Genomic DNA, 72,089 nt, shown 5'->3' with positions numbered 1-72,089 from the left:
AGGTAGGCGCTTTTCTGGTAGCTCAACCAGAGGCAGATGCGCGTAAATACGAGAAAACTCAATGCCATCAGTAGTAGAAAAACAACAGTCAGGTTTTCTAGCTGAAACTAAAGAATTACTTCTATTTTTCTTCTGCTTAAAAATAATCATTCTTTCAGTGCTTTAGTGAAATGCTATTTATATTGAAAAATAAGAGACTAATTTCATTAGGTTGTCTCATAGTATTTATTACCCCCACCCCCCAAAGTGCCCATTGAATACCAGAGGTCCCAGTAAAGTTATCCTGAGTAAAAAAAAAAAAAAATCAAGTTTAAGCTATGTGCAGGTCCTTTCCATAAGAAATTTCAATTAAAGCACTCAAGTGGTGAGGCTTCTCCACTTTCATCTTCCGTGTTTCACAAGAAAAGAGGACTCACCCTTTTATTCCTAATTTGAACCTCACCGGGAGGTAGATGAGTTTATTTCCCTGAGGGAAGAGGCTATTGTAAAAGTTGGCCTCTAAGTGATCTTCCCCTTTCAAATCTTGTACCCTTTTAATCCATTCTCCACACTAGCACCAGAATGGTCTTTATTTTTAGGGGGAAAAATGTGATTATATCACATCTCTACTTAAAATCCTTTGACGGGCTCCAATTGCTTAGCCCAAGTCCTGAGCAAGGCAGATGCCCTTTGTCACCCAGTTCCCAGCTACGTCTCCAGGCCCGCTCCCTCCTGGAGCCCTCTGCTCCGCTGCATTGGACCACTGGCCCCGCGCGTGTGGCTGGCTCATGACTCTCGCTCAGTGTTGGCACCCTTTGTTTCTGCTGCCTGAACACCCTTTCTCCTTCTTCTTCCTTATTCTTTCAAGGACCAGCTCAAATGCCACGCCAAGTGTCCCATCACACATGTGACAACTGTCCTGTCAGCATCCACTTGTTTCTCAATGCTTCTGCGTCATTGGATCCCTTACTGTGCCTTGTGGTTAATTGTGTAGGTGTCTGTTTTGCTACTGAATTGGAAATCGTGGCAGGCAGGGGTCTCATGCTGCATCTTTTTATTCCTAACATCTGAGTCTATAGGGATAAAAAGCTGGGGAAAGGGAATTGGAAGGCGGGGAGGTGATGCGAGATGAATTATGAGTCTGAGGAAAGGGCCTCTAAACCTTTCTTCCTTGTAGGTCCAAAGTTGAAGAGAAGTCTTCATAGGAGCCAAGTTAGCCTTTTCATACGTTTCATCATTTTCTTAAGGGGCTGCTAAATAACAGCATAGAAAAAATATACATATCTGAGATTGAAAGATATTTATGTGGAAGGAAAACTAATAAGGAAATGATACCTATAATAATAACGAAGTAAAGAGCTAAGATCTCTAAAGCATGGATACTACTCTATCACGAGGACAAGGACTTAAAACTAGAATCAGAAGACTAACATGGAATCTCACTTTGCTCTGTGATTTGGTGGAAAGTGTTTATATTTTCTTATCTTGTTTCCACCTCTGTAAAAATGAGAATAATAATGGAAATTTTCCAATGTTTTCATGTGGATTAAATGAGATAAAACAAATAACATGATGGCAGTAATACCCACCATTTACTGATGACCTTACATGATAGACATTGTGTTTTACATACGTTATCTATAATTCCATTTCTAAAAGTGTACAATGCCTTTGTAATCACCCTGCTCATCACATAGACATTGGTTCTCTTTTCTAAACAGTCATGAGTAGTTTGACTTCTTCAGGCTTTGTGATATCACATCCTCAGGCAAGAGAATATTGGATGTCTTTGCCTTAGACAAAAACCTCCCACAAATTCTTCTAATCTGTGCAAGTGGGAGATGTTTAGCATTTTAACCATGTGCTTCCTTAAAAATAAGGTCACTATAATCAAAACTGTGAGGGAAGCACAGTCATCTTCCTCTCATCCCCATTGAAAAGTCTGTAGTGTTTGTGCCCCAACATCCCCTGTGAGCTGCACAAGGACTTCATATCTGGTGCTTGAAAATGACCTCTTATTTTTAGTTCAATCTAGTAAATCATCCGATGAAGCTGGTGAAACTAACTTACCCCGCTGCAAAGTGCAGGTGTCTGCTTAAATCTTCCTGGGTAGGAACTTATAATTTTAAAGAATGATACAAACAAATGGGTCTGTTTAGTTGAGAATTCTTAGTTAAAGACTAATCTAAAGGCAGATTTACCGTTGAGTAAATGAAACAACCTTTAGGATCCTTCATTTGCTTGGTCTCCCTTTGAAATAACCCATATCACTTAGGTTTCAAGCCCCACCAAACTCGGAATGAGCCTGAAACAAGTTCTATTTCAAAGGGTCCAGCACAGCTCTTCCCTGCTTGTGGCTTTGCTTCTGAGATTGGCTCACATCCTTCCCGACCATTTCCCACGATCTCTGATTCACTGGACCTGCCTTGGGCAAATCTAAGAGTGCTCAGGGCAATAGAGGTTATCAACAGAAACTGCAAATGTTATACCAGCTCTCTGTGGCTCAGAGTGTTTGGTTTATCTCCAACTCTCAGAAAATTTCGTCCTTCACCTCCTGAGTTTAAATGAATGTATTTATGATCATTATTTGCCAGTAAAATAAATTATTTAAAAATGTGTAATATAAAGAGGTAGACTGGGAGAGTTTCTTTGTGGTAATGGACCAGTGCTGTATCTATGATGATGGTGGTTACATGAATATATGTGGGAAAATTCCACAATGCCATGTACCAAAAACATTTTTTATTTAATTTTAGAAAAAAATACAATAAAGATTAAAATAATAATAAATAATAATAAAATAAAATATAATTTTGTTTGTCATCACACACACACCCAAATTTTAATAGTGTGTAAAAACTGATAAAATCTGAATGGGGCCTGTAGTTTAGTGAATAACATTGTACTAATGTCAGTTTCATAAAGTACTATGGTTATAAAAGATGTTACCATTGGGAAAAGTTAGGTGAAGGATATAGGGGAACCCTACTATTTTTGCAACTTCTTGGACTCTTAAATTATTTCCCAACTAAAAGTTTAAAATGTATAATTGTTTATTTCTAAACTTATCTGACTAATCTTTTCATGTTTAGGATTTGTTGACAATCCTAATAGAAATCATCTTCAAGACACTGGTTTACTCACCTAAAGCTACTACCCTCTCCCCCAAAAATGGAAGAATAAAACAACGAGAAAGGTAGAAAAGTCTCAGTTTTCAAGCACCTTGTTGTTTTATTTACACACACACGCACACGCACACACACACACACACACACACACACACACTCCAGTGCAGAATAAACGGTCCTGCTCTCTTTTTTACACTGCCTTTCTGTACTTGCCAGCAAGTAAATGCCAGACTTCAGGGGAGTTTGCTGCCATCCTCTTTCCTACCCATCACTAATCACAGGTAAGAGTCGAGAAGTTTTCTGAAGTCTGGAGGTACAAGCAGATCTTACCCAAGGTGGTTTCAGGAGTGAAGGCTGGAGAAAGGCAAAGACTGTTAAGCTTGAAATAAACATGCACGGTACTCAGGCAAGTTTAAAGAGGCTCAGACATGAACCAGAACATGTGTCTCAAGGGAATTTTCACAGGACAAAGGAAATGAAGTAATTTATCTCCATACCCTTAAGCACTTTTGCAAAGACACCTTTTTTCACATGCTGAATCTGAAAAATATTGAGTTTTACCACAGAATTATTTGATAGTAGAATTTTTAAGCTGAATCCTTAAAGCCAGTAATTTTTTAAAGCAGCATATCAGTATGTATGGATTTATATAAGTGATGAGCAAAAGGGAAAAAGAAAAGCAAGAAAGGGAATGTGAATGGGAAGACAAATTACAGAGGTTCCCACTCCAAAATCTGGGGTGCAGGGTGGGGGGAGTGCAGAGAAAGGTTGGTAATGAAAGAGAGTCAGAAAGTCCTCCGTTGAACAGAAGGTTATGTTTCTCACTTTTTACTGTCACTTAAGGCTTTGTTCATGACACATATAAATACCGGTGAGTTTGAAAGCTCTAGTTTGGTGGCTGTATTTGTTTTAATATCTGCACAGGTGAAATGCCAATAATCAGACTCATCATTATTTGTGCTAGGCATTTTATTCAATGTATTTCCAGAAGTTTTAAAGCTTAGTCTGTCAGTGGCCCCGATTTCTAAAGTTTGCTCTATTATGTTCATAATATGATGGTGTAATCTTGAAGCTACGCTATAAGGGTTAGAAAAACATAACCATTCCCTGTATTATTAAGCATTATACTCTATGGCATATTTTTCTAATATGGTTATCTATAGTGCCAAAGACACGATCATTCAATTCTCTAATCCTTACTGCTTTTCCCTGAAGGTGTTTGGGAATAGTCATGCATCACTTAACAATGGGGATATGTTCTGAGAAACGTATCGCTAGATCTCATCATTGTGCAAAGCACACTTACATGTGTAGATAGTCCAGCACACCTAGATGGTCTTACATGCCTAGATGGTATAGCCTTTGCACACCTAGGCTATATGGTCTAGCCTGTTTCTCTTAGGCTACAAGCCTGTACAGCATGTTCCCGTGCTGAATACTATAGGCAATGGTACCATCATGGGACGTGTTTGTGTCTTTAAATGTATCTGAACATAGAAAAGGTACAGTAAAACTATGGTATTAAAGATAAAAAACAGAACAACTGTATAAGACACTTACAATGACCGGAGCTTGCAGGGGGGGAAGCTTATCTGGGGGACTCCGAGCGAGTGAGCGGTGAGTCGATGCGGAGGCCTCGGACGTCGCTGTCCGGCACCGTAGATTTTATGAACACGATACACTTCGGCTACACGAACTTTATAAAAAACACTTTCCTTTCTTCAATCGTAAATTAACCTTAGGCTACTGTAAGTTTTTTACTCTACTGTATAAAGTTTTTAATTTTTTTAAACTTTTCAACTCTTTTATAAAAAAGAAAACACAGCTTAAAATACCTTGTACCGCTCTACAAAAATATTTTCTTTCTTTATATCCTTGTTCTCAGAGATTTTATTCTATTAATTTTTTTTACATTTTGAACTTTTTTGTTAAAAACTAAGACATGCACACGTATTGGCCTAGGCCTGCACAGGGTCAGGGGCACTATCATTTTTTTCTACCTACACATCTTGCCACACTGAAGGCTTTGGGGGTAATAACACGCATAGAGCTGGCATCTCCTATGATAATAATATGATACCTTCTTCTGGAACACCTCCAGGAAGGACCTAGTTGAGGTTCTTTTTTTTTTTTAATTATTATATTTTATTGATTATGCTATTACAGTTGTCCCAATCTTTCCCCCTTTGCCCCCCTTCCACCCAACAACCCCCACTCTCTCAGGCAACCCCCCCCCCACAATTTTTCATGTCCATGGGCCATGTGTATAAGTTCTTTGGCCACTCCATTTCCTATACTGTACTTACATCCCCATGGCTATTCTGTAACTACCTGTCTGCACTTCTTTTTTTTTTTTTTTTTAATGTTTGAAAGGTTGTTTTGTTTTTAATTTTTTAAGTACATTTTATTGATTATGTTGTTACAGTTGTCCAATTTCTTTTCCCTTTGCTCCCCTCTTCCCAGTACCCCCCCTTCCCTCCAGCAATCCCACACCCCCTTAGTTCATGTCCATGGGTCATGCATATAAGTTCTTTGCCTTCACCCATTCCTATATTATTCTTAACATCTCCCTGTCTATTTTGTACCAACCAATTATGCTTCTTAGTCCCTGCACCATTTCCCCATTTCTCCCTCTCCCCCCTCCCAGCTGATAACCCTCCAAATGATTCCCATCCTATGATTCTGTTCCTATTTTGGTTTGCTTAATTGGCTTTTGTTTTTATTTTTTAGATTCAGTTGTTGATAGTTGTGAGTTTGTTGTCATTTTAGTGTTCATAGTATTGATCTTTTTCTTAAGTAAGTCCCTTTAACATTTCATATAATGGCTTGGTGATGATGAACTCCTTTAGCTTCACCTTGTCTGGGAAGCACTTCATCTGCCCTTCCATTCCACATCATAGCTTTGCTGGGTAGAGTAATCTTGGTTGTAGGTTGCTTTTCATCACATTGAATACTGCTTGCCAGTCCCTTCCTGCCTGCAAAGTGTCCTCTGAGAAATCAGCTGATAGTCCTATAGGCTCCCCTCTGTAGGCAACTCTCCACCTCTCTCTTGCTGCCCCCAGGGCTCTGTCTTTATCTTTCACCTTTGGCATCTCAGTCATGATGTGTCCTGGTGTGGTCCCTTCTGGGTCCAGCTTGCCCGGGACCCTCCGTGCTTCCTGGACCTGTATGTCCATCTCCTTCGCAAAATTTGGGAAGTTTTCCTCATTTTTTTCAATTCTTGCTTCCTCATTCTGCACTGGTTGACTGTTTTTTTCTTCCTTACGTTCCAAATCATTTATTTGAACCCCAGTTTCCTTCCCTTCACCACCGGTTTTGTGTGGATTTTCCGTCGTTCCACTTAGCATAACCTTCATTTCTTCTCTTATGCATTTGCCATACTCAAGCATATCTGTCAAACCTGTGAGCATCTTTATCACCAGTGTTTTGAATTCTGCATCTATTAGGTTGGCTAGCTCCTCATCTGTGAGGTTGGCTATCTCCTCGTCACTTAGTTCTCTCATTGGAACCTTGATCCATTCACCCTTTTGGGCCATACTTCTCCATCTCCTCATTCTGACAGGCCCCTGTGTTTGTTTGCCTCTGTGTCCCAGGTAGAGCTGTTGCTCCTGTTATGTTGTAAGGGGCAGAGCCTTAGGGATTTGTCAGCACAGGGTGACCTGTTTCACCACGTTGTGGCGCTGTATGTGGGGGAGGGATCTGAGAGGGAGCAATGCCACCTGCTCAGCACTTGCCCCTTTTCCAGGCACTTCTCCCACTTCTGTATGGGACTGGCACCCCTCTAGCTGCTGCCCTGACCATCATTCCCAGAGTGGGTGGGTCTGTGGATGTTCTAGAACCGTGGGGGCCCTTTAAACAAGTGGACTCTGCTGAGAGACCAGCAGTTTCTGCCTCCGCCCCAACCCCCACTGGTCTGCACAGTCAGAAGCAATGAGGCTTGATTTTCCCTTGTGCTGGGACCATGGGCTGCAAGGTCCGGTGAGGAGCTGGGAATGCTCCCCAGGTGTCCCTCCTGACTTTTTAAAATGTGTGACTGTGCTTTGTGCTGGCCTGCCGCTGCTGCTGCCACTACATCGCATCCTCGCCGCCCTGGCTCTGCCTCTCCTACCTGTCTGGATGAGTATCTCTTCTTTATATCTTTGTTTGCTGGACTTCCATGCAGTTTGATTTTCTGGAACTTCTGGTTGTTTCTAGTTTTGAAGTAGTTGTATTCCTTCTTCAGGTTTTTCTTGAAAAGGGAGGTGTCACTCTTTTCAGAAATATGTCCATGGTGGTTTGCTTTGTTTTTTCATCAGAGATTTGCTTGCAAGCAGATAATGCACCATGAACATTCCTCTTGATTAATGAGAACTTCTCAGTATTGGGTTCATGTCTTCAAACTTTTTTAAAGAGTTTTTTGAGGTCTGCAAACGCTTCTGCTAAATCCTTCACTGTAAATTTTCTTGGGGATTCTTCTTTTTTTTTTTTTCCCCTCTGGCAGTTTCCTTTTTTCTTGCCTCTTTAGCTATGTCTTCCTCTTCTAGTTCCAACTAGTCAGTCAGTTCCTCAGGAACCACCTCCAGGAGCTCCTAGATATCATTTTCATCCACACCCAGGTTAAAGTTGTTTGCCATCTCAACCACAGTCTCATTGATTTTTGCAACATTTGAGCTATGATGCCGCTAGGTTGTGGGAATTTTTCACCTCCATGGTAATCTTATGGGACCACCATCATATATGTGGTCCACTGTTGGCCAATATGTTATGTGGCACATGATTGTATATTTCAATATGAGGACTATATTAGTTATCTATTGCTGTGTAACAAACTAATGTAGCAGCTTAAAACAATACACATTTATTATTTTAAAGTTTCTGTGGGTCAGGAGTCTGGACGTAGCCTATTTGGCTCTTCTGCTAAGAGTCTAACAAGGTGACAAAGTATCAGCAGGGCTGCATTTTAATCTGGAGACTCGACCGAGGAAAAGTCTACTTCTGTGCTCTTTTAGGCTGTTGGAGAATTCATTTCCTTGTGCCATCTGACTGAGTCACTCAGCTTCTAGAGGCTGCCCGTAGTTCCCGGCCACATAGAGTTCATCCTAGGCAGTTGATAGCATGGCAGCTCATTCCTTCCAGAGAAGCTTGGGAGCTAGAAAGACAGTCTTACCTAATGTGATGTAATCATGGGAGGGACACCCTATCACCTTTGCCATTTTCTAGTGGTTTGAAACAAATTGCATGTCCTGCCCACACTCAAAGGGAGGGGGCTATACATGGATATTGTAGATGAAAAGGGGCCACATACTAAACCTGACAGGCTCAGGGGAGGCCTGTATGGTGGCCTTATTAACTGAGAAACCTAAAGTAACTGCACAGGATGGTCTGAAATTAAAATTATTAACCAAAAGCTGTTTATGGCAGGTAGTCATGTCCTAGGCTAGAATCTTCCCTCACAAAAGTCAGTCTTTATTTATTAAGCTTGTTTATTGTCTTTTTGCATCTACATAACATACTTTTGGAATGTCAAAGTAATTTTCTTTTCCAAAACCCCTCAAAGCAGGGCTCCACACAAGAGGGAGACCACAAAGCCCTTTGTTGTTAATTGTTATCATGTTAATTATTGACTGTTAACTATCCTGTACCCACCTATGTAAAAGAAATATGTGTCTATCATTTTACTTTTTATCCAATCCCAGAGGTCCTCCCCCACCCCCGCTTTGCTTTCTCCAGCCCCCCTAATCTATCACCAATAGATTTCATGTAACCCACTTACATCTTCTCTTTTGATTGTAATGTATAAAATAAGGTGCAGACTGCCATTTTCTGGAGTATTTTCTCAATCCATTGAGGTTTTGCTTCCCAGCAATTATCATCAATTTGGCTCAAATAAACTCATAAAACTTCTTACAGGTTTGAATGTTCCTTATGTTGACAATATGAATATCAGAAAGTAGAGTTCATTGAGGGTAACCTTAGGGTCTGTCTGCACAGGTGCTAAAATAAGCTTTTCATATTTTAGGTATCTTTAAAAGGTGACAGTGATAATGTGAAATAGTGATTTGATCAAGAGATACAGTTAAAGAGGAAAAAAATCTTCAAAAAACATTTTAAGTAAACTTCCAGAATATAACAAATAAAATTCAAATTTACATTTAAAAATTACTTACATAATTAAAGTATAATTGAAGAAATATGTTAGCTGCCTGATTTCTTGAAATGTTTAAGTGTTACCAATAATTTTACATGTTCAAATAGGATGCAGACACAAATGAAGCTAAAAAATGTAATAGACTGGGAGAAAATATTTGCAACACATTTAACAGAGAGAGAATTAATATCCGGAACACATAAAAATCTTCAACAAATCATTAAAAATACTAAAGAAAAATGAGAAAAATATGAATAGACAATTCACAAAGAGATAAATGCTCAATTAGCCTTATAATTAACTAAATGCATGATCAAAACAATAATAATAAATGTTAGCTCACACAATTGGAAAGATGAAACAAAAAATGATTTGTGATCTCAAGGGCTTTCAGGGTGTGAGAAAATGAGCATTCATACATTTAGTGCAAAGATAAGTTTTTGGAAGACAATTTAACAAAACCAATAAAAATGTTTAAAGGATTACTATTTGATCCAGCAATTCCATTTCTGGGAAACTATCCTAAAGGAATACTCCCACTTTTTAAAAAGCAATACCCAAAAATATTTATTGTAAAATTTTATAACTGTAAAACACTAGAAATAAAAAAGTACTATAACTGAGAACTCAACTATAATAGATTTGTGTTATAAAATCCTATGTAGCCAATAAAAAGAAAGAGATTGGTTTATGTGTACTTGCCTAAAAAGAGCTCCATGACATATTGCATGGGAAAAAACTGAAGAACAATATATAAATTATGATTGTATGTATGTAAACAAGATAGATGGATAGATAGATGATAGATAGCTATAGATAGATAGATATGTACAAATGTGTGAAACTGTAGAAATGTGTGCCCCCCCCCCCGAACTTGCCCTGTGAGCGGGATGCAGAAGCAGGAAAGTGTCGGGAAGACTGCAATGTTTCTTTTTATGTAACTTGATTTGTTTGGCTCCTATGCATTGAGAATGCACAATAAGAATAGAAATAAATGAAATGCACCACCTTTATCTTTGCCATTCCAAATAGAAGAAAAAAGAACATTTCAATAATTCAAAAATATGAAATATTTTTAAAACCAACCACCTAAATTTATGTCCTTCTTTGCAAACTTCTTGCTTAATCACCTAATTTTCTGGCACATGATAAATGTAAACAAGAGATTCAAAACTAAGAGGAAACTTCTAATATCTATCCATCTACCTACCTATCTACCAATTTCCTAATCCTGCTATTTATAGTCTGCCTTTCCTACGGAGTTTGTACTGCCCTTTATACCAGTCTTAAAATTTATACTGTCCCGCCTCAGAGGTTTATTTTTCAAGAAGCCATAAAATAGCAAGAGTGGGATGGATGAAGAATGAAAACAGTAACAAGAATAACAAGATTAAGAGAAGACCTGTGTTAAAACACAGCTTTAGAATTTTGATGTCATCTGAAAAACCTTTCTTGCCTGTGTTCAGCTTCTGCATATAAAAGGTTCGGTAGCTCTCTTTTCTTAGCAAAACGATAACAAGCTGTAAGGGGTTTGACTTATAATTCTGATTTAGTTCATCACAGTGAAGAACTTCTGAATGTGACCTGATGTCACTTTTGCTGATATCAGCGTTTGTTGCCATAGTTGGTGCGTTCTACTGTGGTCCCAGCCTGCGAGCAACATTTTTTGTTTAGAAAGTTAATTCAACTTCTTTTACATCAGAAAAAGCAACTAAAGAGCTGAAAAATTAAACCCCCAAATTAAAAACATCTGGCTTTGGTTCTTTCCATTTAATTGGGTAAATATGTATATAAATTGTACTTAGACCTGTAGGTACTCATTGCCCATTTTTACTTTATGATTACCTCAAGTCGGTGTAGTGCCTTGTAAAAATCTACCAATGCTACAGCCATTCCATAAACTCAATGAAATAAACACATCTTTCTGGCTCAGTAAAGGTCAGAAAATCTGGGTCTTCGCTCCTATAAATGTATCATATTGCATTTACTGGCTAATAAAGTCTCAAAGAACAAGATTGCCCTTCTTTTCACAACTTGATCCTTTACAAATTTACAAATGTAATGCTTTAACCTACTTGAACTTCACTCTGGCTCCCTGAGGGAAGATGCTAACCAGGTGAAAGTGCCTGTTCTCCTTCATTTGGCCTGGGCTGGTGGAGGTGGTATCAGGAGGAGACGGCTCAGTGCCTGAGGGGGACAGCTGGCCTCTCTCTGCTAGAGGTTTGGGTGGCCTGAGTTAGTGAGGCTAACAAACCAAGGTCAAACAAGAAGACAAAAGGAGAGTGGGCACCAAGAAGGCGAAACCAAGGACCTGGTACCAGAAGGTTAGGTCACGAGACAAGGGCAGGGATTATTATCAAGCTGGAGGCCAACTCCCTGAAAACCAAACAGAGATAAAAGCTGAGGACTAGGTGACATTCTTCAGAATCCAGGCAGGTATTTGTTCCTTCTTAGTCATCAAATGCTTAGAAAAAAAAAAAAAAAAAAAAAACAGAGAGAAGTTTCTCTGCAGAGCTTCTATGTTAAGCCAATCTCAGCCATCTCACCTGAAAAGGGACTGTGACGTTCAGGTGGCCTTCTGGAAGGTGTTACAATAAAAAGCCTTCAGGAAAAGCCCACCTAGAACGAGTCACTTTGGTTTATTTTTTAAGGATATAGTTTAGAAAGAGAAGCTCCAAAGGAGGAAATACACAAGGAAGAAATGATAATAACACCTGTTATGAATATGTCCTTGCATAAAAATGAAAATTTATCAAACCATGAAATGTTTTGTCTACACCACTCAAAGCATTCTGAACTGGGAACAGTAAAACAATGAGTTTGAATTGGATGTAGAGAGTAGTGGAGAAAAATAAAGACTGAAGAAAAGAGAAGAAATAAGAGGTAGAGAGAAGGAAGGCTGGGGCATTTCATCTCAGCAGTCAGGGGAGCCTGCATCACCCTCCATGAAAAAGCCATCCCCACTACAACGTCAAAGGTTTTAAAATTATCCTCACGTAAGACTGGATATTTTCAGAATTCCCCGGATATTTGATATTGAGTCCATTCACTTAGTAAAATGGATAATTGAAGCCATTTGCTAAGTAATTCAAAGAAGTGCTTCAGTTTCAACAACACACGCAAAGGTAACGCATACATTATCTAGGTAATTGTGAATCAAAGCATTGTAGCTAAAATAATCACCCCATTTTCCATTTTATTCTGCTAGTTGGTTCTCACTGGAAAAAGAACAAATCGTTTCTCAAAGTCTCAAATGCACACCCCTGCTGGTGCTGTGGTTTTGAATTGGGCAGATGCACCCAACCATTACTTGTGATTAAGAACCACCTTGAGCCCTGGCTGCTGTGGCTCAGTGGATTGAGCATCGACCTACAAGCTAAGTGCCGCTGGTCCGATTCCCAGTCAGTTGCACGTCAGGTCCCCAGTTGGGGGCGTGAGTGAGAGGCAACCTCACAGTGATGTTTCTCTCCCTCTCTTTCTCCTTTCCCCTCTCTCTAAAAATAAGACAAACAAACAAATAAATAAAAAAATTTAAAATAAAAGAACCACCTTGAACTACCTTGCTGCCCCCCCCCCCCCCCCCCCGCCAAAGGAAAAGCAATCTGTGATCACCATCCAAACGCAGAGAATAGCATCTGTCTGTTTCATTAAGCTTCAGACAAGCTACTAAAAGGGCTCAGTGACCCCCGGCCACTTCCCCCTTGTTTTCCTCCATTGGTCAACAATTCAAAATCTTATGGAAAACAAGTAATTTTCATAAAAATAATTGTAACTCTGGCTGTCCGTCGATGAAGGTGGGCCCTCCAGAGATAGGATTGCATAAGGTCCTCAATTGCCCACATTTTAATCCAGGTGAAAAATCAAGTTACATAATGAGTCTTGATGGCAACCCTAAAGAATCAAAGGTTAGTGTGAAGTGGTCTGTGGAGGTGGGGAGGGACAGGTAAGGAAGTATTGAAGTATTGAAAAGCTGTAGCTTCCGAAGAATGTTTTCAGAAAAGCAAATGTTCCCCTCCCCATCCACTCTACCTGCTCTCCACTCCCTGTGATAAAAGATATGTTTTGGTTTATTTTTTGTTTGAGCCGTCTGTCTTAGCCCCGCAGGGCTGGGGGCTGGGACAGCCATCTCTGATTTATGTATGGAGAACAAAATCCACCCTTTGCTTTGCAGCTGCAATGCCGGTTGGTCTTTGTTTGACAAGTGTTTCTGTAGTTTTATCTTTGTTTCTCATACAGCTGAGATGCAATGATTCCTTTTTAAGATTTTGAACGTAAGAGAGAAGCTTCTCAGTGACAAATCTGTTTGCAGAGGTAATGTGTCTGCCGTAACATCTTGGGAAATATTTGCTTATTTTCACAACAAATAATGGGCAGAGTTGTGTCTTTGTGAGATGCAGGTGTGTCTTAAATGGCAGCAAAAACTCTGTCGTGGAGACATTATTGTCTGAGGAATGGCAAGAGTTTAAATTAAAGTCAATGTCGTGTTGATTTCCTAGTCTGCGCTCAGCACCCACTAAGTGCTGGAAGATCTCAAAGAAATACCAGGAGCAGGCTTGGCTTGTTTCAATGTTATCAGAGAGCAAAGACAGAAATAAAGGACTGTGCCAGAAGCATGTAATGAAGTACCAACATGTGTCATGCCAAGGATGTGGCCTCATTTTAATCACTAGAAGAAAAAATACACCAAAACTCCGCTAAGGAAAATGACTAAGCTCTACTTTCCTTGGAAACAGTATGGGAGCATGGGGAAAAAAAAAACAAAAAAAACCTTCTAAATCAAACAGTACCAATCCAGGTGATCACTGGGGTGGCAAATACCTTAGCCAGGTGGTCCTTACACAGAGCCAGGTTTGAATCTCAACTCCTCCAAGTATTAGTTCTGTGATCTTGGACAAGTTTTTAACCTCTTTGAGCTTCCAATTTCAAACGAGGATAATAACGTAGTATAATTTATGTACTTTAAAATCTTGGCAATGGAGTGTAAACCTGAAATGATTTTAGTTTGGTCCAGCCACTGCTTTTGACACTGTTTTGGAAAAGTCTACTTTTCTTATTTGAAAACCAAACCCTTATAATTCTTATCCCCATGATAAATAGTACTGAGACCACAAACAATTGCCTGCCCCTGTGTTAGACGGTACTGAGATCATGCAAAAGAACTTGGCTGTTTGATCTAGAAAACAATTGTTCTGAGAGAAAAGGCTCAATAGCTTACTGATCAAGACCAAGAACTTGCTCAGCAAGATTCACTCCAAGACTCTAGCCTTGCTTTGCACTTATTTCAAGCTCTTAAGTCACAAACCGCTCAGTCTCACCCAGCTAGCCCCTACTCCTGCCTTACATTACGCCTCAATATCACCGGCCCAGGCCCTAATACCCTTTCCCAGCTGAGATTTTCTAGGTGGTCTAATAAACTTCTTTCAACTAGACCAAAAGGTTTTTCTGGTGGTCTTTTTATTTTTATTTTTAAAATTATTTATTTATTTGTTTATTTATTTTTAGAGAAGGGAAAGGAGAAAGAGAGGAGAGAAATATCACTGTGTGGTTGCCTCTCACTCGGGCCCCCAACTGGGGACCTGACGTGCAACCTAGTCATGTGCCCTGACTGGGAATCGAACCAGTGATACTTGGTTCGCAGGCCGACGCTCAGTCCACTGAGCCACAGCAGCCAGGGCTTCTGGTGGTCTTTTTAAATCTCTAACAGTAGACACATCCCGTAAGAACCTTTTCAGCGTGTTTCATAATATTCTGGCCACTCTAGAATTAAAACAGAAGCCTGTCTGGACTGGCTTACAAAGTTCAGTTCGTGTCTTCTCCAAAGCACCACCCAGCCTTACCTCACGCCAGCCATGGGACTCAAGGGACGTGGGTTTGGGAGGTATGCTGGCTTCCTCCTTAAATGGCGGTGAAGCAGCGGTCAGAGGAGACATGTGGTCGGAGATGACACTACTCCCTTAGAAGACCTAACACCCTTGTTCCTAGTCAGTGGTGTGGAGCGGTTCTCTCTCACTTTGCTGCTCTGGCAGGTTTCATCTGTCACCATGTCACCAGGGTAGTGCTCCCTGCCCTCCCTGTGTGAGGGTGGTGCTCATGGCTTTCCCTTGACATGTTGGCATCAGGCTGGCCCCTCCTCTGGAGTCCCGCTTGAAGAGGATACCCCTCTCCATTGGTTCCTGCCCCCCAAAAAATCTTTCTCACTGCAGTGCTGCCCCGTTCTGCCCCCTCTTGTAAATGTTACGCCCCTTCCTACGGAGCGATGGGATCCACGGAGGAAAATGAGGATAAAACAGAACCCAGCGGTGAGAATTAAACACCTTTCTAAAATATATGGCCCAGAGACAGTCACTTGTAATCTTCCTTCCCTCCCGCATGCAATGCATTGTGGTGGCGATGCTACTTTTGCAAATGAAAATGAAGAGGCTGTTGTAACATCTGTACCATTTTTAAGCATATAAGAAAAGGTTCACAAACATTTGTACTCCTAAACCAAAAACTAACCAACTTTGGTTTCCTCAAACTACAAACTAATACAAATTTACCATCAAGAATTTAAAAATTCTTGTCCAGCCTAATATGAAAGAAAATGTTGATACCAGAGTGACACCCCGTCTTGACATTTTTTGTTGGTGTTGCTTCCTAATAAATAATCTTTAATTTGGTGTCTTAAAAATAGACGCTTCATTGCTGATGTGACCAGGCTCTAGGAAAGGTGTGAAATTACTTATGTGCCAATGCGAAGTGGGGGTGTGTGGCACCCTTAATAACATTTTCCAGACATGTCTTAGAGACCATTGCTATTTGGGGAAGATCCAAAAGAGCATAATTGGAAATATTTATAGCATATGAGTGTAATAAAAAATGTAATTATGAATAAACAATACATTAAAATGGTAGGACATAGTTTACATTAGATCACGGGGATGAATATCAAAAATACAGGCTATATTTTTGAAAAAAAACAAGCAGCAGTGAAAAATTTATTTGTAATATAAACCAGACACTCCAAAATAATTTGTGGTTCACTTAATTATTACCGTTCATCCTATATTCTTTGGAATAAGCTGAAGGAAGGCACCCGAGGAACTACCTCAGCTGTTTCTGATTTTGATTCTGAATTTTAGTGCATTGGAAACTCTAGTCTGTATAACCAAGAAAGAGCCTGTCAGTTTTAGAAATGGAGGCTTTTTCCCTCTGAATGTAGACACATATTAAAACGAGGTGCATTATACAATAAATAACTATATTTCCAAATTGTCTCATTATTTCTGGGCAAACAATGATTGCATATAAGTTCTGGAAAAAAAGGAATATCACATTGCATCTTCTGTGTTCTGCAATACACACTCACAGAAAATCATTACGGTAACAAAACCAGCTGCATGTAATAGAAAGCAAATGATTTACAATGTTCCTATGAGAAACTACTTTATTTCATATTATCATAAAAAGAGCAGAACTGAGTATTTGCATAACAAACAGAAGAATCCAGGACATTCCAAATGCAACTCAGTTTTTTTTTTTTTTAAATAGGTATTAATGCTGAAAGGTGATTTAAAGACCTTCTCCTCTAGAGAATATTAGCAATTATAATTTGCAGTCATTATTAATCTAAAAACTAAGAAAAAAATGGACCTACATAAATACGATATAGAAAGAAATACTTGGAGTAACATGCGCACCTATCATACGACAGAGCTGACCTTCAGTGATATTGAACCCTTTATTTCAATTAAGCTGAGTAAGGAGAATACATTCTTGTTCCTAAAGGAAGCTCGACCCTGAAATTTGAACCATGCCATGGTTGGTCCCTGGTCCTTGATCCACGTACAATAAATCTTTCCCATCCTCGCATGATGGATCCCTTGAGTCTGCCAGCGGTGGCTTAGTCATTTGCACACTTTTCAGGGGAAGATGAAATTCTCAGAGGCTTTTCTGGTGCCTCTCTGATGACAGGAGGCTCAGGGGGTTGCCTCAGACCTTGTTCGCCCTGAGGGCCCCTGGCCCCCTATTCCGTTGCTACTGTTGCTGTTCTGAACCAGCATGGACGACAGCACTGCTCACTTTCAAGGTCCATCATGAGAAACAAGACACGAGTGATAAGGGCTTTTGGATGCCCACATCAGGCTGGAGGCTCTATGAACTATTTGTCCAAGTTCCATGCTCGACAAGGAGGGAAAGGAACAGAAAGGTCTTGAAGACACTCAGAAATATCCAACAAGCTTGATCTTTGCCAATTCCTCCCACCTTTTTTTTTCCTTCTCCTTGACCAGTGAAACCTTTGTCAGGTCCAGATTTTTCACCAATTGCATTCTTTTAAAATTCGTTATTCACTGCGTAAACTTTGGCTTTCGTTACCTTTTTCCCTACTCTCTACCTTGAAATGGCAAAACTGAGACTGGACCCTGGGAAGAAAGCTCTCCAAGCTGCTGCCGGAAACTAGAAGGAAGGTCATAGACTACCGGGCACACTGGCAATAAGGAACACATTAGCTATTATCAACAGACTGTCAACCTTACAATCACATGAGCTTGTTGAAGTGTTTTTCCAAGAAGGCCCTAGGTTTTTCATTCCACAATAAACTTAAAAATCATCCCTATTTCTTTTTTTCTTGCCTTTTTAAGATAAATTTTGGGGGGTGACATTGCTTAATATCATTATACAAGTTTCAAGTTTACAATTCTATAGTACATCATTGTATTATCATATTATGCGCTCATCACCCAAAGTCTAATCTCTTTCCGTCACTGTATATTTGATGCCCTTTACCTTTTCAACCTCCTCCTGTCTCCCTTCGCCTCTGAAAAATTATCTCTTAATACAGTATATTCTATCCTACAATAGTCAATGAGTTTTGACCTATCATATATATTTCTGTACTTAGCTATCAAGTTCTTATCCATCCTTTACATGTTCACTATGTTATAAAGTTTAATTGGACTTGACATAGTTTGAATAACAGTCAACTAGAATTTTCTTGCTTTTAAATCTGTTCAACTCACCATTTTAAGCAATCATGGATGCTAGAGAAAAACGTAGGAACACGAAGAGATATACATTTAATAGATACAAGCCTAAATCCATGATAAAATTTCATATTTGTAAAATTCTTTACCACTTACACAATGCCTTTCCATATATTTATTGTGTTATACAGTGCACTCTCCAGCAAATGCCTAATAAACAGGACTGGTAGGCGGAGGTGGTGGGCGAGCCCGGGTCTCCTAAACGGGAGCCGAACATTTTCCACGAGAGACAGACGGCAGAGGAACTGGTGATGGCAAAGGTGACTTTCCTTTCTTTTTTTTTTTTTTCAGTGTACAGGGTGCAGAGATACATCTCAATCCTTCTGTAGTTTAGGGACGCCAAACACCACGGTTCAGGCTGCTGCTTCTGCCGGCACGCCGTGGGCTGCCGTACAGATCAGTTGTGTTTGGGTCGTCTCTGCACTTCCACCAAAGCAGTGTAAGGCTAGGGGATTGTGTCAAAGATGCTCTGGTCGTGCTTAATGCCAATCGAAGTACAAGAGTTGTTGCCCGAAGGCGAGGAAGTGTTTGGTTTCCAGGTTGCCTGCCTCCTGCCTATGTGAGCAATGCCTAGAGAGGAGAGTGCGCCAGACAACCTTCCTTCATTCTTTGGGATGGGACGGGAAGAATACAATGGGGACGTTCCTGTTGGCTGTAGCTTAGTCTCTCCCAAATTAAGTGAAATTATGAGGTTAAAAATAATTAGCATGATTAGCAAAGGTCAGCTATTATTTAATAAAGTTTAAGAGAGATAATGTGGTTAAGGTTAGAGTGGTACATGGGAGTTAGAAAACACTGATTAGTCACCGAATGTTTATGTTAGTAGATATAGCGAAGGATGTCATACTTTAAAAGATTCACCACAAACCCCTTCTAAAAGGAAATCTAGTACATTAAAATATTATTTGATGCATGATTTATGCCTTAAGTTTCTCTTTTTGAAATTTTATTTTGTATTTATTACCTAAGTTTCTAACTCAGCTACTTGTAGAGAGAGAAGGTTTATAATTTAGGGAGTTGCTCATTGTTATTCTGCAACTTAGAAGCTGATTAATTCTTATAAAGTTGTTAAATCGATACTTTAACAAGTTATTATTCTATTTTAAATTTAGGTTTTGAATATTATTAGTTATTTTTAATTTTAATTTTTGTTTAGAAAAAGTGTCTAATCCTATTGGGTTTGGCTTGAAACAAAAACAACTCGGGGTATCAGTTTGCTGGCTTTCACTGGCTGGCCTAGCGAGGCATCTACTGCAGCCCAAGATCCTTGATGACTTGGGAAAGAACAGCCCAGAACAACTTTCAGATCTGAGGAAGACAGCTGCAAAGAAAAGTGGAATGGCACCATCGACCCAACAGTGACAACTTCCTATGTGCTGGGTCCCCTGCGCTTTACCTGAGCCCGCAGTTCACCCTCCCAACAATTCATTTTGCAGATGAGCAAACCTAAAGGTAGAGAGTTTACATAACTTGTCTAAGGTCCCTTGGGTAGTTAGTGCCCAAGGGATAAAACTGATCTGAGGGTGGGCACTAAGTGACAGTCCAGTGAGTGTCTCTTCCTGGGGAACTTTGGAGGAAATCCTGTGTTAGAAAACACCAGCCCTTCATTCCCAGAAGGTCTCTCTGCACCAGGCTTCACTTTTACAAAGCCAGCTTGTTCCGTGCCTTTCCAGTGTCCAAGTACAGTAAAGGGAATCCCCCCCACCCCCCCCCCCCGGAAATTACACAGGTGATTTAGGCAAAACTTGAACTTAGAAATTCATACAGTGCACGTCATACTCTGGACACGAGTTTTCAACAAACTTCGTTATTTTTTCTTAAGACCTCAGGTAACAAGAGCCCAGTGATAGGCACGAATTATACAATTTATTCCTTGTCCTCCTGCAGAATAAGGCTGATAAACAAGCACAGTAAATCACAGTTGCTCATTGATGGGAGTCTATTGAGAAGACAGTCTTGGATAATCTGAGATCCAAGTTTAGAGATAGGAGAAATTTAAATGTCATTGTCTTACTGAGGAAGGATTTCAGTTGCTCAAGGTCATAGATGCCTTTAGCTGGCTGAGTCCGGGGATTTCTCTCAGTTCCATGCTCCTTCCACTATACCACTTAACTTCCTGGAAGCAGGTTTTTCTTTTAGGTCCAAATTGCCAAGCCACGTCCTTTGTTTAATGTTGGCTGTGTAGATGATCAGTGATTATTTCAATGACTAGAAAATGATTATAATACAGATTCACAACAGTCATTCCCTATATCATAACCTATACATGCTCTGAAGGTGACCTAATCCAGACCATGTAAAAGATAAGCACCCAGTTGTAAACCAAAAATATTTTTATTATCAAATATTCAGATGGACTAAAACATTGTTCAGGTGAGTTAAAACTGCTTAGAAGAAACAGTTTCAAATCTGACCTTGGGACTAAAAGAGTTGGATCTATCGCCTCAAAATGCCATCCTCCCCACCCCTAAGCTTTATATCAAACACAAATATAACAAATCCTTTAAAGTCCTTTACTTTGTTTAGCACAGATTAAATAAGTAGGAAGTTAGAACACTGGATCTCATGTAGGGGAAAAAACACCACCACCAAATGTTTTCACCAGCTGCTCACCAGTTTAATGCTCTTTAAATGATCATATGCATTAGTTCCAGAAATATTATAATTCCAATCCTTTATTGTTTGTTTAAAGAATTCTCCATCTTGGATTTTAACTGAATATGAAAAATATTAGCAGGTGCTTACAAGTACAAGGAAACATCTGTGTACTCTGATATTTCTTTCAGCAATAATCAAAATTATCCAGCTCTTGTTAGCCTCCACATAGATCCATACAAGTAGCAATGTTCTAGAAAATTTCAGAAAGACTCAGGAAGAAAAATAATACATCAGTAGTCACAAAACCTTTCTCCAATAACAATAATCACTGCTTTTCAGTAATTTTATATATATAAATTTACTGTATTATATTGAGTTGGCCAAAAAGTATGTTTAGTTTTTTCTGTATGATGGCTCTAGTAGTGCCTAGTTGTCTTTAACTTTATTTGGTTAGCTTGTATTGTGACAGCTGTCATATCAACATGCATTAAAAAAACCTATCAAAATTGGTGAATTTTTGCTAACTACTTTAATATTGAATATGAAAGAAAATATGCAATATTTTTGGCAATAATGCTTTCTTATTTCAAAAAAGGTAAAAATGCAACTGAAATGCAAAAAGAAAAAAAAAACGATTTGTGAAGGATATGGAGAAGGTGCTGTGACTGATCAAACCGGTCAAAAGTGGTTTGTTAACTTTCTTGGTACTATTGACATTGTGGCCAAATAATTCTTTGCCGTGGGGCTGTCTTGTGCATTGGAAGAGGTTTAGCAGCACCCCTAGCCTCTACCCACTAGAAGTCAATAGCAGGAGACAGCTGACATACTCCAAATATCCAAATCAATAAAGTTATTGTGAAAATGAAAAATGTATCTTTTATTTTATGGAAGAAACTAAATGGACTTTTTTGGACAACCCAATATATAGAAACAAATCACATCTATATACATTAATGTATTATATATTATTATATATCACATAAACATAATACATTATATTACATATTATACTATGCATGTATGTAAAATTTATAATATATTCTATCATGTTATATATTATATCCAATATTATATATACATATAAAGAACTTTGAGAGTTCTAGAGGTGGAAGGGGCCTCAGAGGCACAAAAAGGTTATGACTTGTCAGGTCTACAACTGCTTAATTACAGAGCCAGAACTAACAATTGGGTTTTCTGATGTGCAGGCCCATGGGTTTCCACACTATCATTCACAAACTTCCAATAATTATCTCACATGTGCACAGGAGACACATATGGATCTTTCCACAGTATTGTTTATGGTAGTAAAAGTTGGAAACAACTTAAATAGCCTTTGAAGGAGAAAAGATCAAATGGGGCTCATTCATCTGACCCAATACCATACGAGTTCTGTTCAGAAGGTATCCAGCCATGTAATATGAAAAATAGAGACATTTATTGAAGAAGATACAAGATACAAGAAACACTGTACATAGGACAACGACACCTCAGTCTCCTTCAAGGTAGCACCTTGGGACCTCCCACTGTTCTCCCAGTCATCAACTGCCCCATTGTATTTTCCTGAATCTCATGACCATCTGAAATTTCTTGCCTTTCAAAGGTGATTTTAATTTTGGGAAAAGCCAGAAGTTGCAGGGCGCCAAATCTGGGCTGCAGGGGGACTGAGTCACCTGGGTGATTTGATGTTTCTCCGAAGAACTCTGCATGAGATGTGATGCATGAGTGGGAGTGTTGTCATGATGAAGCTGCCAATCACCGGTTGCCCATAGCCGCAGCCTTCTGAGTCATCTCAATAGTTTCCATGGAGGAATGTTCAAGCTTAACAGAAAATTTGATGCAGATTCGTTGCTCTACTTGCTCAGTCATTTTGAATGTGACAGCCACACAGTACACAAGGTCATTCAACGGCATCTACTGCCCCCACTGACTAGTACAGTGAAGTCATCATTGTTCACACACACACATTCCTGTCTACTCTCTTTGGCTGCCAGGTTACATTGATGTCACACAAACCATTCTTATTATATTAACAATGGATGGACTTTTTCTGGACAGACTGTGTGTAACAATTAAAGTAAATCTATTCACATTCTATGCATTACCACATGTTGATCTTGTTGAGAAAACAAAAATTGCACGTCATAGTATGATACCATAAAAAGGAAATTAAAAAACATCTACACAAAACATTCTTATGTGCAAAAATGTATTCTCCATAAATTCTTACCCTCCTCAACATGTTTTCACAGTCTGAAAAAGCTACAAATAATGAGTAGAAGTTATATTTCCAAACCAATTACACTTGCATGTAATTTCTTTCTAATCAAGCTGTTACCATCAATTTCCTCATGCAGGGCTTATTAAATAGAGATATATTTACTTCCTTTCTGTGATGATCTTTTTATTTGTGAAGAAGAGCTCTCAGGATGTCTTAAGGATATTTTTCTTCTGAATTAGAGGATCCTTCATTAATAAATTACATTTAAAAAAGGAATCTGCTTCAGTATATCGACCAAATTCAATTAAGTAATTATAATGCAATTTGCTTCTTTGTGTTGTGTATATACGACTTAGAATTATTAAGTATTAGAGAATGCTTCAGGGGTTCCTAATATAGACTCTTATATTACTGATGAAGAAACAGAGATTCCAAGGAGGAAAGTTATTCTTCTAAACATATGTAGCTAGTAATAGGCAGAACTGGGATTAAGCCCCAGGCTGCTGGCTAGAGCTATTTATAGTGCTATATGCTGCACCGTTCATGCATTACAAACTGTGTTCGTACACTGCTCACAAGCCAAACGAATCAGATCGGGGATAAAAATGAGGGGACCACCAAACCCCCACCCAAAATGCTAGTTTATTGCAATGAAAATTTGAGAACAATTTGCCTGATTCTTTTAACTTTGTAATGGTTGTGTGGACATTAATCTGTCTATGGACATATCTCTAATATAACTCTGGAATTTTTGCCATATGTATATGTGTATAAATTATATATATATTTGAGTTGTATATATATATTTGAAGTGTGTGTATGTGTGTGTATCTTAAGTTTGAAGATAGTAATAATACTTTGGGAAAGCTTCTGGTTGCCGTTATGTGTTCAAACCTCCAAATGGAAAATAATTAATATTGTCCATGGGAGTATTAGCACTCTTGACCTAGTGGGTTATTTAAATACTAAGAACTTCATAATTGTCCTATAATAGGTTTCCAAGTGGCAAATTTAGAGATGCTGATGCCCAAAGGGACAAATTCTTACATAGTACTTGGAATAAATAAGTCTCCATATAAGCCTTTACCAGAAGGTGCAAGCACTTAAGTCAATATTTTCATCTGTGAAATCCTCCGCTATTGGAGAATATTGATTATTTTTACCTCCTGCTCAAATTGTTCTTGCTCATTGCATCAGACATTCTAACTGTTTAAAATTAGAAATTTCACCATGTTCCTCCTTATATAAGATGTATTGTTTCCCCAAGCCTTTGAATTTAGAATTATACCAAACATTTCTGGACATATCATTAGTCATAGCATAATAATAAAAAGTGACTGTGTTCAATTCTGGTTATGATGTCCTTATGTATGCAATCCTTCTTCCTTTTAAAAATGATTGTCCACGTATATCTTAAAATTAGCAAGGAGAAGTTTTAAAACTGTATGACAATAAACATTTTTGCAGAACCACTTTATTCCCAGGTCTTATGTAATTGCCATTATTTTTCACTAAGAGCCAAAGATCTATTTGACTCAACTGACTTGTTTTTAACTCTCTTAATATAAATAATCAAAAAATAAAAAAGTTTCTTATAGGAAATCACTTAATCTTTACAATACAATCCTGAATTCTACTTAGCTCATTTTTCGTTGTTTATTTGCTTTTCCAGGGCAAGAATACACTATTTTCTTTTTCTAGCTTACAAACATTAAGTCATAACTCCTGATCTTACCACATAGTAAAACTAAACAATTTTGGCTCTAGCCAGATCTTAGGAAAGCTCAACAGAAATTTAGGTGTTATAGGAAGGGATGTTAGTAATTCCAGTTGTTCAGCTCTTGCCTTTAGAGCATTCCCTAAATTGTGTTGGAATATGTCATTGCATTGCTGTGAGCTACCCACTGCCAACTTCCACCCTAGAGATGGCTATATTTCAGAGATGAGTGAAATGATGCTTGTAAACATGTTTATAATCATTAATAAAGCTTCCCAAACAATTTGAGCTCTTTAGAAACACACATCCACTATTATAACTAATTGTCTATAGTTTATTTAATTACAGCCTTTAATTGAGACATGAAGTCTTGTAAAATGCGATTTATAAACATTCTCAACTGAATTTTGTTTTGGTAACTTTCAGGCATCAAATCAGTTCTCTCTGGGGATCTTGGTTGAAATTCCGCCATTGACTATTTCAATACACTCTCTAAGAATTAAAAATTCCTAAAGGATATTTTTCATTAATGTTGACAACTGCCCACTCTGGGATCCAGATGCTATATTTACAGTATGATGATTTTCTTCTGTTTTCCATACATGGCCTTATACACTGTTTCTCGGAGATGAAAATTTCTGCCCCTTTGTATATATTTTATAGTAAACTTTCATTAGAATGGCCTAAAATCAGGTCTTTTCATTATAGATAGTGTCTAGCTGTTGGTTTCCTTAAGATCTTGGTGGTAAATTAATCCATTGTCTATTTTTGGAGTGCCTATTTCATGTAGAGCTCACACCAGCCACAGTATGTAAGCAGCACTGAAAATATTAAGAGTTTCCAATAAATGAAAGGAAATCTATAGATACTAGCAAGTGTCAGCGGGTCCCTGGAAGAATGTGCTGGAATCTGGGTGGTCTTTGGGGTCTGTGGTGGTGGTGTTTAAAGTCAAGGAAGTATCTTCCTTTCATAAGATGTAAATAAAATGTAATATTATCTCCTTCCCCAAGGTTTTGAAACTCTACGGGTGCTTTTCTGTCACAAATACAGGGTGGGGCAAAAGTAGGTTTACAGTTGTTCATATGGAAAATAATACAATAATTCATAATTAATAATACAAGAATAAACTGTGTTTCATGTATTCACAACTGTAAACCTACTCTTGCCCTACCCTGTATACCGGGCCCTCACATACCTCCATGCGATATACGAGTATATTTCATGAAAAGACCCTTGGGTTTTAGAATTTTAAGTGCTGTGGCTAGTAACCTGTGAACACGAGGACACTAAAAAAGCGTGGAAAACATAATGCCTTCATCAAATGGAAAAGTTTTACATCATGCCTGAAAATAACAAACACAATACCTTACACTTCCATGGCCATTTTAAGTTGGAAAAGTGTATGCACATCTATCATATTGTTTTACTCTCAAAATTAGTTCTGAGAAGGAAGAAAAAGCATTGTCATGCAATAAACTGAGTGCCTACTGCATGCTAGGCGCTGTGAAGTGATGATCCATAATACATAAGGCAGTCCAAAGAACTTAGACTTTCCTTGGGAAAATGAGACATGGGTGGAAATAAAAACAATAAAAGAGGTGGTATAAAAAACTCTCTTGTAATTGAGAAACAGATGGGGCAAAGGGAGATTTAGAATTATGTGCCATACTATGCTAGGAAATGTACATTATCTCAGAATACTTCTCCCAACTCTGCAGTAGTTATTTTATCTACCATTTATGGACAAGGGAATGGAATCTCCCAGATTCTAAGTTCCTTGCCTCAGAAAACTAAGTGCCCACACGAGCTATGTACTGAATTCCTGACAGCGCCAGGATACCAAGCAAGGCTCCAGACTCATCAACCATTGCCATATTTTCCCCACTAGATCAGGCAAGTGTAGAAAAAGTGTGGTGTTGACGTATCCCCATTTCTTCTCTTAACAAAGTCCCTTTCATTCCCCATGGCGCCAGGGTCCATCAGATCTTGCCCTCGGGACCAGCTAAGGCAATTGTCTGTGCCTTTGGTAAAGGAGGCTGTTGGCTTTTCTTAGCTTATGGTATATGATCAGAAAGGTCTCTGAAGGATTGGCTTCCAAAGTTGGATTGTCCACTGGACTGCGTGTCCCAAGGTGTCCTTCTGACACTGAATCCATAGAGTCGCAATGGAGTCTTAGACATGAGTTTTCTACCCATGAAGAAACTGAGGCTCAGGGGGTTGGAAAGAGGTCTTACGACTCCAGCCCCATGCCTTCGGCGACCTTTATTACCTTTATTATTACCTGTGTTTTGGAATCTCACCTGCTTCCTTCTCTCCCTTTTCTTGAGGGGAGGAGGTACTGTTTCAGTCAATTAACAGCCTTTTCTTTTTTCAAAAGGAGAAGAGGGGCTAAGGGGTTGAGAAGACTGTGTCTTCGGGCAATGAAGGGGAGTGATTCATTCCATCACTATTTATCGAACGCCCGCTCTGTGCCAGGCACGGGGTATCTAGGACAGAGTAGGCAGCTTCCATAGACTGAAATCGGGTCTCTCGCCACATCGGGCAGGTCCCGGGGCACGACTGTCCCCCGCCGGCCGCTCTAGGCCCCCACGTCCCCAGAGCCCAGCGCTGTGCCAGGCCTGAGAAGCGAGCGCACACCTACCCAGGACGCGCCAAGCCTCCTAAGGGAGCTCGCGTTGTGCGCCCTCGGTCGCCACAGCAACCAGGGAGGTGCTGACCTCTGACCCGGCGGCCCCGCCCGGCCCCGCCCCGTTGCGTTCCTGAGATCAACATGGAGATGGACAACCCGGAAGTGCCGCTGCTGCCGCCTCCCGCCCGGTGCTAGGAGCCAAGGGCCCCGCGGGGCCGAGCCCCGTACCCGCTGTCCTGCAGGCTGCGGCCTGCCGGAGCCGGGGCCGCCGCGTCCCCTGCCCCAGGTCCCACTCCACCCCGAGGCGACCCGCCCCGTCCGGGAGGAGGAGCCGAGGGGAGTGGGAGGAGGAGGGAGAGGTTTGCGAGAGGGAGCGAGGCCGCGCGAGCCGCCGGCGGTTCGTATTACCGGGGTCGGGAGGAGGAGCCGGGCCGCGCTGGCAGGCTAGCTCGGGGCAGGCGGGGCGGCCCGGAACCGGGGAGGCGGCGGGGGCCTCTGGTCGGCGGGGCGCGGGGCGCGCTCCCCCCTCCGCAGCCCTCCGCTCGGGCCGTGGCTGCCAGGCCTCACCTGCCCGCAGGCCCGGAGCCGCCCGCCGCTTCCGGCTTATCTCTGGGGCCGGCGCGGCCAGGTGATGGTGGGCCCCTGTGCTTCTGAAGAAAGGGGACCCCCCCAGAGCGGCCGTGCCTCGGGGCTGCGCCCGTGAGGCCCCTTCAGAGGAGCCCTGGGGAAGCTGGGCAGCTGGGAGTTTGCCCGTCTCCGTTAAGTGCCCTTAGGATGCAGCGATAAGGGACCAGGCTCCCCCCCGGGAGGGGCTCCGCCTGAGATTGGGAACCCGGGGCCGAGAAAAGGGGGCAGGATGCTGCTGTCCGAGCAAGCCCCAAAGTGGTTTCCAACCCACGTGCAGGTCACAGTGCTCCAAGCCAAAGGTCTCAGGCCGAAAGGCAAAAGTGGCACCAATGACACATACACTATCATTCAGCTGGGCAAGGAGAAGTACTCCACCTCTGTCGCCGAGAAAACCCTGGAGCCCGTCTGGAAGGAGGAGGCCTCCTTTGAGCTCCCTGGTTTGCTCATGCAGGGCAATCCGGAGAAGTACGTCCTTTTCCTCGTGGTTATGCACAGGTCCCTGGTGGGGCTGGATAAGTTTTTAGGGCAGGTGGCAATCAATCTCAATGACATCTTTGAGGACAAACAAAGAAGGAAAACAGAGTAAGTTATGTAAAAAAAATTTTTTTTTTATTTGGGGGAGCTTAACTATTATCTTATTGATGGATTTTCTGTTCTTGGAGATTATTTGTATACTAGGGGCATGGACTGAAATATGACCCAGTTTGAAGCACCCATATTTGCATGACTTTGAAGTAAAAATAGCCCTTGTGAAGAAGCATGTTTAAAAAGGAGTCTTTAATGGTCCCTGACTCTCATTTGTTTGAGGTTTTCATTTGAAATAATTGAATGTTTTGCACTGGATTTTAAGTAAATCCGAACCGTTTCGCTCCTTATAACAAGATTGGATCATAGTGTTGACCAGCTCCAACAACATGTGTGTGAATTGTTGTGTTTAAACGTAACAATTTCCCGGGATATGGAATAGCAGAAAACGAAATCTGCCAATATAGTGTCATATGTACGTTGAACTCTGAAGCTGTTAAAAGATAAATTACCAAATTGAGAACTCATTATGTCATTTCAACATTACAAACACAGTGGCCTTTATTTGAGTGCAACCATTTTTCAGGATAAGTACATCTTGATGGAGTCTCAAGCTATTTAAGGGAAAAAGAAGTTTTATAAGTATGTACAAACATCCTCAACCTTGAATACACTAACGTTTTCCTTTGAATTTACAATGTATTGGAGCTGGTGTGTTACTTCGGAATTAGCTCTGCAAAGCCAGTGTGTTTCCACCATATTCAGTGTTGTCGGCGTGGAGACAGTGGTTCAGTTCTTGTGATGAAATGATGTAACGACATCTTCAGTGGAAGAACATGGCTTTTCAAATATGACTTTTGAGCTTAGGAGAGATATATTCTAATTTTGAAAACCATAATGTGAGTTGACACTAGGATGTTATGTGTTTAATTGAAAAATAGTATGTTTTCAGAGATAGGTATACTCACCTCTTCCTTAAACAGGATTTTTCTAATTTGCGAGAACATGATAATTGATGGAATTAATGCGAGGAAAAATACAGGTTGAGTTTATAAGAGGAACTGAAATTTCCAAAATAACTTTGCTGTTTATTTCGGTCATAACTGAAATTTACTTACCCTTTTAGAAACTTTTTTATAATGATAACTTTCTTGATGTTTATGTTAATTTCTTATGTTTTAAAACAGCCACCTCTTGGGTTTTTTTCTATGTATATCTTTCTGCAAGTTTCTCTTGATTGGAGTTTTAATTTTTATTAAAATTTTTTTTTTTTTTTGCTTCAGGTGTTTACCTAAGACTTAAAGTGTAGGGTAAAAGGGTAGCGAGATAAGAACTATTAGGAATGCAAGACAAACAATGGTAAATATTTAGATGAGTTAAGGAGATGAAAATACTGTGAGGAAAAAAGCAAGGAAAGGGTTTTAAAAAGTGTAACGTTGAATATATGTCAGTGATTTTAATGAAACTGTTTGATACCTGCCAAGGGGTATTCCGTTTCCTCTGAGGAGTTCATCAGATTTAAATTGAAAATGGATACTTATCAAATAATTTGTTTCACATTACCGATTTCGGGTGACACTTAATATATAATATGCAAAGTGTTTTGAATGTAAACTTTTAAGTATATTGTAACCTCAGTGTTCATACTGCATTGACAGTACTCTTACTGGTGATGAATGATGTATTACAGGCCTTCTCTGAAATGTCAATTTTCCAAGTGAAAGTAGGCCCAACTGTGAACCCAGAGGTTCTGAGAACAAAATAAGCTTTTAAAGTTGCATCTTGTTTTACTCCTTATTTTGGTCAACATCATAATTATAATACATTTGGCTGTAAACAGTGATACTGCAGTCTCCCTATAGAAATTCTCTATTGGCTACTATATAAAATTGGTTAGGACTTTTTTGGGGGGAAATGCTTTAAAGCGTTATCAACAGGGCTTGCAGCGTTATTGCTTTCAAAGTGATTTTCATGTTATTAAATACCTAACATTTTCTTTCTTTGTGGATAAATGGGGACCACATATTTGATGAGGTATCTTTTATTGGTAATATTTCTAGTTTTTTAATATAGTTAATAGTTTCCTTTTGCGGCACAGCTGTACATGTGGCACAGTAAGAGACAGACTTGAGCCACTGGTGTATTGCAAGAAAGATATTTAATATTCTGCACGTTGCTGAACCTTGTCAGCATATTCCCAAGTGCTTTTGAGAAAACCCGTCTGAATGATGAAGGTTACCAGCTGAGTTAGAAGTCCCATGAAACTGCTGGGTGTGACACTTTTTACTCTTGACACTGAAGACAGGTATTTACAGCTTGTCTTCCAGCTGTGTCATGATAGGCAAAGAAATGTGACAGCCAAGACTATTATTTAACTTATTTTTATACCTTTAAATTCAGTACCTTTTTTTTTTTTTCTTTTAAGGAGAAGTGGGGAAAGGGGCCTGAACCTGCACACTTTCAGTGGAGCCTAGTAAGAGAACTTCTGTATCTCCCACTTTAATGGGTGTCTGCGTTGGTTCTGGCATGAGATTTAAGGAAATACTACAATGTTTAATAATAGAATGGTAAAATTGTTCATGCTGTTATGTAATGTCTATTGACTTTTTTTTTTTTTTTTACAACAGAAGTGGGTGATGTTGATTTTTTTTTTTTTTTTTTTTTAATGCTCATGAAAAGTAATAATAATCAGAGTCCCTGGAGTTAGATATGACTCAAACACATGCTGATTTTAGGACTTTTGTGTGCGTCTCTGCAGTGCACCTGCGTCCTGGCCTCTGGCACCCTTACTGCCAATCTTGTCCCATTTCTGACCACACAGCACCAATTGCTTGGGAATAGTTCCCACATGTGTGGTAGTTTTTGAACATGGACCTGTGCCCACTAAAAATTGAACAGAGGCCATATATAGCTTAAATCCAGCACTCAAGAGGTGAAAAAAATCAACATTAATCCACTAAGCCCCAAAAGCTGTGTCTTCGTTTTATCTTTTTGAAGCCTGGGAAAGCAAGTTTTATCTTTGGGATGATTTTTGGAGGTCTCATTAAGACTTCCCTGTTCTACCACTCTCAAAACAAGGCAGCTAAGCTATTAGTCATGCCTATGTTTTAAATTAGTATATTTGAAGTTCTTTGCAGGTTTTTTTTTTTTTTGTTATTGAGGGGGATAGGAGGAGTGTGGGAAATAGTATATTTACAGTTTGTATTCAAGCACTGACTTGCTTTATTCTTTAAAGCTCATCTAAGTCTCTAGTGTTCTCTACCAAAAACAAAACAATGCAAAACACATACACATGTTATAGCTTGGCTGTTTTAAGGATACAGTTCTGCAAATAATTCAATTAATGTTTATTTAGTGCAAGGCAGACTATCTTCATGGAGTTTGCACTCTAGCAGTAGGAAACCTGCATTGCCTTCTTCTTTGGCTGTCATGTCTCCTGATTAAATAAATAGTGTTCTGTAATAGGTGACCATCTACACGTTTAATCTTATTAACATATTTGGTTCATCACAGAGGAAAGAACTTATTTTCATGCAGATGTTACCCATCAGCTTTGGATGTTTTCTTTATTGACTTGAACCTGACATTGGACGTTATTTATATTCTCTGTGCCTCATTTTCCTCATCTCTGAAATAAGAGTGTTAAAGTAGATGATTTATTTGGTCTTATTAGTAAAGTTCTGTGAATTTTTATTACCTTCACCATTTATTGGGTTATTTTATTGGTGTTTTTTTTCTTTCTTGATTTGTTTTGATTTGCTATACACATAGAAATCCTACAGGCGTGGGTATTTTTGTTTGTTTGTTTTGTTTTGTTTTTGGTACATTTCTTACAAAGTGTATTCACCTATTTTCTGTAAAGCCTGAGCCATCACAGAATATTTCTGTAGTACCATTCATAAGAAGTATTTCTTTCCCATTGAAAGTGGTTCTGTTTCCCAAAACTAAGTTAATAACTGGGTATATAGCCTTGTTTCAATTCCAGACTTTTCATGTTCTCAAGTCTGTGTTTTAGGTTCTCTATTCCACAGAGTTCATTGCTGTCATCTCTGCATCTTTAGATTTTACTGTTTGCCTCAGATAAAGGATTTTCTCAGTTTAGGGTAAATCAGGTTAATGCTTTCTATATTATAAGCTATTCTTTAAAAAAAAAGTTGCTTGTTTTGATGCAGCTAAGATCTTACTTGATTGAATTGCTCCAAATTAATCAAGAAAGTACTTCTCTTGAGTGTTACTTGCTAAGATGTAACTGACCTATATGGTATGTGCCAGTTTTTTCTCCTTCCTGGAAAGACCTGTGAACCAGCCTTGCACATGATATGTAGCAAATATATCTTTTTCTGGCATGTTCTGTGGATAACAATGAGGGAAAAAGCTAATGTAAAATTAGATCCCAGTTCCTTTGTAGCTAAGAAAATTTGGGACACTTGATTAGAGCTGTATTTAAATAATAACCTGTCCGCAGGAATGAATATTGTGCCTCATTGTTAAGTAATGTGAAAACATTGTAGAAACTGTCTCCTAGGCTTGATTTTGCAGGGTTGGTTTTTTGGGGCTGTTTGCCCTATAAAATGACCACTAGTGACACTGGCAACTGGAGACTTTCTCATGGATAAAAATACTAGGAACAAAAGCAACTTTGTTTCTTATTCATCATTTGACAATGGGCATATCACAGCAAAATGACTCAAATCGTAATATTTGGCTCCAAGTAAAATGATTTTTATTCAGTATTGTCACAGTAGCAATAGTAAATGAAACAAAGATTGTAACAGGAAGCATTTACACTTTTTTTTCCTTTGAAAACTCTTTATAAGATTTATTGCTATTTTCACTTCCTGTATTTTATTTATTTTTGCATTTTTTTATTCAGGAAAAGGCTTTGACCCATTTTATATTAATCCAAATTACATCATGTGCAATTTTTATAATTAGTAAACTATATGTAATGGTTTCCAATATTAAGAAAATTCTTTTAATAGTTTTTATGGAATACATTTTTGGATGGAGCTGAATATTTATTTATTAAAAATACGGCCATTTATCATTTTATAGGTCGTATTGATGAATTCTTTCAGAGCCTGTACCTTCGTGTCTTTTAGCTTTACAGACTATTTTTAGGAAATTAGCAAGACTTATCCCAGATGGAAACATAATAAATAGCTCTCATTGGTAAGGATTTTTGATGTGAATGATTTTCAAATCATGAAAGAAAAGGTTATCTGAAAACCTTTTCAGACTTACTAAAGACCCATTTCTTTAGTATATGTCACATCCCAGAGACAGTGGTAAGTTTTTAAAAACTAAGCAGTGAATAAAGCCAGAAGTCCCCTGGTTGACATGTTCTTATCCACTGCATAGACCGCCTTCGTGTATAGTAGCTTCACCTAGGAAGCTCTTTGTGTACAGCAAAGCTTGATATCCTCTCTTCATTACATGTTACAACCCAGTTTTTCTTTCTCTTTAAGGTGGTTTAGATTAGAATCCAAACAAGGAAAAAGAGCCAAAAACAGGGGTGAGATAAAGGTCAATATTCAGTTCATGAGGAACAATATGACCGCAAGTATGTTTGACTTATCGATGAAGGACAAAACAAGATCTCCTTTTGCAAAATTAAAAGATAAGATGAAAGGTAGAAAAAATGATGGGACATTTTCTGATACGTCTTCTGCAATCATTCCAAGTTCTCACATGACTGATGCCAACTCTGAATTTTCAAGCGGTGAAATACAGATTAAATCCAAACCAAAAAAGCCTTTCCTTTTGGGTCCTCAGCGACTCTCTTCAGCACATTCAATGTCTGATTTAACTGGGACTCACGTATCTTCTGAGAAACTGAAGTGTGGCCCCATTGGTCAAGCGCATCTTCTTGGACGCCAGATAGATTCCTTTGGAGCGGTTCCAGAAAGTGGTAAGTGACACATTTTTTCTACTTGTATCCTCAGTGGCCTGAAATACCCTTTATAATTTTTAAAGTTCAGCTTCTAAAATTAGAAAATAAAAATTACAGTTTCTTGATAGTATTTTCTAAATTTAGTGATCGAATATTTATTGAGTATCTACTAGCCTCTAAATTGCTAGGTTTGTTAAAGGCAGAACCTGTCTGCATTATTGTACTTATATTATTAGATAATAATAAAAATGAGTCCCAGTCACTGCTCATGGACTGGCTTCATTTTTTTTACCGCTGTTGCTGCCATTTGGAAAGCCTGAAGCATAGGTGAATATTTCATTTAATCAGAAAGTTCCTATAAAAAACCTATGTTCGGAAGTATTGTAAAAAAGTAAATTTAATACTAATGATGAAAAAAAGTATTGGAGAATTTATATCACTGTCATGCCAAGTAGAACCTTTAGTTTTGACATTATGGTTTGTTTATGTGGTTGTTAACTTTCCAAACTGAGTAAATCACTGATTGTCTATCAGTATACTAATTATTATTAGCCTGCATACTTCAGAGTGCTATCCCACATCATTTTAGGATTGTTTTCTTTGATTATTTTAAAGGTTAAAACTTTAAATAGCTAATTGCTCTCATTCTAAAAGCAGCAGTATGCACACAGAATGTGTCAAATAGTGTGATGTAACGTGTCACTGATTATGTACTGACTACAAAATTGTTTGCAGGAAGTCTCAAATCTCCACACAGAAGAACATTAAGCTTTGATACTTCTAAAATGAACCACCCTGACAGCAGAGTGGACGAAGGCGAATCGTCTTTCGGAAGACAAAATGACCCATTTACAAATGTGACTGCTTCATTACCCCAGAAATTCGCAACACTGCCAAGGAAGAAAAATCCATTTGAAGAAAGCACTGAGTCCTGGGACAGCAGCATGACTTTATTTTCAAAATCCACTGAAGTAAGAAAAGAAAATAAAAGAGAGAAAAGGGAGAAAGTCAGCCTGTTTGAAAGAGTGACTGGGAAAAAAGACAGCAGGAGATCTGATAAGCTCAACAACGGGGCAGCCAGTAGCCCTTGTGACTTGAAATCACCTAATGCATTTAGTGAAAATCGTCAGGACTATTTTGATTATGAGTCAACTAATCCGTTTACAACAAAATTCAGGGCCTCAAATATAATGCCATCTTCAAGGTAAGCTTAGCATGGGGGAAGGTGCACTATTTTGAAAAATACTATACTTGAAAGTATCAAATACCCCTTTTAAAAATACTCGAATGTTCTAATTTTTTTCAGTTTACTTGAAAGCAATTCTTATCTTATTTTTATAATTGATTTTGGAGTCAGACAGTGTTGCATACATCTTTGAACTTTTTAGTTTAGGACGAAAGATTCTTCATCTCTACCCTAGTCTATGTGTACTTAGGCGAGTCAGAAGCTCACCGAAACTTACAGAGAGAAGGGCATAACTTTTGATGAGATGTGGTGAGAGAGTCACCAATGAGTGTTCATTCAAGCCAGAAATGGGAGTGATAGGTTGTATTTCTATATATGATTTTCCAGGAGTGAGTCTGCGGCCTCTCTGGAGAGGATTAATGGACCAATAGCAGCCCATAGGCTATTCTTTAAGAAACACTGGTTTAACCCTGGCTGGTGTGGCTCAGTGGATTGAGCGTCGGCTTGCGAACCAAGTGCCGCTGGTTCGATTCCCAGTCAGGGCACATGACTAGGTTGCACGCCAGGTCCCCATTTGGGGGCACAAGTGAGAGGCAGCCACACAGTGATGTTTCTCTCCCTCTCTTTCTCCTTTCCCCTCTCTCTAAAAATAAATAAACAAATAAATAAATTACTTAAAAAAAAAGAAACACTAGCTTCAGTATTAATGATTTTCATAATAGAGCTTAACCTTATTTCAAATGGCTATATAGAAGTAATTTTATTTGTGACTGTTTATTGGAATTCAGGGACCCTTGTGGGTACTATAAATATATCAAAGAATATATAATGATTTAGAGTCATAGACATAATCACTATCATGATAAAGATTTTCAAAAGTTTATTTCTCAGTTATGTGTATGATAGTACTTTTCTTATTCCTAGTACAAGCTGGATCTATATAACTTTAAGATTATGAACTTCGCAGAAGGAAACCTCAAGCAAAGATTAAGATGGATTTATTGCCCTCTTAAGCAGTTACCAGAGAAGCGCGTGGTAAAATGCCGATCTCAGCATCTCTACCTTGGAAACAAGGGAAATAATTCCTACTTGGTAGGATTGGTTGACAATAAATGATAAATTAAGTACAAGGTACAAAGCCAGGCCCCACATAGGGAACCCCCAAAGTGGTGGCTGCTAGTATGTTTTATATATTTTGTGTCAAATTGTACTAAAAACAGTGCTTTGCTTTGTCCCACTATAATCATGACGTACAGTGTTAACAGCCCCCCTTTGTCTGCACACTCCCACCTCTCCTGGAACCGAATGGCACATTGCAACATGCGGTTAAACCTTTCAGAGGGAAGTGTGCATTTCTTTGGTTTTCTTTTAGCAATAAATGGGCATTTGCTGTGGCTTTAGAAAGTATTAGTCAGTTTTCTTTATAGACTATTCGCCAAAGAAATACCTTTTTATCTTACGGCATTAATATTTTATTAAGGAGCCCACAGTTTTGATATGCTGTTCTCAAATATTTTATTTTGGGATTTTACATAGTGTACTTTAAATATTGCATTTGTTCCTGAATTGCAGGTATAGTAAACAGAAATCCATTTTCTTTTTTCCCTCCTTTATTGAACTTTTTTTTTTGAAGATTGTTTAAAAACCACTGTCTAAGATAACTTAGAGATTGTGCAATTTATATTATTTTAGAGTCAAAGAAAATGGGAAATGGTAGGAAGATAATGTTTTTAAATTATGACAGCGTATGGAAACTAGGAATCCTCGGACCTTTAATTGCCCTGTACTTGGGCTGTTTACAGGGAATGCCACGGATTTAAAAGTGTGGCATTTTGTCAGGGTTAGGTTTTGTTTCGGGTTACTTCAATATCAATGCATCTTCTCTCAAAATTGGAGCTGTTTCATGTTATATGTATAAAATGATAACAAGCATGTATTTAAAAATATAGGTTTTTAAACCTTCAGGCTCTCTTTTTTAATATCCTTTCGTCTTCATATTCTGTGAGATGCCAGAGATGACATGGCCAGAAACCTTTGTAGATTCCTGGAGGTCAGTGTTTCTTCTTGTGTCATAAACCATCTTTGGGGTCAATTCAAAGCATTTGCAATAAAGGAGCTCTGAGCAATAAGATTGACTATAAGTAGATCCAGGAAGAGAGTACAGTGCACATTTTTGGAAAGCAGCTTTATCTGCAGTGGAATTCGGGAGGCTGTACTGGAGGTAGCTTTACCAGCAAACCCCTGTTTGTGCTCCCAGTGTCCTCCCTCAGTTAGATGGGACCGTTTAGGTTCCTCACATTAACATCCAAACCGAATGCACTTTGGAAGCTGTAGACTCACATCACTAGGACACACGCTGTGAATTATTTTTTTTCCCCAGTAGTGCTAAATAGACCCTATTCACAGAGTTTCCTGGACTCTTGTGACTGCAGTTTGTGAGGATGCCCAACAAAGTGAAGGTAAGACGCGAAGCCATGGGGCCGGGTTTTGCTCTTGTGGCTGAGCCGGTGCCCGAGCACTCTTACTACCCTCTGAGTGAGGAATGGGTGTGAGTACAACTGGAGAAGTCTCCTAATGCCAAAAAAAGGTGAAACACCGAGGAACACTTTCTTAGAAGGTAGGGTTTTTATTTCTTAGTGTCAGTAAAATCCACCTGAAGAAATCAGCTTGTAAATCACAAAAATACTGCACCATTGCTTCTGTTCCTGGAATAGGTTGCATAGGTAGTCTTGCATGAAACTGATGAAGGAAACGAGTTAGGCTTTTTGTGGGGTTACTTCCACAGAGCGCAGGGCTCTTTGAAATGCCTTTCCCCGAGGTCGCCAATGCTCAGTCTCTGACCTCTTCCAGGCCCCTCTTTTGAAGTCCCCCTCGTTCTCTGGGGGAGGCGGTTGTGCCGCAGCGTTTTCTTACCCGTCTCACTTCCTGTGTTGTCCCCTTGTCCACTCTGTTCCCTCCCGCCACCACGAGCAGCCGAGGGTAGCGCCTGCATGTCATTCGTCTTTCTGCCCTCGGTCTCCGGCAGGACGCTTGGTAGGTAGCCGGGGTTAGAGAAACACTGTTGCGTCCGTGGACACGGAAGAACAGTCTGACTTCCTAAGAGGCTGTGCACTTCCCCGTCTCCTGCTTCCAGCCGCGGGTGGGCTGCGGCCGTCTCTGCGATAGACGGAGAGCAGGTGCAGAAAGGCAGATGTGCGCGTTTTTATGCACAGCAGAACATGGGTTAACACCCCGCGTGAGTTTTCAAGGACTGGTAGAATTTAATATTCCTACCCCACATAGCACGTTGCTGGAGTTTATTAAGAGGTCTGTATTAGAAGAGGTTATCAGTCATAATAACCCCAGATGTCAGTGGCATGTTACCGCGGGCGTTTGTGGCTCCCTGTGGCACAGCCTAACTCCCTGAGATGGGGGTGAGAGAAGTGGGTACTCTGCCCCCCACGTGACTCAGGAGCCGGGCTCCTTCCTTCCTGGGACGCCCCCATTTGCTATACGGCCTCCGAGGTCATGCCGCAGGGATAGAGAGGGGAGGGTCACGGTGGGACATCCTCATGTGAGCCCGGCCTGGCAGTGCTGTGTACCACCTCCCGTCTGTCCCGCTGGCCGGAGCGCCATCGCCCCCCGACTTCAGCGCAGTTCAGCGGTGACCGAGGGGACTGAGCGGGGTGTGGCGCGTACCGAGTGCTGTGTTGGCTGCAGACGCTGGTTCGAAGAAGCCTGGGTGCCTGCCTCTGGCACGCCGCAGAACCCCCGCACACGCAGGCACAGGGAGTGTCGCTGGAATGATCATCGTTTCACTGGTTTGACTTGTGTTTTAAAATGGCTTTTACTCTTGGTTTTTAATGATAAATCACAGGTAGTTTAGCATCACCAGAATCAACTAATTTGTGGTGTGCTTAACCCCACAGTTTGTGACGTCATGCTGTTTTGCACTTCAGGATATAGTTTTCCAAACACAAATGTACCTAGACGTTTGTTATGCCATTTTCAATACCATGGTCTCTCTGCCTCCGTACCCTAAAACTGGGGGGCTGGCAAACCAGACTTGGGGTCTCAGTCTGGCTTGCTGCCTGTTTCTGTAAATAACCGATTTATGGCTAGTTTCGTGCTAGTTGAATAAGTAGTACAGACTGTATAGCCCTTCAGGCCAAAAATATTTATGATTATTTGTTTGACAGAATTAGTTTGCTGAACCCTGTACTAGCTGACTGGAGATCTTTGAGAAGGCCAGATTAGGAACAACCCGGGTCCCTGAATGTATGGAAGGCTGCCTAACCAAGGGTACCAGTTGAACCTTGTCTGAATGATGAATTCTCGGAGTATTACCGAAATTTTTATTTACTTATTTATTATAGCACTTAACATGATTATTATTTAGCACTTAGGGCACAGGGGCCATAGTAGTACCCTTTGTTCCATGGTTTCTTGTTCTTTTGATTTTTGTTTTTAATTTTATTTATTTATTTTTAGAGAGAGGGGAAGGGAGGGAGAAAGAGAGAGGAGAGGGAGAGAAACATCGATGTGAGAGAGAACACCCTGACTGGAGGCCAAGCCTACAATCCCGGCACATGCCCTGACCGGTAATCGCACTGGCAACCTTTCGCTTTGTGGTCCAATGCCCAACCCTTTGAGCCACACTGGCCAGGGCCCTTTTGTTCAGTTTTAAAAAGCCTAGTTCAAAAAAAGCTAAGAACCAGTCATTTGCAATACCAAATCCAAACTCTTAACATTTTTCAAGGCTTATTATGTCTTAACTGTACTATTTTTTTTTTTTTTAACTATTCCTTATTTCTCTGTTCTTGGTCACTTAATTTCCTTACTTCTCTACCCTAAGGCCTTTTTAAGACTTCCTGTCTCCATTCTTTGGCTCAGCGGTAGAACAGGTAGAACGGGTAGAACGTACTCTGAATCCACCTGAGCGTCCTAAGCCTATCTACCCTTGATGCTAAAAGCTCTAATTCTCTTGGTAATAATGTGATGTTTCCCTTTGGATTTCTGCTGATACGGAAAAACGTAATTGCTGTACCGTGTTGACTGTGTCTTGGTCTCTCTCAGTCCTCCTTCCTAAGGAGTACAAGCTTCTTGGTTGTGCCAGGTCTTCTTCAGTGCCCCACAGAACCTAGACCAGTGCTGGGCATCCAGGGCTCCTGGGGATTTTTAAAAAGCTATGATTTATGGTGTCCTCCCTCAGACTGCATTAGAATTTTTAGTGAATCAACATTCTTAAAACTTCCCACCGATTCTCAGACAATTTAAACATCGCTGATCTAAATAAAATCATTTCTTTCATAGGAGTTCAGTAAGTACTTATTGATGAACAGGAAATAGGAGTTACGTTTGTATTCTCATAGTTGAATAGACAACTTAGTCACATTCGCTTTGCTTACAGGGTCCTGAGTAAGGCAGAGGGCATGGTAAGAAGACTAGGTTGACAAAAACTGATGTGAAGAGGAATATGAGATTTGGCCTTACTGCTAAGAAACATCTAAATTATAGTAGGCATTGAACATGAGGCAGAAATGTCCAACTATTAAATACTGATGGCATCTGTGGATGAATTATTTCTCAGGAGTCAGGTAGAACTGAAGAACTCTTCGTGGTTAAGGGAATTCATTAATATAAGGAGAATATTGGTTGCATATACCTTATTCTGAAATTTAAATAATGTAACCAATAATATAAGCATACTCTGTGTGATGAGCTAATGTTTAATGTTAGAGGAGCAGGTTATCAAAGAACTGGAACTTAAGGAAGGTATTTCTGTCAGAGAATTTGGGGGGAGTAACCTGTTTGTGACTTCCACAAAGAATGTGCTTCCCCTTCCTTCGTTTCTGCCCCATTGTAGTTGTGAGTACCCTGTAGCGAGTACTCAGGCGCTCCATGATAATGGTATGTGTTATAATATTACTCTTGATATTATTGATTTTATTAAGAGCATATATGCACATATTTCCATTTGCAGTATTTGCTGTGAAAGAATATGTCTTCTACTTAGCTGGTGAACTTCGACCAGTCATTTATTTTTTAGGGCAGTACAGAAATAGTGTCTAAGATCAAATATTATTTCTCAGTGATATTTTATAATTTTGTATAATGTTGTGCCGTCGCCCTTTGGGATCATGCTGACCTGCTTCCCTCTTTCTCTTTCCTCCCTCCCTCCTTTCTTCCCTGCACTAGTCGCGTCCTGTCTATGGCGGTGTCACACCTTTCTTTGAAACTACAAACATTGGTTACCTGGACTGTATGTTTAAATGTGTTTCTAATTTTCACAAATCAAAAAAATCACCATAGGTTTAAAAGCATGGGACCGTTATTATGAAGTTATATAACATGTGCGTAAAAAATGATAGACTGTTTACTGTAGGCTTACAGCTTAATTTTAAAAGTTATAGTTAATGATCCTAAAGAAAAGATCCTTTTCTTAGCTTTAAAGCCTTTATTTATATAATGCTCCTTATGGAGATGTTTTTTTTTTTTTTCTTATATAAGTTTAAAGCTCAGTCTTTGGCATAATAAACCTTAACACGCATAAAGTTTATTTTAATAGCAATACTTTTTGTTCATAGTCATCTAGTATTAAAGATAATTTGTGTGGTATTCATGGCAGGCCATAAATCTTTTACACAGCTGAAAATTTGTACCCTCATTTATGAGGCAGAAAACAAAACCTTCTGAGATGACTTTTAGCTCCATTCATCCATTAGTGCCCAGGGATTTACAGGATGTATCCAGTGAAACCATGACTGGGAACGGGAAATATGCAATGTGATCAGTTCCCACTAACTAGAACTTTACGCTTAACTCCCCAGAGACTACTTGAAACTTTTTTTACCCTTTGTCATCCTAATACTCATTATAATAGCTCTCATTAATTGGTCCATTTCCCAATGGGTTAATTTGCAGATACCAACCATGCCATACTTTTGCTAACTCACTAATGCAAATTGATATTTTTAGACTTCAAAATTGAAAACATAAAAAGCTCTGTAACAGAAAAGACAAACTTGGCTAAGTTATTATTATTTTGAGCTGAGAGATTGAGATACAGAAAGACTCCGTGAGAGAAGAAAACAAGCAAAAAAAAAAAATCCACAAAAACTACTGTAGACTAATAAACTGATGTGAAAATTTCTCAATTTACAGCACTTGACAGGTGCTAAAAGAAAAGCATCTTTAATTTTAATGTGTTGTTAGGACCTCTTTAGAGAGACTGTACAAGTTATTAACAAGGTCCTCTGAGACAGGAGACGGGTAATTAACAAGACCTATGGAGATAGAGCTTAGGTAATTAACGAGCTCTTCGGCACTGGACAGAGGAGAACACATAGTGAGTCCAATAGTTAAAGAGAACAGGTTGTTATGATACAATCGAATTCAAGATACGGGATGTAAGACCTCTGGAGCTTTCTGATAGGAAGGTATTGAAAGTATGTTCTAGTGACCCCAGTGCACTGATTTTTGTAAATCAATATGTAATTTTTTTTGGTTTAACTCGTAATATAGCATTTAAGAGGATTATTTCTTTGTAAAATCCAAAAAGCAGGAAAGCTCGTTACATGTAGATTTATAATCTTTGTCCATTGTCATTATCGAACATGTGTATTTTGAGAACAAAACGTACATTGGAAAGGCATTATATTGTTTTGGACATTTACTGTTCTGTTTATTTTTTTCATCTCTGGCCTGTTGGCTCACGTTGCCTATTCCAAGCTGATCTTGCTTTTCTTACCCACTTGAAAAGTGCCAGGATCTAGGCCAGAGAGGAGATTGCCCTTCACCACTTTGGCTTTTACTCAGTCTGCACAGGTTCCTCCGGTCATACTTCTAGGGTACCTTCAGGCCTGAGACTTGATATTCCCAATTTCAAGTATTGGGTGTAGTTATCGCCTGTGTAAATTTGAAATTGTTGGGCTGTGAATTGAGTTTTGGTCCAGAAAAGTCCTACAGTCAGCAAACCGTTATTATAAACATATTACATTCTATAAGGATTAAGAATATAAAGAACGCCCTTGCAGGTCTCCTGCTTTATTCCCTTGCTTCCTCAGTGTGGCCACTTCAGTCCAGCAATATGATTTTTTTTTCTGAACTCCAGATCTTGTGATCAAATGATATTTCCATTTTCATTACTTTTGAGAATTTACTGTATGCATGGAAATCAGAGGTTATGGAGATATAAATCCTGCTCTCAGAGCACAGAGAAGCAGGCATGTAAATGTCAGGTCTGAATTCTGTGCTAAGGACCGGACATTCTACAGGCATTGGGGAACCATAAAAGCTTTTTAAATTGGATTGTAATATCATCAAAGTACTGTCTTACAGGACAGCCCTGTAGCATGGGGGTCCCCTGGGAACAGGAGTGGACAGGGAGAGGAGAAAGGCTGGAAGCAGGAAAACTGGTTAGGAAGTTAGTGTGATTGTTGAGCTGAAAGCTGACGGAGGTTCCTTGGCAGGGAGGATGGAAAAGAAGAGAGAATCTCTGACACGTTTTTCTGGGCTAAAATAGGCAGGACTGACCCATCCTTTTGGGTGTGTGTGTAGAGGGGCACTGGGGCATTGGTAAAGGGGAAGGAACGATGAGGATTGTTCCAGGGGTGTGTCTTCTGTCTGTGCCCTGCATTAGATGAAACACACGCAGCGTTGTGAAAACCGTTACAGCCATGGCAGGTCTGTCGTCTCTGAACCAAACTGGGCGTTTTAGTCTTGATGGAGATGTTTGAGTTTTTTGTTTTGGTTTTTAATGAGATGCTATATTGTTTAGAGTTTTGTTTCAGAAAAGAATTACGTGTTTTGAGTTGATCAAGGCAAGCAAGTTAGTATCAACATGGTCAAATAGCTCTTGGGAGTTTGGTTTTAAATACTTGAAACACACTTTGGCTTCTCTTAACACAAGAATGCAAATGTCTGTCATTGTTTATGGAGTGAGTGCCTGTAAAGTTTGTTCACCCTAGCACTGATGTTACCACATATACTTCTCTCCCGTGGTTTTGGCTTTACCAAGTCCCCCGTTGGACCCTTTTTTTAGTTTCTCACTAAGAGAATGACTTCTCTTTCTTCTGTGGACACGGTTTTCTGGACCTCCTGCTTCTGTGTTTACAACATTTCCTTTTGGTCCACTATGACCATGTTACCTGTGATGATGATGATGATTTTTTATGACAATAAAGGTTCAACTTTTGGAAAACAGATACTGTTTTTATATATTTACTACATGGTGGTAGTGTAACCTGTGGCCAGGGTGTTTTAAATAGCTGCTGGCAATAGAAAATGAAGCAATTAACTTGATTATGACATGATTTTTCTTTTGGGCAAATGTTAGGATCCAGACATTTGACATTTGTCTTCTTGAACTTAGATTTTAAGGATAAATTATTGTTCTTTGATTTTATGTGTTAAATGTAATATAGTATTATATTACATAATTATGATACAATGTAATTGTATAAATATTAAAATATAGAAACATGTATTACTATTAAATATTATACATCAAATACAGTGTTTCTATGTATTTTATGTATCTTTTTAAGCCTAGAACTCCTTCTGATAAAAGTGCTAATACTGCTTAAATAGCAATCACACATATGAGCTAGGCCTAGAATAAAACTTAATTCACATTGCCAGAAAAGTTTTTCTAGCAAACGTGTACGTAGAGCTCTACCAGGACAGGGTCAGGGTGTGGGCTGGAGAAGTGATTCGTAGAGCACTGGCAGCCACACAAGCTGGGCAGGGGGCATGTGAGCGGTGACCCGCAATCCAGGCTGAGGGGACCGTGTTGACATGTTGCTGTGGCGAGGTGGGAGCAGTTTGATGGAGTTTGGGACGCGCCTCTGTAAAAAGAGGCCTTTGAGCTTGTTCTTGACCATTGAACGTGATTTGATAAGTTGGGGATGGTCACGAGAGATAGTTGTTTTAGTGAATAGCAGGAAAACATTCAACTTGTGAGATGCGTTTTGAAGGGAGCTTTTCTAAATAGTGTCTGTGAACTCTTACCAGCTCTTTAATAGCTCCATAGTCCTTTTACTGCTTTCTTTCCGGTTGGAGTCGTGGGGCTCTTCTCCCCTGTCCATCATTTCCCCAGGAAGGGTGCTTGCTGCTGCAGGCTACCAGGGAGCCCGCGAGGGGAGTGCTCTGCAGTAGCTCTGCCTTGCGACCCCCTTGTTACGGAGCCTGGTATGGGAATGGGGACGTTCGGGTTAATCACAGATTTTGTATGGGTTTCATCTCTGTTTTTTTTTTTTTTTTTTTCTTTTCAAAGACATAAAATGCCCAAAATAAATTAAAAATTGAAATCATTCTGAGAAAAATCTAATATTTGATTCAGAGGCTCTAGTTAACTTCTTCCACCCAAGGATTTTACGGTGTGGTTTGATAACCTGGGAAGCTTGGGTGGGCTTTTAAGTTGGGTGGGGCGGAGTCTCTGGGGATCTTCAAGGAGTTCAAACAGTGTTATCCAGGTTGATGGAGTCTCAGATGTGGCACCAGCTTGCTGGCTCTGTAGAGTGGGGGTGTGGGGGTGGGGTTTAGAAAAGGGACAGTAGCCTCTGCTCACCTTGATGCCAGACACTTCAGTTCCTCCCTTTATGCCACTGGTGCCTCTCAAGCTGCTACCCTGGTGCTGGAGCTCAAAGGGAGTGAGTCTAAGTAGATGAATTTGTATGTGGGTTCTTTTTTTTTAAGTATATTATATTGATTATGCTGTGACAGTTGTCCCAACTTTTTCCCCCTTTGTCTCCCTCTTCCTGGTACCCCCCTTCCCTTAAGTAATACCTTTCCTCTTAGTTCATGTCCATGGGTTATGCCTGTAAGTTCTTTGGCTTCACCCTTTCCTATACTATTCTTAACATCCGCCTGTATATTTTATACCAACCAATTATGCTTCTTGATCCCTGCACCTTTTCCCCATATCTCCCCCTTCCCCCTCCCAACTTCTTGGGGCTCCAGCAGTTCCTTACACTGACTCAATCCCCACTGGTCTTTGCAGCCAGAAGTTGTGGGGACTTACCTTCCTGGCACTGGAACCCTGGGCTGGGTGGCCTGGTGTGGGGCTAGGACTCCTCACTCCCGAGATATCCCTTCCGAATTTTTATCCACCACACGCGGGAGTGGGCCCAGCCCATTTCACATCTGTGTCGCTCCTGCCAGTCTGGATGGGTGTGGTTTCTTTAATTCCATAGTTGTCAGACTTTCATTTAACTCAGTTTCTGAAGGTTCCGAATGATGGTGGTTCTATATTTTAGTTGTAATTTTGATGTGGTTGTGTGAAGAGGTGAGCCGTGTCTGCCTGTGCTGCCATCTTGACTAAGAAGCCCTAATGATTGACTATATTTAAAGTATTTCTTCTATTCTCAAGGAGAGAACAGTAAGTCAGACTTGACTGAATGTAATATTCTAGGTGAAACATGCCTTAATTTCATAAATATCTTTAAATCATTCCGTTTTTAGGACTTTTTCAACAGTACATTTATTACTATTTATGATAGGAAAGCAGCTATGTCTGAATTTGCTCTTCGTGCTCTTTGGTGTCACTGACCACAGTTTTTAATTGTCTTGCCTGTGAGATCTCGTGAGAGTTACCCTGTGAGAATGTTAATAAGTAAATTACTGTTAATCCCCGTAGACATATTGTATTAGGTTCTGTTTTGCCATTTATGCATTTAGTGTGCTTGCCCAGTCCCGAGAGAGAATGTAGTATTTTAATCTATAAACCATTAATTTGACTTGGTACTGACTGCTCCACCCACCCCCCAAAAGAAGAGAAAGGGGGGGAAAAAGCAATATGGAGTTGCTCCTTGCCTCTTAAGCCCTATCTGCATGAGTAAGAAGCCTAAGTGAAACGTGCTAAAGGTTGTGTTTGCTAGTGGAAATTCTCTTTGGACACATCATTTATTTGGGTTTTCATGAAGAAGATCATTAAAGAACATGTCTTTAAACTCCTTTAATGTCTTTAATCTCTACTGAACTTCTATGTAAAAATGCTATTAGTATTTTCCAGGAAAATCTCAAGTTAATCTGTATTGTGGTTAGATATCTAAACTGGTAGACCTGGTTGGTGAAACAGATAAACCACCTAGTTGAATTGAGTTTATTGGAAGACACCAACTTGAAACTTATTTCAATTCCTATTGGCAGTTGTATCACAGTAATTCTTCCTATTTTAAAAAGAGCTGAAAAAGTTCCATTAATATCCTATTAGGCCTAGATATAAGTAATCTTTATCATTTAGAAAAAAATGATTCCCTCTCCTGTTTCAGGACTTTATGTCTTACTGTTGAAACTTGTATCGCCCTACTATTGATTTACTAAGTCAACTATTAGTTCAGTTTTTACAAATTTTTACTAAGCACTGGCTATTAATTCATTCAACATACATTTGTTAAGCATCTGCCATGGGGCTCTAAGTACTGTCACATGCTAGGAATGAAAAGATCAGGAAAATATTCCTTCTTTCAAGTAGTTTACAGAGGAAAGGGGCAGGGAATCCAGGGATTAAGATACACAAAAGGCAAACTTCAAAAAAAAGAAATTTTTAGAACAGTTTTAGGTCACAGCAAAATTGAGCGGAAGGTACAGAGATTTCCCATATATTTCTGCTCCCACGCATGCATAGCCTCCCCCATTGTCAGCATCCCACACTAGAGGGTGCATTTGTCACCATTGATGGGCCTGTATTGACACATCATAATCATACAAAGTCCACAGTTTACATTAGGGTTCTTGTATGTTCTATGAGTTTTGACAAATATATCATGACATGTGTCCACCTTTATAGTATTATAAAAGCTTATTGATTACTATTCCTCTGGAAACATGTTTAGAGAAATTCTGTTTGTGAAACTGTTGCAAATTGTAAGGCAGTATATAAATATGAGGTGGTATTATCCAAATCCACGTCACTTTAAGCAATTGTACCATTTCAAAACTTCAGGAGCAGTCTTTAATCAATTCTAAATTGAAAATAATTTTGAACATATGCTACTCTAGCTCATTGAGTGTGGAGTTGTTAAATGGAGGCCAGGAACTCTTTTTCTGGCTAGCAGTGAATTATTTACAAAGTAGGAGAGACTATGTCTGTTTTGGAAAGGAAAAAAAAAAAAAACAGTGTTAAAAAAAAACTAGTTATGGAGCTTCAGCCAGAAATTGAAGACAAAAGGAAAGTGTAGATAATTGATGTGAATAATTATGATATATTTTCTTTGGTTCTCCCTTCATTCTTTTTATGAGATAAATATAATAAACATTTGTCCTGAATGGTTTTAAATTATTAAGGGAATAGTTTGGAGCATTTATTATATATACTTGTATCAGTTGAGAGTCCCAGCACACGATACACTTAAAATGGATAATTGAAGAAAGTTTAATAAAGAGACTGTTTACAGAGGGGTGGCAAGGGTGGTGGGTGCCTAGGAGGGATAGTGTAGCGCTGGGGACCAGCAGTGTCTAGAGGGGACTGCCACGCTTAGTTGTGAAGGAACAGCTGTAGCTGCAGCTTGGCTGTTTGTAGAGAAGCTACTGCTAAAGCTGGGCCCCAATGGGGAGGCGCAGAGGAGAGCAGGATGGGGGCTCAGTAACTATCCTGTCTCCCCTTCCTGCTGAGCATAAACAGAAGCCATGGGAAGGGGGCCTAGGTGATACACCTACCCCTTGGGAAGAAGGGAGGGAGCAGGAGGAGCAACCAAAATAATGGCACTGCTCTTTCAAAACCTGTTGCTTTTCAGCCTTTATTCTGCCTCTGTGAGGTTAGCTGAGTCTTGGACTTTCCGCAGTCATTTCTGATTGGAAGAATTCCTAGGAAATTGTACTGAACTCCTTGGGACCAGCCCACAGGAGGACTGGACGGGGCAGTTGGGAGCATCTGGGCGGAAGAAGTAGTTTGTGGCTAAGAGCTTGGGCCGTGGAGTTGGGCTGCCTCTCTTTGACTGACTCACTTAGTCACTGCATTTAAGCTTCTGAAGTCCTCTGTGTCTGTTTCCTCTTCTGTAAATGGAAATAAAAACAACACTCACCTTCTAGGATTGTTACAAGGATTGAGTTGAGTTAAAACGCACAGCAAGGCACCTGGTACGTACCATGTAAAGTCCAATAAATATCAGTTGTTGGCCTAGTTTCTTTTTTCTTTCTTTCCTTGCTTTACTGTAAATGGAACATTCCCCCCCTTTTCAGACTCATTAAAGGTTTTGTTATGTTATGTTACAGTTCTGTTTATACCCCTCCTCCCAGCTACGTTTGTCACCAAGGCGAAGCCCCAGGTCTCTAGAGCCCCCTCTCTCCGTGAAACAAGAAGATCAATGGGATACTCCCCTTTGAACATAATTAATGTCAGAAGTTCTTCTGTGATAGGTTAAAGTTATACGTATTCCCCATACACAATAAGGAATGAATGGGGCTTAAGGACGTCGCTCCGCTGCTACCTGCTCCTTTCCCTTGTGGTCCCCCCGGCCAGGTGGGAGGTGTCAAAGAACTTGGATTCACTTATTAAATACAAAATGGATCAGGTCGTAGGCCAGAACGGACTAACCTTCATGATTTTAGCACTAATGGGGCCTAGAAAGAGATATTATGGAAGATGTAATAATACTTTTTAAATGCCTTCAAAAGAGCTTTCAACGTCTTTCTTATTGAAAGACTTAAAATCCTAGAGCAAGAGTTTGCCCAGTTTGCACTGTCTTATGATAACAAGACAGTTAGTTAAGCAGTTTTAATAGATCTTTGTTCTTCTGTGGGTTTTTATTTTTATCTTGACAAGCACTTCATACTTTTTTTTACTCTCATTATTAGTCCCTTCCCAGTCTTAGGTATTCTTTCTCCAAAAGGATCTATTTATATTTTAAAAAGAGACAAAGAAGGACAGAGAAAAAAACTGATGATTGCTAAATGCATTAGTGATTTCTGCAGTGGTCTGTTTTATCACTCTGTAGGATTGGTTTGCTTTTCTGACCTGTCTATGGAAGACTAGTCCATAGCAAAAGTGAAACGGCAGTTTCAAGTTCTCACCAGTTAATTTAATCTTTACTCGATATTCATTCTACAAAATTATAAGAGATGTTATAGGAGAGATACTAATGATTCCTTAAAATATATTTGAGTGCTGTTCATTTCAAAATTTAAAATGAGTTTACTTAGAAAAATTATTTAAACTTGGAATATCACAGTAAAAAAATAAGCTTTTACTTAAAAACTTTAGAATGTTAAGGTAAAGCCTTTTTTCCATTTAAAAAACTTTTTAAAATATGAATTTAAAATATTTGTATCAGCTTAATAGTTACTTTAAAAGTTCTTGCTACCCCCAAACTCTTTTCAGTTCTGATTTCGAAAATAATTCTTTCTTAATTCTGAAGTTTAAATTTATATAAACTTCTTTTCAATGAGAACATGTCTAAGTTCATTTTCTACCTGATTAGAAACACTATGTTCCTTCACCTGTCAGCAGCTCAGTTGAGCAGTCAGACTGTATTATTCAATATCTCGTGTGACGTGAGGAGCAGTCCAAAGGAAAAGATATCCCAAATTGGTGCCACACTTGGATAGAGACATTTTATTTTTCCCCAAGCTAATTCAATCCAGTTCAGTTAACTCTTTCTTCCCCCTTAAGGACAGATCAAAAAGCAGCCATGAATGAGTGAGTCTGTCATGTGTTTGACACGTCAGTGTGTGACTAGAAAGCGGCAGGAGGGAGGGGTTCTGCCTTTAGATTTAGACAATGCCCCGTACAATGGCCCTGTCACTGCAGAGTGTCAGAGGGCTCCGATTTCATTCAGATAGGATGGGACTCGTGGGGCTTTGCTGCTTCCCGCCGCACTTTTAAACCCTTACTGCTGCCACCTTTTCAATTTCATCTTTCTAAAGGATTCTGGGACACGTTTCAGGTTGTCGCCGAGTTTCACTTTAGCATTACTTTTATGACTTTGATAAAATCTTTGTCCTCAATGTCTGTTTCTGAAAATCCCTTATCAACATAATATAATACTAGCATTTCTATTTCATAGTTCAATAATTTCTTCCTGAGACGTAATGAAATGTACGCAATCATAATATTGTTTATTCTTCAAGGATGTGATGGAATGGATTGTGCTACTGCACACGGAAAGTTTAACATTTATGAAAGAAGACTAAAAGTGTAAAAAAGTGCCTGTTGCTCTGTGGATTGGGTTGAAGACCCTCATCTTGGCATCAAAACCCTTCAAGGGCCACTTCCCCACTGCTGCCCGTGTTCCAGGGTCTGGTGTCCAGCGGTAACACTGCTGCCAGGCAGCCCCCTGGCCATGCCCTGCATCTTCAGAGTCATCTGTGTCTGGCCTGCCAACTGATCCTTCGTGTCACGGAGAATTCTACTTTTCCTTGACCAATTGCTGTGGCAGAGCAGTTCTTTCCACCAAGTGGTCGGAAAATGTCACCTTCCAGAGCGTTGTCCCCGACCTCCCCCGAGTACGGCTGGACCGTGTGCTTGTCCCCCGTGAGCTGAGGTGCACTTGCTGATGAATCCGTGTGTCCCATATGTTCACAGTGCCTGCCATGCTCACGGAGCGCAGGGACCGGGGCAAGGGCTGCGTGTCACAGGCTGGAGGGCAGGTGCTAGAGCCAGGCACCTCCACCATTACCAGCTGTGGGCCACATGCAAGTTACTGTGCCGCTTTATGGCTCTTCATTTCCTTATTTTGAGAATGAAGATCGTACCTATTTCAAGGGTTATAAAGATTGAATGAGTTAATTTGGGGAAAATGCTTAGAACAGTATCTGACACAGTCTAAGAACTATCTAAATGTTTATTAAATAAAATAAGTTATTGAACATGTGCTCTCTGCCAGTCACAGCGCTAAGTGTTTTACATGTTCACAGTCGTCCTATATGGTAGATACTGTTGCCATCCCCATTTTACAGATGAAGGAACCCAGACAGTCAGAGTTAAGTAATTTGCTCAAGGTCGCACAGCAAGTTTAGGGCAGAACTGGGATTTGAACTCACACCTCCTGGTACCAGGGCCCTCAGTCCCTTCCCTGCTTGTAACCATCATGGTGTACTGTGCAGCCTCAATGTCAGCCACTCGTTCCAGAGTTTACCCCAGTCAGGTGGAGGGGGATCCCGCAGGATGTGTTTCTTGACCTACTGGAAGATCACGTGCTGTGAGCTGGCGGTGAACGGAGAGATTGGTCCCATTGGACCCTGACGTTGGGCGCCTTGGATTGAAAACCCGGGAGGATGGGAACTGCATGTGTTAGCAGGCCGAGGTGTACTCCGTGATAATGTCCTTTGGATTTTGGTTTTGTTGTTTTCTTTTAAGCCACTCCTTTTGTCAGGCTCATCTTGAGACTGCTGGCCCAGTGATCTAGTCTGGGACCATGCAGAACACAGTAAAAACAGTGACGTCCAGGAAATGGGAAGGTGTGCCAGCTGCCTCTGTCTGTAAATGGTGCATTGTAGGTATTTAAAACATGTTTCAATCTTTTCTGCCTTGTCACCCAGCTGTGCTGAAATACTAACTGTGTGCATAGGAGTCCTGGCTAGACAAGGTCAGCCCCCAGTTCAGGAAGCTAGCACTACGGATCTTAGTCATAACACATGAAACCTTGGACATGAGAGCGATTCTTTTGAGGTGGTTGGACATGGCATGTATGCTCCGCAGATTTGCAGCCTGGGACATGTACCTGTAATAACAGATTATTTTCCAGACATGGTAGCTAACGTCCAGACTTTTTGTGTGCACAGTCAGAACTTTTAAAAGTGCATTTCTTCAAAGGATTCCAATTATTTAGCTGATAAAGCACAGGTAATGTAAAAATATACATATATAATTGTTAAGTCTTTTTGGAGGAGGTCTGAAATGGTTCATAGGACAGTAATGCTCTGTAGAAGTTATAATGGCTAATACTGTTAAGTGCAGGGTAAAAATTAAACTTGAATAGCACCGATGAAATATTTACTCATCAGATGGCTTTGAAGTTGAGCTTCTTTTGGTTGCAGTCCCCTTCCTAATGGACACGTTTCAGAGAAGAAAATGATTATAGCTCTCAGCTGTGATGTTTTCTTACTCCGTATAGAGGAAACCCTTTTTTTTTTGGTTTATTTGGGTGTTTGAATTTTGAAGACCAGCTACTTAGAAATCACATTAATTATAGAGATGGTTCCTACCATTGTGGTAGGTTGCTGTTTAAAAGATAATTTTTCTAATACCTTTAGAATTTAACTCCTTTATGCTACAGTCTTTCCAAACTACATTTATTTAATTCTCCGTTTTTATCAGGAGGAAGAAGGTGAGTGTGTGCATGTAAAATGAATAGTAATGTTACAAAGTTTAGTTTCTATAAAATAGCTCACTGGGTAAAACGCTTATGTTTAAAGGTATTTGGAAACTAAGTATTTAGAGGTACAATTTTTCAGTTCTGATAACTGAGGAGTTTTCCTTCAGTTTAAAATTGTAGTAGCTCTAGAATATTGAATAAATATTGATTTTCTTCTACATCCTGGATGAAATTTCACTCATCTGAGTGATTTAGGACTTTAGAAATTGTTACTGAAATGTTGGTTAAAAATGTTCTGTTTTTATGTTTCCTCCCAAGTGGACTATGATCCATTTTTAACATTTCTGTTTGTCTTTTATTGCTCAGTTTTCATGTGAACCCGACAAGCGGTGAAGACCTCAGGAAAATCCCGGTAAGTTGCAGAGGAGTTTAGAGAATAACCCGAAAGCAAACCACAGGCCAACCTTCTGCCAGGCAGGTGTTGCTAAAAAGGCCTCCACCTCCTCGAATCCCCCAGTTAGCTGCATATTAGAGCTCAGTGTGATGCTTTGAGGAGAAAGAAGAAAAGTAAAAATTAATCTTTATTTTTAATATGATAGGGTGAGACTTCTGTACAGTTTCTGGAAGTTTGGGTAACTGTAATTATAATTGAAGCCTGCTTAGATTTTACACATTTCATTTGCAGACTTTTATAATTAATATGAAAGCTGTATGTCAAGGTCAAAATTACAGTTATGAAATAAGAGCACGAGGAGAAGACCCTTTTTTTTGTTTTGTTATTGAGACAAAGATTGGAGAAAGAATAAAACTGTTTCATAACATTCAACAATAGGAAAAGCATCCTGGCAAGAGATCCAGTTAATCAGGAAAATATTGGAAAGACCCTTCCTACTCGGAGCAAAACCAAATATATTAACAGGCTTGCTATCCACCAGCTAAATTAACTCACATCTTTGGCAAGGATTAGTCAGATATCTCAACTTTATCTTACTGTTATTTGAAATCCAGTTTTGTATCTCTGTTCAGAGTTCCATTGCATCTTCGGTCAATTCTAAATATATTAAATCTAGGGAAGAGGTTACTTTACCAAAAATATGGGCACATGTTTTTGGTAGAAAACTAAATTCTCACTGAATAACAGAAATGAAACCTTTTATTCCAAAATGCTAGCAGTTGCTGTTTGAACCATCGGCCCTTAATGTGTGTGATCCAGATGTATAATAAGAAATTTTTAAAGCAATAACATGTCACAATTTTCTATAATGAGCTATGCCCAGGAGAAACCATGGTGGGGTATAAAGCATTCTAACTGTAGTTATTTCTTTAAAATTGTAGAAAACATTATTGAAGTAGAGGACTTTGTATTGAGTTTTTGCTGTTTTATGTAAATGGTTTCTAAGTTTTTACGTTTCATAAATACTCAAGTCTTTATAATATGGCAGTCTGGCGAGAAATGTCAGAATATATGAAGTCAGCCTTTGATCAGATAGTAAAATGAATTCTATCAGGCGATTACCTAATCTCAAACAAAATGCAACATCAAAACATCGATTTAATGTGCAGCAATTGTTTATTAAGTAACCTTAATTACAATTTCTATGTGCTTGTAAATGTACTTTTCCAAATCTTGTGATTTATTTCTGTAAAAGCATCCTTAGAATTCTTTAAAGAAATAAAATGTGAAAATTGTTTTAGTTAAAGGATTTAAAGGTGATAAAAGAATCCTTGATGTGTGATTATTTTTCTCCGGAATACTAACTATTCTAAATGACAGTTAAAGAATTACTAGGTGTTGTTAATTTACTGCAAGATACAATTAAGAGGAGAAAGCTCATCCTCACACTGATCGTTTTGGAGGAAAAGTATTTGAAAGACTTTTATGTTGAAGATTATAAGATGTTTGAAGTAATTTACATTAAGTTCTCCAATAATCGCCATCCACCAAGTTATTTTTTTCCCCTTCTGGACATAGTATTTTGTAATTAAGTTTGTATGTCTTATATGCTAGTGCCAACACCTGTCGGTGAAAGCGCAGTGTTTAAACAGGAGCAGTAGCCAGTTGAAAGGGCAGTGTGAGCTCTTTAAGGCCTAATTAAGAACTGAAAGGGAGATGAAGGGAGTGGGACAAAAGATGTGAAAGTAGCTGAGATGATATTCCCAGAGCAAAGTTCCTCATTAGAACAATAATGAGATGATCAGAGAATGCCAGGCCTTCATCTTCCCCCGCCTCTCTCTCTTTCTCTCTCCCCCTCTCTCTCTCTTACCCTCTCTCTCTCTCTCTCCCCCCCCTTCCCTTTCTCCTTCTCTCCCTCTCTCTGTCTCTCTCTCTTCTCTAGTTGCCTTTAATGTCATTTACTATCTCACCAACATTTGGTTACCAGGACAACCTTTCTTTAAATCTTCAGTTATTTTGAGTCCTGATAATTTGCTTTTGTTCAAATTTAAATATTGTAAAAAAACATACGCATTTCCTAATTTAAAAGACTAGACTGTGTGTAAAGCAGAAACAGATCACTAGCAATTCTCAAAGTCTTTTGCACAACTGTTATTTAGAATTCTGATTTAAAAACTTCATGTAATAATTATATTATTCTCTCAGGCAATCCCTAATTTCTTATATATTCATATGAAAATTCGTAACAGAGGTTGGGTGTGAATGAAAAAGGATTGGTTGTGGAAGGGGAAGAGTGAAGAAAAATTTACATCACATTTCAATATAGGAAGACATCTTAAAAACATATGTGCTATCTAAAGTGCTAGAGAAAAAAATATTGAGTACTTAGGAATTCCACTGTAGGTTATTTGAGTCTTTACCAGTTTGGAAATATCTCACTTTTAGAAGTTTTTCCAATAATAGTATTAAAACTATCTCTTCAAAAAATAATCAATTTTTGTATTTGCCTGAGAGTTTCCCTCTTCAAGCAGAATAATTTTTTGTGACCAGAAAATATTTTAATTATCTGTTGTATATATTAATTTATATTAATCTTTATATTTTATTTAGAATTATATCAATAAGCAGGGATATATATTTATTGAATATCAATTTAAAACTCTTATGCCTAATATTAAAAGGTCTACACAATTTTCAAATATGGGATAAAATCTGCAACTAAGCATAAAACTGTTTTTAATTATATTATATTCTTTTTCAGAATATAGTTTATAGTACATGTGTTCCTAAGATGTTTTTCTGCCTAGAAACTCGATGCAGAAATTTGGGGTAAAATTTTCACATAAAAGAACAAATGGAAAATTTATTGAAAAGGTCAGAAATGTATTTTCAGGAAATCTGTCTGTACGTAAGGATTAGATGGTTGTGTAGGGAAAAAAATAAGCCAAGTAATGTATCTGTTTTTTTTAGATTATGACTGTAAAGTGTCAAACATTGATAATAATCAATTATTTTGAGGTTAAATTGTTAAATAGATTTATATTATGGCATTAAATTTAGACTATGTCAATATAAAATTTTTTTGACATCTTTTCAGCCTCATTGCCTTTAGAAACATTTTAAAATTATTTTAGCTATATTATCTGGTAGTACTGGTGCTGTGTTAAATATAACAGTGTAAATGATTTTCTATGGTCATCATTTAATTAGTTTGGAAAGTCAGTTCATATATGTATAATTTGATTAAGATTAGAGAGACTCAAACATTCTATTCTTATGTTAAATTAAGAGAAAAACTTAAAAGTCAGTCAATCAGTAATGAATCCCATTTAGTTTAATTTCATTAATCCCTGCAATTCTCATAAGAATTCCTAGTTTTCATTAAATGTTTTATTAGAAAAATGAAATCACATTAGACGGATGGTACCACTCTTAAAATGCAGTTCAGAAAAATCAGTATGTGGACCAGGAGATTTTAGAGTTAAAAGGGATCTTGGAGAACGTCTCATTTATCACGTAAGGAAAGTGAGGCCTAGGTTCGTTTCTGTCTCAAGTTTGTGCAGAATTACTTAGGTGAAATTGAGAAACTTTAGCTTATTTTTAATAAATTAAAAAATATACTTACCTGTATTGTATGTCGTATCTTTTCTACAGAAACCTGCTTAATATAATAATTATTTAATAAGAACGTGCTTAAGAAGTTATAATAATGTTTATGTCTCTAAACTACGCATGACCAATGAAATGAACTGTTAAATACATGCGAGAGTATGAGTATTGAGAATTAATCTTAAAAATGAAAAAAGATTAATTGATCTGAGAACAGAATAAAAAGTAAATTCACACTTGTCTCCAGAATTATCCTTTAATTGTTGCAGAGCCACGTTCTGTAATGTTTTTAGGCGCAAAGGTAATACAACACATAAAGTTGTATCTGTTCCCAGTTTCTAACGCTAAAACAAAGTTTTTAAAAAATATTTATTACAGAATTTAAACTCACTTCCTTTAGCTTTCTTCCTATTGGTTCTGTTAATCTGGTGGAGGCTCTTACTAAGTGTTGTCTGTAACATTTCAGTGGCCCTTTATAGCTAATCTCAGCCCCTCCGAATGGTTTGACCCACTGCTGCCATTTCAGTTTTCCTAGAACTTCACTTTAATCGTGTCCTCCTTGTCTTTGGAAACCTTCCGTGGCTTCACGTCTCCCGCAGCAATAAGTCTACACGTCCTTAATAATAGCATCGAACATCCTTGGTGGTCTGTGTGGCACCTCCCATTTCAGCCCCTGTCTGCTCCCTACCCTGACCTGATTTTCCAGCCGTATGCCGCTGGTTACCTGTCTGACCACTAGGCCTGGGACCCTGTCTCCACCTTTGGACCAGCTCAGCCCGCTGCTTGAGGTGCGCAGTCAGCCTTTCTGCCTCGTGCAGGCTCCATCTTCTCCGCCGCACCCGAGGGCTTCTCTGCATCTGGAAAAGTTTCTCCACCCTGAATGCTTTTCGTTGTCCCGGAGAAGAAAGTGTAGTTTGATAACCCAAGCAACGCGTTGATATCTGTACTGTAGCTCGGTTTTGGGTGCTGGCAATCTGTGCCTTGGTGCCCGGGGGAGGGGGTGGTAAAAAGTCACAGCTTGGCTCTACTCATGAAAACTTCGGGACACGTAGCAAATTAAAGTAGAGTCTGAAAATGAGTAATGACAAATTTAATTCCTATTTTTTTTAAAAAGAGAGAAATCTGGCCTTTCTGCATTCATTGGTCCCCATCCTCCAACCCCCACTGAATGGAGGAGATACTGTTAATCTGAAAGAGGAAGACCAATTTCCTTAGTACTTTATTTTATTTTCCTTAAAGCCAGATGAAAATGTTTTGAAAGAAAGTGATGAAAACCATTTTAAGTTGTTGAGTTCAGTGATAGAACTGCGTAGAAAAAGGCATTAATAATGCTGCTTTATAATTTGGCCATTATATTTTACATAATGAAAAACGTAATTACTATATACTATAAATAGATGACATTTTTATTACATTCCTGAGGAATATTTTTCTTCTAATATTAAAATGTTCTGTGATGAAAATGAATTAAATCGGTGCCTTTTTCTTTTTTGTTTGTATTTATCTTTATGTGAAAAGAATTTTCATCGATAGAATAAGGTTTACAAAATAGATCAATAGTGAAATGGAAAAGAATGTAGATATACTGATCCTAAATACCAACATTATCATGGCTGAACTCTGAGTTTCCTGATAACCCGGGCAAAAAGAGAAATAAGATAAAGTACATAGGTATTAGTACCATGAGGAGGAAATGAACTAGTTACTCAAGGGAGGAAAAGCTGTTTGCCTCTAAATTAAAGCAGAAGTTACTCCCACGGGAGCTTCTTATAAATAAGGAAGCTCATTGATTTAATTCTGAATGCCCTCAGCATTTCGTAGCAAGAAGCAGATCTGATATCGCGGCTTCCTTATAACCATCTCCAATAAAAGTCAAAGGCATAACATTCAACTGCAGTTCAGTGGAAGTGATTTCATGAGAACTGATGTCCAAATGTGTATGTCAACAGCTTTCTGTAGTTCCTCCAAGTTCATGCTCAGAGATCTTTAGTTTTATTTATTTTTTGTTATATTTGTTGTAGAACATTGTATCTATATGTGATATGTCAGTTTCTTATTTTAGGACATTATCCACATTGTAAAAAAGGATCGTAGAAGAATTCCGATTACAATAAAGGCTTTTTGGTGCCCCTGGCCTAGTGCTTGTCACACAGCTGACTCGCCACTTTGTGAACTGTCACACCGGTTCCAGGCAAGGATGGAGGCCAAACTCAATCGGGGTTTTAAAAAACCAAACGTTGAAGTTCAAAATAATTCTGATTTTGTTCCTGATACCATATCTACTAAAGTGACCCCCTTTGTCCTGTTCCAGGACAGCAACCCTTTTGATGCCACCGCAGGATATCGGAGCCTGACCTACGAGGAGGTCCTCCAGGAGCTGGTGAAGCACAAGGAGCTCCTGAGGAGGAAGGATGCCCACATCCGGGAGCTCGAGGACTATATTGACAACCTGCTGGTGAGGGTGATGGAGGAGACGCCCAGCATCCTCCGGGTGCCGTACGAGCCGTCCAGGAAGGCTGGCAAGTTCTCCAACAGCTAGGAAGCCACTTGTACCATGCTTATAATTGGGGGGGAGGGGGCGAAGAAGGGGAGAAAGAGAAAAAGAGAAAAGGACAGAAAAAGGGAAAGGCTTGTTACCGAAAGAGACAACACTTGCAGGTTTTATGACATGCTCTCTCCTCTGTTGGGAAAAATTGTTTTACCTGTTACTATTAGCAGGGACTATCAAGAGTGACCTTTGAAGTGAGCTGAGTAATTTAAACTTTTAAAGTGGAAGTGGGCCAGGTTCTGGGTAAGTAAGCAGTTCCCTAGGTCTCAGGTGCTGGAGCCAGCCTTTAATCCCCCATAGGCCTAGAAATGTCTTCAGAGGTACGTGACTTATTCCTCAGGAACAGATTCCTCATCGGTTGATATTGTGAGAATCGAGACTGGTTGGTTTCTCAGCGTTCAATTTGTAGACAGTTTAGCTCCAGGAGTACTGCTCACTATAAACACTACTTTCAAAAACCAGTTCCTATTTTATATACATATATCAGTACGTGAATATAAGTTCACATATCCTTGTGTATAAAATACATGCATATACCTCACGTAGACAAGTGTTTTTAGGACATTTAAAAACAACTGGTTGCCTCTAAAATTAGGATGCCAATTCTTAATTTGAAAATGTATGTGTGCTCTGTTGATGCACACCCACTCACCATTGCTACTACAGTGTTACGGTTTGTTACAGAGAGGTTGCTTCAGATCGCTCTTGACCATGTGAACCTTGGTTTCAGAATGAGCTGCTACTACATATTACACCTGCATCACGGTTTTGCTCTTTATCCAGAAGTAATTCTCCGAGGTCCTTTTGTAACTTTATTAACTTCACAACAGCATGGATTTCTGGAATTCATTTTTTATCTTAACGTTGGAGTTTTGTTTAAGCTATAAGCAGAAGATAAGCGAATGCAATTTGTTTTGTTGAGATTCTGAATGCCTATAAATCACTAGCAAAGAAAATATTAAGAAGTTAAAGCTGAAGATAATTTGGGGGCAGGGGGAGTAGGTGATCATTTGATGCCTGATAATCCAAAGCAGTGGGCAAACTCTAGGAATAAAGCATTAGGCTTGGTTTCAAGTTACATAAATAATAGAACAGATGGTTGCATTTGGGTCTTGAACCAAAATAAGTTACTAAAGGAGGAGTAAGTTTGTAGAACAGATCTTTACTAGCATGACGTTACACTTTATTCTTTGTTTACCCTTTAAGAATTGATTTATCACAAAATTATATGACAGCTTTTCTAAATAAGTGTGCCCCCACAAAAAAATGTTGATTACTTCTATGAATTATCTTTATATATTTGTACAAAATTAATCTGAAATTTGAAGTAAAAAACAATGGTTATAAAATATTACTAATTACTTATTTTTTACCTTAGAAATTCAAAATACTTACTATGAAACACTGAATCTCTTGCTCTTGAATTTGAAATGAAAAACGCCCCTGTATGTGGAGACATGTATTTCTTGACCTTTTAATGAAGTGCATTTTTGTCTAAATGTATCTCTACTGAGACTTCATTGAAAGTTAAATTCAAAGCAGATATGATAGTTTTGCACATTTTAATGTTTAGAGTCATATAATACTTAGCCAAGCTTATAGTCAGTTTATAAGCTAAAATTCCTTGTTGTTTATATTTTCTGAGTTTTTTAGTTTTCCTGTAAGAGCATACATTTTGAAACTGAAAATTTTCCCCAAATACAAAAATAATTTTTTGAAATGAAGACATGGAGAAGGAAAAATAGCTTTACCATCTTTTCCTTGTTATACATTTCTTTAGTAAACCTCAAAACCTGGTGTAGAATTTTATTTTCCCATTTGAAGTCTTAATAATTATTTCTTAACATGGTGCCATTTTTAATTAATATTTATTAAATATTACAAAATTCTTAGTATTTGTTTTTTCTGTTGTTAGTATAATTGAAGCTCTTCTTACACTTTTTTTTTAAATACCAAAGTCCATGTGTTTTTACTATTATGACAGATTATTTGCAGATATTTTAATATGCTTTGGCCAAATTTGCTCTTTATAGAATGAACCAAGATGTTGGTTTTGTATTGGGGGTATGTTTTATGTAAATAGAGCTCATTAAAAAGTACGGTTCAAGTAACTGCTATTCTTTTTATGAGGAAATTCATTTTTAAGGAGACATTCTTTGCTTGTATAAAAACTGTTAAGAATTAGACTTATCCATATGTGAGTGATTTGGTTATAACTGACTCAATATTTTTATCTTTAAATCTAAGACAAGAATTCTATTGAAAACTCAATCTGCATTTATCACTGCCTAAAAATGTTCTATTTGGACGTTTATGAAGTTTTACTCATGACTTAGAACACAACGTATTATATATATTTTCAGTCTGTCAGTATAATAAACTGAAAACCAAAAGTGAAAATCAGCTCCCCAGTAAACATATCAGTGTTTCCTGCATTTGGGCAGAAGTGCAGAGTAGTTTTATTTCCTAGCGTTGTAGAAGAAAGGCCAAAAAGATCACCTTTGCTTGTTTTTCCAAAGTATTCTAATGGTATATTGTGTTAGTAGCTTAGAAATGGAAATAAAATATATGTACTTGTTAAATAATGCGTAGCACTAGAGGCTTATAAACGGATTTTATTTATGCTTTAAAAAATGCACGCTCAAAAATATTTCCACCAATAAGAGGATTTGTTTAAAAAAAATCACAGAATTGATACTTATCTCACACCTAGCTTAAGTTAATATACTTCTGTTATGTAATTAAACTATTTCTATTATTTTAAAAATAGTATTATTTTACAACCAGTGCCCCTTCCACCTTAAAAACTCAGTTTTGAAGATACTGAACGTACTGTTCTTCTCCTTAGGCTTCCATTCCATTCACTGAATACCAGGGCCCTGTCTTAGGGGTGTATATAAAATGACGCATCACCATTCATGAGAAACGTTGAAGTATTGCTTTTGGCAGCTGGGTTCTGCAGTGAGCCTAGTTTTGCCATTCTCCCATGAATGTAGTGTTATCCATAGATTATACATAACTACGTCTATTGCTTTTGGCAGTAAATGAAGATTTAGTTGTAATTTTCCAGCTGTGAAAATGTTGCCTTGTATTTAAAAGGGTTTCCTGAATGGGAACCTCAGTAAAACGCAGCTCATTAGTGACAGCCTTGCCTTCCTCCCTCCTGCCTTCGCCAGCTCCTCTGCCCTCACCCCCCACCCCTGCCACCCCCGTAAGGGTGCTTATTCTTTCGCAAGGAGAATGTAAAAAGAAAAGAACTGTCTTTAATATATCTCGTACTTGTTCCGCTAGAGCTTTTCTTCTCCGCTGTAGCTTTGTAGGAAAAGCGGCCTACCTGGGATTTGTAAGTCATGCGGAAGCTTTGATGTCTGTGTATTCATCTGTCTCGTAGATGTGCTAGGTGTCACCTGGGTGTGAGTAAGTGAAGTCTGAAGCAAGCTCACTCACTCGCTCTCTTTGAAGTATGCCGTAAAGGAGCGCAGTGCTGCTGGTTCGTGATGGTAGGTGTAAGGGTCTGTCAGCACACATTGGAAAGCCCCCATTTTCACAGATTTATAACTTTCATAATCCGGATGCAATTACTGGAAGTATTTAATATGCAATAGGTAGCACCTTAGCTAATTAATCTGCCTCTGAAGGGTTTTCTGATGTGTTTAAGACGTAGTATAGAAGCTCTTCAGGCATTAAGCTAGAGTTAGCATTTTATTTCCTTTCTTGTTCTGTGCTGAAAAATCCACTCTTACCATGGAATTGAAGTCTGTAACAAATGATACATTTGGCCTATTAATCTTCGAAGCTTCCAGATGGTTTGTATTTTGAGGTACAAAAAAATGCTGCAGATCTAGAAATGTATATATTTAGCAGGTATTTGAAAGATATAAGCATTATTTATAACTGAAGAGTATTACACTTATTAAGTAAAATGCTCTTGTAACTTGTATACGTTTTTACAGGTATAAACTCAGAAGTATGTAAGCATTGCATAATGTGACAATTGTATAATTTATGTAATCTGATGCATGAGTCAGACTTTTTATATAATATGTGTTGATTTATTATAGTTGATTAAAGTGTTTAATCTTAATTCAGTTGTCGAATTTCTTATTGCAAATAAAACAGTGTGGCATATGCATTTATGAGTCCTCCTTGTCTTTTAAAAATCCTGAGGATTTTTGTTGGATTGCAGCGAGTATTCTGTAAAGCCTACAAACTCCTTCACTATGAAAATAGTTCTGAACATTGACTGGCAGGTGAGTGTCTTAAGTACCTTGGAGTGGAGACTCTGTGACAGAACTGCGAATGCCCTCTGTGTAAGACATCCCCGCATGGGGATGGAGCTCTAGTTTGGTAGAAAGTAATATTGGAGTATTTCTCTGTAGGCTAAGGCCTGTGCGCAGTGTTTTCTCAGCTTAGCATCCATAGATACACCTGCCTGTCCGAGAGAAGCAGGAGCCCAAGGACCCGGGATGGGCAGTGTTATCAGGCAGTTGTGTTCTCTGTCATGAGATGTGATCCGTGCGTAGTAGTCTTGGACATCAGTCATACGCATTTGGAACAAGAGATTTCTCTCGAGGCCAAAACACCTTCCTAGCCTCCAGTTACGGCCAGTTTTGGAGGGCCCACTTAACTTATCCCTTCACTTCCCCCGGTATACCTCTAGATTGTTTCCCTTCCTACCTATTCCTGGCACGCACACTTCTTTTTCCTTGGTCTACTTAGACAAAGCTGTTGGGAGTAATTTGGAAGTAGAGAGTCATTCTGTTAAAGTGGCTATTTGTCACGTAGGTTTTGTTTTAATGCAGTGCCTGTCACAGAAATGTTTCTGTTCAGTTTTTCAAAGCAATGGGCTTGAGGCCTGGATGCCCAGCCTTCTACATTGTTTTCCCAAATAAGTTTACATGATAACAAATGGCATACTTTCACATTTTTATGATGGACAGAGTTAATACGAGCACCGTTTTTATACACCTGTAATTACATGAACTAGGAGTACCTGATTCTGTCTGACACGCCTCACACCGCCCAACTGGAGTCTGAGGTTTTCAGTGGTTCCAGCATTTGTTAGGCCTATTCAGAAGTCAGAGTTTATGCTGGGAAGCTCGAAAGCAAATTTCTCTGTCAAAGGTTTTCAGTGATGGTGTGTGGTGGACAAGTGTCAGGTAAGGGTTAGTTTGAATACTAGTATCAAACTTTGCAAATGACTTATTTAATAAGTTAGAGTAAGATTGTCACTATTACAACGTTACATTCTCTTACGCTCTGGCGAGTGACATAAAAGTGTGAGAGACTGAGACCACAGGTTATTTGCAATTCCCAGCAAATTTCCTTATTTGTGCTGCAACCTTAGAGCAGGGATTGCAAACTTGAATGTTTACAGGGCCAGGCAGTTACGGTGGCTAAGGAGGCAGGCCAGCTGGGGAAGAGGAGGGAGTCCTGGGGACAGCGGCCATCTGGGAGCCCATTTTCCTCACTGAAAGTGGGCAACAGCTGGGCAGCTCCGGTTCATCGAGACCATGTGGAAATGACGGCCAGGCCGGGGCTGCAATACGTGATCTTTCTAGAGAAGCTGAAAATACAGATACTTACGTGAAATATGATTTCCAAATGGGAGCAATGAAATATTGATTTCTTTAACAAAAAATCTGAGGGCCACCCATTTGCAGTCTCTCCTTCAGTGAGTCACTGTTGCTGAGATGCTGTCCCTCATCCTGTCCCTATCGTCTTCGTAAGAACGATTCAGAGCGAGGCGGTTCCCTTTTCCCGCAAGTGATTTTGTGGTTGTTCAAAAACTGGGTTGGTCAAGGGGCATGTGTTTGTCTGTGGTGGGGGGTGACATGTAATCCAGACCACAGTGGAAACCTCGCTTGTGGGAGGGGAGGTGGAGGAGATAATTATCGAGTGCATACGCAGTTTCAGCGGTACAAAGTGAAGGAGTCCAGAGACTCACGGCACGACATCGTGCAGTGACATCGTACAGCGATAGCACTGCATGGCATACCTAAAACTTTGTTCAGAGGGTAGATGTTGCGTTAAATGTTCTTACTACAATTAAGGGGAAATAAGACTCCACAGTGTGACTGTGGAGCTGCTTTTGAGAGGGAGAGCTGTGCGGGTAGGTAGTCTGAGTTACAGTGGTCAGAGCGTTTGAATGTGACACCAGGATCTGATACATAGCTTTTGTGGTAAGTATGACTTCTCAGTATGTCGGTCTTACCTTTTGGTAAAAATCCTCCGAAAACTATTAGTGACCCAAAGATCAGTTGAGCACGTAATATTAATATTTTGCTGTGTTAAGGTCAAATCACATGTGGTGTATGATAATTTCCAGTACTACTCTGAAGTTAATGTGTTTTCATAAGATTTTTAGGTTATAAAATATAGTTTTGAATTAAAGTGTGTGGCCAGTGATTCCAAAGTTTGAGTTTATACATCAGCCAGTTAAAATTCTACCATACCTTTTGAGTCCGGCCAGATCAGGAAGGGGAGGTGGTTTAGACACTGGTTTTCAAAGTGTTGCCCCGGGCACTGGTTAGAATGCACACTCTCAGGCCCTGCTCCACACCTCATGAATCAGAAATGGGGGGTAGGACCCGGAGAGCCCTATTAACAGAGCCTCCAGGTGCTTCAAATGCACATTTGAGAACCACCGCAATAGAGACCCCCCCTCTTTTTTTATTAGCTTAATGTGGTTTACAGAATCCTCTTTTGATGTAATATAACTTTCCTTGTTTTTTCAGTTTTTTAATGACTTTTGCATTTTAGAGCAACTTAATCTTCATGATGAGACTTCACGAAGGTAGACTGTTCATAAGGTATGCACAAAGCCTATGCAGAGTACATACCTGAACACATACTGTTGACTCACTGATGTGATGTGTTTAGTTTATGCAGTAAGATTTGGTACTGCCATCGACAAGGCGAACCGTGCATGGCCTTCATGGAAAACTGCAGAGTGTCTTCCTTTTGCTGTGACTTGGCTATGCCGCGTTTGATGAAGGAGGCCGTCTCGTCTCCCTCAGCCTCCCAGAGGCCTTTGCCTGAGGCCACCGATGTTAGTATAGAAGAGGAAAAAGTGAGAGCGGCCACAGACGGAATGGGGAAGAAGAACGTTTTGAATGTATATGTGAAGTTGGGGAATGAACCTTAATATAACAGATAAAGCCAACTTGTGGCTTCAGGTGAGAGGTGTGACTTCACAGGCACTTTGTAACTTCGGTAGCTCCAATCATTTTGGCAGACGGTCCATAAAAGGTTTACATTCTTTTCACAGTACTGAGCCGAGCCCTGATTTCTAGGGAAATTTACAGTGAAATTTCAAAGTCCTCTAGACGTTGCACAAGTATTAGGAACACCCATTGATTAGGAAAAGGCCATTCCACCGTAGGCTAAGTAACATGATGCCAGATAAGGGTGGTGTGGGAGAGAACACCCACCCGGAGAATATTTATTGGCTTTTATTTTTCAGTGGAATTGCAGCTTGAACATCAACAGTGTAAAATGGATTTGAAGACATCTAAACACTGGCCAACATCGTGGGTTCTCGATTTTTAAAATTTTCTTTTGTTTTAATCATCATGCAAACCCCCGATGGAAACGTCAGTGTCCAGCGTTAGCCTATCATGGGAAGAGCACTCAGAGCCTCAAAATCACAGCTGATTCAGAATCCTCAACTTGAATGATGTAGTTTCAATCTCTTTCAGCAAAATTTTTCTGAAGTTAGTCAAAACAGTAAAAAAATTGGCCTATGAATTTCATTTCCTTTCCTAGTTATGAAGGAGGTGTTAGTTGCGGGGAGGAGGGTGGCAGAGAAATCGCCTGGAGTCGGATGGAGGTGACAAGAGGCCAGGTTCACAGGTAAACTAGTTGTCATCTCAGGTTAGGTGAGGTTCTAATCTCTGAGGCCGTGCAGGACGAGCACCTCTTTTAGGAAAGAATTTACTTGTCATAAACCATGAATAGATCCAATAGTGACATTTAATGTTTTTTATGTTTACATTTAAAGGTTTTTTTTTAATTAATGTACTGTTATTGAACATCTTTCATGATTTATAAGCTGTAAAATATTTTAATCCTTGACTCATTTGTTTACCAAGCTATTCACTTAATGCTATGGAATATGTAGCACTAGAGACCATCTGTTAGGAATATTTGAATAATATGCACACTGTGAAGATATGTACAGCAAATAAAGCTCAAAACACATGAAATATTCAGAAAGAGTTTGTGAAGACAATCCATGGATTTTAATTAAAACAAGATGTGGTCTGAACTCGAGCAATAAGTCTTTCCAAAAACGAAGTGCTCTACTTCTTCCGGGCAAATCGCTGTGCTGAGGTGGCATGAAGACGTCATTTTGACTCTAAGTGACTAGACTTTAAATAAAATTACGGAATTAATACTAATTTGAACTGCGCTTCTTAGAGCTCTTCAGTGAGAGTGGGAAGGTCCTGCAGGGAGCCGCGAGCAGCCTGGTGTCCAGCGAAGCGGGCCGGAGAAGGGCGCTGGGTCTTGGGGTCACCCCTGGAGGAAGGGTTTGGGGGAGCCTCAGGATTAGTATGCTAGTCTGGGAGAACGCTGAGCTGGGTGCTGTGACTCGACTGTGGAGTCCCAGGCCTTGAAGGATACTTGAATCCTGTTGGAGCGTGAGGCTGTTTATTTCTTTGCCTTGACATTGGTGGAGGATGGGGGAGGGTGGGCATCGTGCGTGACTCTCCCGCAGCGAGGGACCTGGTTGTGAATGAGAGCAAATCTGAGGTTTTCTAAGTCACTCAGTCTCATGTAGACACCTGGCTGCTTAGCCACCTGGTTGCTTAGCCAGAAGTGATTGTAAGGAGCCTGGCTCACTCTGGGACGCTTGCTGTTAACTCCAAGGTCACACCACTTGATGAGCTATAGCCTAGACACCTATTCTGGTGCCACCTTGAACAATGTCCCAGAATGGTATGCACATGGGACAAAATTTAGCTCCCACCACACCCAGGGATTGTCGGATAGATTGTCAGTCTTAATCCAGACATTCACTCTTTGGAGGTGCCTTCTTTCTCCACCTGCTTTCAACTCGTGTGTTCTGTTGCCTAACCCAGACTTCCTAGGAATTAAACCTTCTCCTTTTTCGTGCCTGTTACTTACTGGTCTCATTAGCACCAGTGGCCCCGCTCATGGGTGTCCCTCACATATGCAAAGCACATCTTCTGTCTAAAGCCATAACAAGACCACGGCAGTGCACCCCGTCTTATTGCTGATTGGCTATTGCATAGATAGCACTATTTTCAGATATTAGCATATTATCTTAACCTTTCGTATGGTCCTTACCTTTCAACATTATTACAGACTCTCTCGGTGTTTATTATTATATTACTCACCTCCAGTAATCTGGGATTCTCCCTTCTGTTGATTCTCACAGACTTCAGACATCTAAGTTCCTCTTACCTGTGGCGTGAATCCGTGGGCTGAACAGGCTTCACCTAAGTTACTCTTCAGTTTGGCAGTCCCTCGTGTTTGGAATCCAGTAATTAAATGAATAATTAAATGAATTTCGGTGTTCATTTCTAAATTGGAAATTTACTTCAGTCTTTATGATTTTTAAATCCATATTTCTCTTTGTTCTGACTCATTTAATTAATCATTTGAATTGTACATCTTTTTTAATTATTTTTTTGAAAAAATTTTAAATGTTTTATTGTTTATGCTTCCCCCTTTTGCCCCCCTCTGTCTAGTACCCCCCCTTCCCTCCAACAACCCTCCCTCTAGTTTGTGTCCATGGGTCCTGTGTGTAACTTCTTCGGCTTCCCCCTTTCCTATATTATTCTTAACTTCCCCGTCTATTTTGTTCCTACCGATTATGCTTCTTAGTCCCGGCACCATTTCTCCATTTCTCCCTCTTCCCCCTCCCAGCTGATAACCCTCCAAATGATCCCCATGCCTATGATTCTGTTCCTGTTCTGGTTGTTTGCTTACTTTGTTTCTGTTGGCTTTTTTGTTTGTTTTTAGGTTTAGTTGTTGATAGTTGTGTTTGTCATTTTAATGTTCATAGTTTCGATCTTTTTCTTAAATAAGTCCCTTTAACATTTCATGTAATAATGGCTTAGTGATGATGAACTCCTTTAGCTTTACCTTGTCTGGGAAGCACTTCATCTGCCCTTCCATTCCAAATGGTAGCTTTGCTGGATAGAGTAATCTTGGTTGAAGCTCCTTGCTTTTTTTCATCACTCTGAATTCTTCTTACCAGCCCCTTCTTGCCTGCAAGGTTTCTTTTGCGAAATCAGCTGATAGTCTTATGGGAATTCCCCTGTAAATAACTAACTGCTTTTCTCTTGCTGCTTTTGATTCTCTCTTTATCTCTAACCTTTGGCATTTTAATGATGATGTGTCTTGGTGTGGGCCTCTTTGGATCCAACTTGTTTGGGACGCTCTGTGCTTCTTGGACTTATATGTCTATTTCCTTCACCAAATTAGGGATGTTTTCTTTCATTATTTTTTCAAGTAAGTTTTCAATTTCTTCCTCTTTTCTTCTGCCAGGCTTATGATTCAGGTTTTGGCAGATTTAATGTTGTCCCAAAGGTTCCTAAGCCTCTCCTTGGTTTTGTTTTTTTGTTTGTTTTTCGTTTTTTGTTTTTGCATTCTTGTTTCTTCGTTCTGTTCTGGTTGAGTGTTTATTTCTTCCTTGTGTTCCAAATGCTTGATTTGAATCCTGGCTTCCTTCCCCTCATTGTTGGTTCCCTGTATGTTTTTCTTTATTTCACTTTGTGTAACCTTCATTTCTTCCTTTATTTTTTTTGTCATACTCAATGCATTCTCTGAGCATCCTGATCACCAGTGTTTTGAACTCTTCATCTGATAGGTTGACTGTCTCCACCTCGTTTAGTTCTTTTATTGAGATTTTATTCTTTCATTTGGGCCGTATTTCTTTGCCTCCTCAATTTGGAAGCCTCGCTGTGTTTGTTTCTGTGTATGAAGTAGACCTGCTTTTACTCCTTGTCTTAATAGTGTGGCCTAAGTAGCAAAGGCACCTGTAGATTGTGTGGGGTGGAGCCTTAGGTAACTGGCAGGGCGGGGCAACCCGCTTCACTGCTTTGTGGCTCTATGTGTGGCAGTGGGGCTCAGAGAGGGGACAGTGTCACTGCCTGGCTTCTGGCAGTTTGCCCAGCACTTGCTCTGTTTCCAGTCACTTTACCCACTTCCCATATGCGACTGGCACCTTTCCAGCTGCTGCCCTGGTTTTGCATACATTGTAAGACTATGTGGGCCCTTTAAGTGGAGAAAATCCATCAGTTTCTTCCACTGGTTTTTGCAGCCAGAGGTAATGGGGGTTTATCTTCCCAGCGCTGGAATCCTGGGCTGTGTGGTCTGGCCTGGGGCTGGGATTGCTCACTCTCTGAATATCCCTCCCGATTTTTATACACCCTACATAAGTGTGGGACCATACACTGCCACCACTGCTGCTGCTTCTTGGAGCCACGTTGCCTCTCTGCCCTATCTCCGTGACTCCACCCCTCCTACCTGTCTGGACGAATGTGGTTTCTTTAAGTCTTTATTGGACTTCCAGATTGCTTGATATTTTAACATTTCTGTTTGTTTTTGAGATCTGGTTTTAATTCTTTCTATGGTTGTGGATGGGGCAAAGCATGTCTATGCCTCCATCTTGACCGGAAGTCA

The 72,089-nt window shown here is 39.4% G+C and overlaps 1 protein-coding gene across 3 annotated transcripts; it reads left to right on the top strand.

The window, feature by feature from the left end:
- Positions 1-27,603: 27,603 nt before the first annotated feature.
- On the top strand, positions 27,604-61,772 carry RAB11FIP2 (RAB11 family interacting protein 2). Of its 3 annotated transcripts, XM_090278671.1 has the most exons (5): positions 27,605-28,628; positions 34,040-34,482; positions 35,200-35,668; positions 54,250-54,295; positions 60,198-61,772. In XM_090278671.1, the coding sequence occupies exons 1-5, from the start codon at positions 28,276-28,278 to the stop codon at positions 60,423-60,425; spliced, it is 1,539 nt and encodes a 512-aa protein (XP_090134797.1). In that variant the 5' UTR covers positions 27,605-28,275; the 3' UTR covers positions 60,426-61,772. The 3 variants fall into 3 exon arrangements, with proteins under 3 accessions (XP_090134800.1, XP_090134798.1, XP_090134797.1); XM_090278674.1 differs by lacking the exons at positions 54,250-54,295; positions 60,198-61,772 and adding an exon at positions 36,575-37,544 and having other exon boundaries at positions 27,604-28,628; XM_090278672.1 differs by lacking the exons at positions 54,250-54,295; positions 60,198-61,772 and adding an exon at positions 36,038-36,445 and having other exon boundaries at positions 27,604-28,628.
- The last annotated feature ends 10,317 nt before the right edge of the window (positions 61,773-72,089 follow it).

Source organism: Furipterus horrens, unplaced genomic scaffold (genome assembly GCF_987537825.1).
Source record: "Furipterus horrens unplaced genomic scaffold, mFurHor1.1.pri manual_scaffold_5, whole genome shotgun sequence".
In the NCBI taxonomy this organism is placed as follows: domain Eukaryota; kingdom Metazoa; phylum Chordata; class Mammalia; order Chiroptera; family Furipteridae; genus Furipterus; species Furipterus horrens.
Note: the sequence above shows the minus strand (reverse complement) of the source record. Positions and strands in the feature narration are given on the sequence as shown.

Coding starts and splice junctions, on each gene's coding strand:
- RAB11FIP2 (XM_090278671.1), top strand. CDS start 28,276: ATGCTGCTGTCCGAGCAAGCCCCAAAGTGGTTTCCAACCCACGTGCAG. Junction 28,629..34,039: donor AAACAAAGAAGGAAAACAGA/GTAAGTTATGTA, acceptor TTTCTCTTTAAG/GTGGTTTAGATTAGAATCCA. Junction 35,669..54,249: donor AATATAATGCCATCTTCAAG/GTAAGCTTAGCA, acceptor TTTATTGCTCAG/TTTTCATGTGAACCCGACAA.